Below are 72,089 nucleotides of genomic sequence, written 5' to 3'. Positions count from 1 at the left end.
TGGTATGCGAGAATGATGGTGGCTGCACGGTGGCGACGCTGGTTGATGGAGAAGTCGCGATTGCGTTCTATTTCTGGGTTTTCTTGCAGGTCTGGTTTTGATGCAAGTTGTGATGCGGTGATGGAGGATGGCACGACAGATCTTGCTTTAGAAAGATGGTGGTTGGCCGTGGAGGAAGGTTACTGGCAGAGCGCGATTCTCGCGACGCAGTGGAGGTGAGCACGGTTGCGAAGAAGGGTTCCGATAGAGGCTTTGCTTTGGGAAAACTCGCGAGGAGAGACGCGATGAAGATCGTGATTCTGGGTGGCTGGTTCTCGTGGTTTTGATGAACTTTAAATTTCCAATAGTACAAGGAACAAAAAACATACCTGGATCTTTGCATTCTACATATAAGACATACATTGAGGACAATGCATAGTTTAAGTGTGGGAGTGTGTGGGGGAAACAATTAATTTTGTTTCCTATTTTTTTTGTTTTTTTTAAATAAATAATTTATTAACGATAGAGAAGGATAAAAAAACTATTTTAAACAAATTTTTGTGAGAGATATAGTGTATATTACTTTTGTATATAAAATTATCAAAAATCTTATATCAATTTATAAAATGTAAGTAGAGACAAACTTTATATTATTGAGAACCTTGTAGAATTAAATTAAAAGTCTATTTCTTAAAAAAAAACTATATAGCAATATTGGTTTGTAATCCTTTAATAACAAAATTTCAATGGAAAACAAAAATCAGAATAAAATCCACTCCATCATAGTCAATTTTCATTCTTACTCTTCCTTGTTGATGAGCATAAAATATGATATATGTACAATTCTTGATATCTAAGATAGGCATATATACTAATTCGCAAAAAGTATAACCGCATGTTGGTTTTGGTGATTTCATCCTGAAAGAAAGGTTGGAAAAAGTAAAATTAACCCTAGAATGAGTAAATGAAAAAGAGAGAGTATATATCTTTTAAGCTATGGAAAGTCATGTCCAGAAAAGAGCATAGTGGAGGAAGAAAGAAAGGATAAAAAGGTGGAAAAAGATGAACAGTGCTACATGCATTAGCTATTTTGTCGTGTAGTGCATTGGTTGGAGCACAAATAACAAGTGGGTAAGCTTGTGATTGATGGCCCCTATGGTGTTGTTGGAGCATAAATTGGTGGTAGGGGCTCTCTATTGCTAATGGAACTTCATTTCTAACCACAACCCAATACCGTTCATCCAATTTTTCAAATAATTAACACATTCAAACCATTTTTTATAACAACCGTCCGTTGATTTGTTAGAAATATTACATCGATCAGAAATAAAACCAATTACTTCTAACATGATTTATCATTTTTGTTAAAATCGATTCAACTTAAATTTAGAAAATATTTTATGTTAATGTAAATGATGTTTTTAAGCTCACACGTTTAATGTCAATCAATAATAAAAATTACTAGTCACATTTTAATAAATAAAATCAATTATTTGACATAGACAATAAAAATGGTTGTTTAATGCATAGTTGAATATCTATTAGTGTACGAAGTGTCTATGATGTGAAAGTATGAAGTTTTCAATAGTTCAGCTCTTTATAGTTAAGGAGTTTCGACTTTCTAAAATAGACAGAAAGGAAATCCACGATATGTAGAATTCTTTTTAACGTTTAAATCAGTAAAACTTTAGAAGGTACTTGTACACTTCTTCAGATAATTTTGAAGATAATAAATTATTATATTATATCAATATATCAAAACTATTCACTAGCATAAATATTTTAAAAAAACATTAATAGTTTTTAATATTTTGAAGTGTTTCGGGCCTGCGAGTACAATTAGAATTGATTCTGGTACAATATTAAAATATTTTAAAGAGTAAATATTTGTTGCTTTGACTTTTATGATAAAATAACTATAGCTAAATTTAATTTAATATAATCTGAGCTTTATATTAAGTCTAACCGAAGTTATGGTTGAATGAGGGATTTCGTATTTTAAAACTTATTGTATTAAAATCAATACTGGTGTAATTTTATCAAAATAATGAATGTATAAATGTAATGTGCAACATAAATTGTTTTTCCCGATGTCTATAGTTTAGGAATAGTATCTTAAGGTTTTAGTTATAATTAAAATATAAATATTTATTTACTATTTAAGATTTTATCATTTATTTTCTCAAAAGTATTCAATCTAATTACTGTAATTTTTTAACATTAAATAAAAAATTAAAAATATCTTCATATATTTTAAATTATTCAAATATACTTTGCAGTGTAGTAATTATTATAATGTACAAAAGGTAATTACCGATTTTTGAAGAGATTATCAACATTTTCATGAAATTGGTTAAAACAATAAAATTTGATTTTGATTGTGAAGAAAATAAACTGATTGTATACTTGTAGTATTCTAAAGTCTCAAATTTCTTTTCCTTTTTAGTAGGTGTCTAAATTTAATTTCTAAATTTCAATCTTTTCATAAACCTACACAGTTTATTTTTAAATTAATTATTAAAAAGAGTTATTTTGAAAATCAATCACGTAATTGATTTAAAACATAATATATATATATATATATATATATATATATATATATATATATATATATATAATAAGTGTTAGAAATTTATGATTGACATATTAACAATTAACCTGAGCAGTTACAAATACTCCTTAAAACAGTTTAGCTGAAGGAAACCTGAAAGATTAGACATTAGAAATAATTAATAAACAACTTGAATTGGTATCTGATCTTTTTTCTATTGAGCACCTTTAGTCTCTTCTGATGGGGTTAAAGACAAAAAAAAACAAGAATGATACAATGTGCTAACAGATGGAAGGGTGGTGTTCCCTCCACCACTACACCTTTCTCTCTCCACCTCCCTTTTACTATTTTGTCACTCAGTAAAATTTTATTTTTAAGGTTATTATTTTTTAATTTTATCCATTCACAACCTATTTCATTAATTAATAACCTATTCTAGTTCCGTACATGAGTAAAATACTTTTCTTTCATTTTAACATTATATTTCTTCCTCTCTTTCTTTTGTCGTTGTGAGATACTACAAGTTGCAAAGGTTGGTGGTGGTGGAAAAAATTATCAAACAGTCTCCCACGCAGTGCGTGGAGTGGTGCAGTGCGTGGAGTGCTTCTCGTATTCGAATAAACCTTGAAATAAAACCCTAAAATAAAAAACGTAACCTTTAAACGGCATCCTTCAACGGATGTCAACATCCTTCAACGGATGTCAACATCCGTTTAAGGAAAAACGGATGTCGACATCTATTTTACCTTAAACGGATGTTGACATCCGTTGAAGATGTCACCTCCCGTTTAAAGGTTACGTTTTTTGTTTTATTAGGTTACATCTCCGTTGATGTATACTTCCTCACGCTGGTTGATGCTCTCGACGTTCCTTGATGTTCCTCCACACCACGGCGACGACGCTCCTTCACACCACAGAGGCAATGGAAGCTTTCAAACCAAAAAAAAAACTGGGAAGAAAAAGGAATGGAAGTGCGGGAGGTGGGGAGGTGAAACGAAAATGGGGAAAGGGGAAGAGAGTTCCGTGGGTGGGTGCTGGGAAAGTAAAATTAGGGTTTCAAATTATTTAAAATAAGGTAAAAGTAAAAATCTTTTTAACTTAAGGATATAATTGTATTTAAAATAATGTGGGGAGGTGGAGGAAGTATAGGGTGGTGGTGGAGGGAGCAACACCCCAGATGGAAACCATGACCCTTTAAATAACATGACGGTTTACTTTTCTTTAGTTTCAATAATTATAATTTGACCCCTTCAACAAATTAAAATTATGGTTGGTCTCTATACAATATAATTTTCATGACAAATATACCCTTAGTCATATTTATCTTAATTAGATCACTTTATAAAATTAATTAATAAAATATAATGACCTACCAATTTAATAATTGTTATATATATATATATATATATATATATATATATATATAAGTGACCCAAAATAGAAATTAGAATTGACTAGCAAGAAAATAGAGATATCTAACCATTTTCTTTTCCTTAAACAAAAAGTATGATTTATTTGTTAGCTAATTAAATATCATATTTAATATCAATAAAAATTAATAATCATTCAAAATATTTTAATTAAATTTTATTCTCAAACATAATTTTACAATTAATTTAATAAAAATATATTAATACTAAAAAACATTTGGAGACTTTTTTAGCATAGTTTAAAGTAAGGGTTTTAACGGCTTGATTCTCAAGTCACCCCTGGATTAACTCATTAGGTTGGTGTGTTAGTTGGTTAAATCACTTAGAAGATTTTTATTTTTTCAATTTCTTTTATATAGTTATTACATTATAATCAAACTCGTTGTTGTATAGTTGTACAACCAAAATATTAACGTATTTTATCAATTATTATTATAAACATACTAGTTGAAAATTAAGATGTGAACTTGTATAATTTGACAAAAATTAAACATTCAAATTATTCAAACATTTTTCAACAATATTATATTATTTTAAAAGATCAAATTATCAACTTAAGAAATAATAACTTATAATAAAAAAACTTATAAAGAATAGTAAAACAATTAATAGAATTATTATTAGTAAATTAAGAATCAATCCAATTTCAATTTAGTTCAAACTCATTTAACTTATAGATTCAATACCTATATTTAAAAAGAATTAAAAAAATTTCAATATAACCCGACTCAAATTCATTATGATTTGAATTTACTCGTTGGAATTTATTTTGACAACTCTAATACTCATACACATGTTGACTAATATTTTTTTATAGTTTTGGAACAATGTTTGAAGAGAAGAAATAAATTTTTGTGACGTTAACTTTCACTTAAAAACCAATGGCAATTATAAGATATTACCAAATAAACTACAGACTTTAATATGTTAGTTTTCAAGTTTAAATTAATTTACAATAAATGAAGTTGTTCAATATAACTCTTAAGATTTGAGGTAGACAATGTAGAACTTTGCATCATGTGATTTCTCCTATCTTTCATACTGAAAGGAATGAAATAAATATTATTCAAACCATGTCTGAAGACTTTTTTCTTTTATTTATTTTATTTTTTTGTCGCGGTTTAGAAGAAATGAATAATGGTTCAATACAATATGGTATGTACTTATCAATTCTTTACCACATCTAGTTCATTATAGGTTGAAGGAGATTGAGTTAGCAGCAGTGGATAAACATAAAGTCCAACTATCCAATGGGCTTCAATGGATGTCCAATTATCACTTTTTCTTCCTGCACCCCAATATTTGTAAATACACCTTCATAATTTAAAATTACAACTTTATCTTATGTTAAAATAATTTCCGATTTACTTGTAGTATAGGTCTTTTGGAACAAGCTTTATATATATTCAAGAAAATAATTTCTAGAATATGATTTCTTGAATTGCATTATGGAATAAGGTTTTCGGAAAAAAAGTTTTTTAATAAAAATTTCAGAATATATACAATACCTTCCAAAAAGAATTTTCCAGAATAAGTTTTTTGGAATAAGCTTTCCAAAGCATATATAATGTATTCTTGAACTAATTTTCTGGAATGGGTATTTTTTTCAAAACGAGTTCTCTTTTTTTTTTTAAGTGAATAATTAAGGTGCAATGATAGAACAATAATATGGTGGGAGAATATTTTTAATTTTTCTCAGTAATAATGGGGAGTTTGTGAATACATGAATAAACATTGTGAAACCCAATATAGAAAATGCTTCTATTTATAAATTATTTTGGCATTAGAGTATTACAATATCATATTAATTTGCATTCTAAGAAAAATAAATAATAATGTTCATCATTATATATGATTCCTTTCAAGCCTTTTCCCTACAGATAAAGATAATGAATGTTGTGTTGTAAATCAAGAATTTAAAATAGAGTGAAATATAAAGTTGTGAGCTTTTGCTTTGTTCCTATTCATCATCTTTGTGTGTGTTTGTTCCCAACTTTCTCTTCCCATCTGGTGCTTTTCTCTCTGAATCCTAGAAGGGTTTCTCCCCTTTCTCTCTCTGAACCCTAAGATGGTATCAAGAGCATAGAAGAAACAAGATTCGTGTGGTGTGTGGGTGTGATCAAAGTCTGGAAGGAGTTTGTATATCCAGCAAGAAGTGTTCTTTGGAAGTGAGAAATCCTTAGAGGTGAACAAGGAGAAGCTTAAAAGATTTGATCAAGAAACAATACATTATGGCAGGGTTTAGAGGAATACAGGGACCACTTGCAATTTTTTATGGGAAGATGTTTGATGACTGAAAAATCAAAATGTTGGCTATTTTTGGTTTTCAGGACGTGACAAAGGTGATAGAGTGTGGTTTGGAGGAACCAGGCAGCAAAGCAAAAAATGAGGAGAAAACAAACTACAAGTTGCAGCAGAAATTGGATAGTAAGGCCAGATTTCTGCTCTATCAATGTGTAAGTTCAAAGATTTTCAACAAAATCTCCAAAGCAGCAACTGCCAAGGAAATCTAAGAGATTTTGATGAAAACTTATGGTGATGGTGATAAAAACAAGAAGGTGAGGCTATAGACTTTGAGAAGACAGTTTGAAATTCGGACCATGAATGAGGGTGAAATTATGGCAGAGTATTTTGACAAGGTGTAGGAACTTGTTAATGCTATGAAAGCATGTGAGAATGGTATTACAGACCAATATGTGGTGGACAAAATCCTAAAAACCCTAACTCCAAGATTGGATCATGTGGTTGTTGTTATTAAAGAGACTCGTAATTTGGAGACATTAGAGATTGAGGAATTGCAACATTCATTAGAAGTACATGAGGATCGTATCAATGAACACAAACAGTGCCAAGAACAAGCATTGCAGGCCCGACCTCAGTATAAGGGCAAGAAATGGTTCAAGAAAGGTAATAAAGGCATCACTAAGCATAAAGAATCATTGGAACAACAAGATGAAGATTCCAGTGATTCCTGTTTAGAGTTTAAAATATCATTTTTTATAAATTTTTTTATTATCTTCGATTTATTTTAATCGAAGCCAAAAGGTGCCTATGGCTTCGATTCTTCAGTAAACAGAGACCTACATGTTCGAGAAATTTGCAAAAATTTCATCGCGTCATTTTATGCTTCAATTTCATGAAAATTAAAGCATATTAAACGAGTTAGAAAAGTTAGAAGTCTAATTTTGTACTAGTTAGAAGTCTATTTCTCAAAAATATACCGTGTCACTTAAGTAAAATGATTAATAATTTGTTTATATAAGTGTGGTAACTCAAGCAAGAGAACTTCGCTCAAATGATGATATACTAGATGGTGACAATGTTATGTGTTGTATACTTTTATACATGTTTTTATTGAATGATATGATGTGTATAAGGTGAAATTACTTATATATATATATATATATATATATATATATATATATATATATATATATATATATATATATATATATATATATACACACACACGAATATCCCTTCTTCATGTACTCCCCTAACTCGCAAGTTACTTCTTGCTATCTTTAATCTCAAAGCACCTTTATCATTCTAATATGCTTTACAAGAATGTTAGTGTGAACATCTAATACTTGCATTGACACAACCTCCACGGTTAAATCCTCCCAAACTTAGATATCATCTACTTATAACTCTTAATAAGGACTTAGAACATACTTCCTCAATTGAGATGCATAGAACACTTTATGTAAATTTGACAATTGTGGTGGTAGCACCATTTCTTAAGTTACTCGCCGAATCCTCCTAAGAATCTTATATGGTCCAAGAAACTTTGGTGACAACTTTCTTGATTTGATAGCCCTTCCAACTCCCATTATTAGTGTAACTCGCAGAAACACATGGTCTCTTCCTCTGATATACATAAGACTTTTGTTTACTCTAAGTTACTCGCATACGTTTTTGAATCAACTTTATCTTCTTTGTAGTTTGCTATAAGAATTCAAGGTGTTTAGCACAAAGGTTTTCAGCATTGCTTCCAACGGTAAAATCTCACTCTAACCTCTGAGATGATCAAACATGCACATCCTCAACAAATCCTCTAACAACTAAATAGTCATTTCGAATTGTCCCTCTGTTTAAGGATGATATGCACAACTTATCCTTAATTGCATACCCAAAGCTTCTTGTAATGTCTGCCAAAACCTCGATGTGGGTCTCGGTCTGATACAATACTTGCAGACACTCCATACAATCTTACAATCTCCTGGATATACAACTTAGTCATCTTATGCAAGGACATCCTCTGATTGATTGTTAGAAAATGAGCATTCTTTGTTAGGTCACTAGTAAAAAATAGGGTTTTTAAATCGCCTATTATGTCTCGGTTCTCGAAAACCCGAGACGTATAAAAATGCGGTGGCAGAAATGTAATTATAAAAACACTATACGCCTCGGTTCTTCTAAACCCGGTGTCTAAAAGGGTATACTGTCTCGGTTAATTAAAAGACCGAGGCAGAAAATTGTGTTGACCAGTTATAAAAATAATATTTGCTTTTTCGAGGAGAGTTACTGCACCGGTTGCAGATTAATAGAAATCGTATAACATTCCTCAGTTTTATTGTAACCGATGCCTATACAACTTTCACTACTCAGACGTTTCCTTTCACAACGTTCCAAAACTTTTTGTCTTTCTCTCTCAAAACTTTTCGCCTTTCTCTCTCTCAAAGTTGGTCCAATATTTCACCTTTTTCTGCTTCTCCCTGGTGTAGTACTCACCCTTCACCGGCGACATCTTTGAGGTCAATGACGGGGATCTCGAACTGGGTATGGCTCCGATCGCCAGAGACGGCGATGTCTTCTGGCGGCATGACAAAAATAAGAGGGATTTTGGTGATGCCGGCGTCGACGAGACCCTTAACACCGCCTTTGGTTTCTTCGAAGGCTTTCAGCTCCAGTGGCGGAGGTGGGTGCGGATGCCTGAACTGCTACTGTGGGTGCATCTTCAACCGCATCATCAACCTCATCTGCAAATCGCCGCCGTGCTCGCGTTCCTCTTTTGGCTCATGCCTCTCTCACGCGCTTCACGTTCGCCATGCCACTGGTCCTTGCCTCCCCGCCGTCGCCACTACCAAGTACACCACTGCCGCCGTCGTCTTCGTTGCTGGTGTTGCTGATGTTCATCCACCATTGGTGTTGTTGTTCTTGTTGTTCTGGTATGTTCTTCTCATCAACCACCGCCAACCCCTCCTCCCTCCTCCACTCCTCCTCCATCGTCCCCCTCTTTTGTTTTCTGATTGATGCATGTGGTGGGGTTTGGCTGGACTTGATCTGAATCGATAAAAGTTTGAAGCTTTGGAGAGTGGCAAGTATTTTTGGTGTTAGCTTTCGGTCTTTTTGTTTGATCTTGAAGTTTTGTTTTTTGCTGCAGAATTGAAGTGGGGATTCACCTCTGTAAGGTACGGAGTGGGGTTCTACTGAAAAATTGAAGTGGTTTGAAGCTGGATTGTGAAAAGAAGGTTCTTTTTTTTTTCTTGGGGCTATTTGTCAGTAATGAAGGGATTGAAGGGGGATTTTGTCCTTTGGAAGAGTTGAACCTGGAAGAGCTGATGTATTGAACTGGAAGAGATGAACCTGTTTGATGGAAGGCTCGTGAAGGGAAGGTTCGTGGTGGTGGAGGCGACTAGGGTAGGTGGAAGAATTGATACTGCCTCAGTTGTAAGAGAACCGAGTCGAATCGTACATACTGCTTCGGTTAAAGAGAACCGAGCTAAATCCTGCTGACGTTCTACATCGCCTGTATATGCATCAGTTTCCAAACCGGTGTCTATGACCGAAATTAACCGGTGTTTATGACTTTTACTGTACTAGTGGGTTGTCCATTATCACCCAGATGGAATTGTGATCTCTCAGTGATCTTGGTAGATGAGTTACAATATCCATCGAGATATTGTCCCACATCCACTAAGGAATATCCAACTGTTGTAACATCCCTCTTAGCCTATAATGCTCTACCTTGGCTTTCTGACACACCAAACAAGAGGACACAAACTTTGCCACATCTTTTTTAGAATCATTTTTCTCAACTCTAATTTTGCTAGAATGCATACCCTGCTTCTGAAACAAAGAATACCATCTGGCTCTAAGACAAAGTCTTTGGCCTTTTTAGTACCCAACAACTTCACCACATGTTGTAAATACACATCCTCTAACTATTTTCCCTTTACTTGCTCCAAAATGTCACTCATGATCACCAAATTCATATCATGCAGCTTCTCAATCAGCTGCCACTCCTTTACCATCAAGGCAAACATTTGAATCTATTTCCTACTCAAAGCATCTATGACAACATTCGCCTTCCCAGATGATACTACAATTCAAAATCATAATTCTTTAGATACTCCATCCATCTTTTCTCTCGTATTTAACTCCTTCTGGTCAAACAAATACTTTAGACTTTTATAATCACTGAAGACTTGAAACAACGCTCCATATAAATAATGTCTCCACGTCTTTAATGCAAACACCATCATATATAGCCAACTCGATATCATGCAAAAAGTAGTTATTTTCATTCACCTTCAACTAATGAGATGAATGTGCCACGAGCCTTTTTCCTTGCATAAACACACATCTCAATCATTGGTATGACGCATCACAATACAACTCAAAAGCTTTATTAGTGTTTGGAATAGTCAATATTGGAATTGTTGTCAACCTTCTCTTTATCTCTTCAGAACTAGTCTCACACTTGTTTGTCGAAACAAAAGGTTGATCCTTACAAGTCAACTAAGTCAAAGGACCCACAATCGTGGAGAACCCATCTACACACCTTCTATAGTAACTTGCCCAACCCACAAGGCTTCCCACTTTTGTCACTGACGTCGACCATTCTCACTTTAACACTGCCTCCACTTTCGTTAGGTCTATCAAGATTCCTTGAACAGAAATCACATGCCCTTGAAATTGGACCTCCTCCAACCAAAACTCGCTCTTGGACAACATACTCATAAATCCCATAACGTGATTGAAACGTAGTCTTATGAATATCTTCTATCTTGACTAAAATATGATCATAACCACACTTTAAGTCAATCTTCGAAAACACACTAACTCCTTGTAACTAATCCAACAGATCTTCAATCCTCAACAATGGATACTTATACTTTATTGTCACCTTATTTAATTATCGATAATCAACACACAATCTTGAACTTCTATCCTTCTTCTTTACCAACAACATTGGAGCTTCCTCAGATCCACGATTTTGCTTTGTCCAAAGTAACCTTTCCATTAAACTTTGATGAGTCATGTCTTAAGAAATCATTTAAACTAAAATGATTTCTCGGTGCCTGAACGATATGCCGCTTCTCCATGGCGTTGACCATCTGTTTAGCAATTGGAGAGAAAACATTAGCCAAATGTGTTTGGTTTTGATTGTTAGGTCCACATGCCAACTTCATTAAATAACCGAAACTTAGTATTATTTATGTTATTATCAATCATGAATTGTCTATTACAAGACTCTTAATATTATATAGTCAACGTGATATCTCATTTATACCTTAATACATTTTCTAAGGATCTTGTCTTGGCAATGATTCTTTACCTTTTGGCCTATACAAGCATAGAAATATGACCGTGTATAGTATTCAAAGTGGTGAAATGATAATCAACGTACAGACAACTTTATATTAAAAAAAAAAGCTTGTATAGTCATAGATAAGGTGCAGATGACATCAATTGTTCAAAGACAGTGGTTAGCAAGATCAAGTCACAATTGAATTGTGATGCTTGGACAAACACTTTAAAATAAAAAGAGTTTTGCCTTGATCATTAGTTATTTTTTTGACGTAATAATTAGCATTCCATTCAACAAATGATATGAGAGTCAATATTATGAGTTCAATATCTCACTAGACCATTATTGAAAGAGAAATGATTGCATGTGGTATTATGACGTATCATATTATTTATATACACTTATTCTAATCTATTATAACTAGTAGATCCCTTAAATTTCACGTTACTTCGAAGTCGATATAGAAAATAACTTATATAAGTCCAAGCTTCAAATTAAATTAAATACAAAACTCCTATCAATATATAGTATACTTATATTAGTCGAAATATTCTAATATATATAAAAGATTGTTTTTTTACATCGATGTAGGATAATGTCAAAATATTCTAACAATTTTCATGATTTAATGCTATAACATGAACTTTAAACACATTGACATATTTTAAATAGACAGGTACAGCTTTGAAAGTTAATTTTATCGATTAATAAAAACAAAACCACTTTTACTAAAACCATTTGATTGAAACACCTTTAATAAAGATCGAAAAATCCCTTGACAGCAGATAATGCACGTTTAGACAGAAGATGCAGTAACATGATTTGATGAGGCGTAGGTAGCCCTTAGTTTGGGGCATGTGTTTGTGGATGAGTGTCGTTGTCTCATTGACCCTTTCTTCAACAGATGATTTGTGGTTAATGACAGTAAGAGACAAGGTTGGGGAGTGTAAGCGAATTAACTTTTGTGACAGAGGGAGAGAAGAGTAAACGGAGAAGGTGTGTTGTCCGAATTTCCCGATATGGATAAGAAGTTTGGGTAACAATAGATCAAATGATTGTGTCCAAATAAGTTAATGAACAGAACTAAACGTAGGAAGATGATGTGATGTATGGTATAGGGTTATGAGAAAGAGATATGAGAAGGGTATGAGTTTGTTGAAAAGGAGGTTTTGAGATGAATAGTTGAAAATGAATTTATGTGGCAGCAAGAGGAAGAGGAAGAGAGAGATGAATGAGTGGGCATTCATCGGACTAGAGAAAAGAGAGAGGGGCTAGGTGGGTGAATGAGAAAAGGTATGAGACCTAGGTAGGGAAAGTGGTGTGCATTTATTTATACAAGCATAGAAAGGTAGGGGCCTGAAGTGAGAAGATAGATTTGTTTCCTAGTTTGGGAATTGTGGAATCGTCCCATCACAAAAGGACATCACAAAACCCATCCCATCTTCTGCCATCACCAATTCACATGTCACTCTCCCACACGTCACTCTCACATTTCCTCTTCAAGCGCTGCACCCACAAAAAGAGGTCTTCCATTACAGGGCCCCTTCTCTTCACTATCTTTTCTCCCTTCCCTTTTCCTCTCTATCTTCACCCTCTTCTCTTCTTTCCCACCTTTTCCATCTATCCAATCCATTCTTCCTCTTAATTGCTTCTACCCAACCAATGCCCTCAAACATACGATAACACTTATCTCTATCTACCAATGACACACAGGAATAATATGTATAATCTAAGATAAATTTCTACTGTTAATTAATCAAGATGGGTAAAAAAAGTTAGAGAAATTCATTGGTTTTGTAATCAAATTCTGTCTACACTGAATACTGGCTCTGATTCCCAGTGTTTATTTTGTTATGGTTGAAGTTGACTTCTTGGCGCATTGGTATCTTGTTGTGGTGTTAATTTGGAAGTTGTCTGAAACACTTTTCATCTTCTGTTAGCAAGTGTGCATGGATTTAATTGAGGTTACCATATTTACAGGGTGGGCTTCTAATTCCAATGAGGTTCGTTACCATTCACTTCCATCGCTGAGCTGGTGCAATCACTGCATCTGAATTGCAATGCATTTATAATAATGGGACAGTTCCTATGCTTTATTTTCCTTATTTGAGATGTGGGAGCATTATGGGGTGCAATTTGAGGGAAAAATAGTGAATAACTTTGAGAGAAAGTTATTTTGGAACGGTTGAATGCTAGGGTTACTTAAGAAGTGTGTGTGTGTGTAGTGGTGAAAAAGAGGGGCCAGCATGTTTATTTATGCAATGAAAGTTTAGGGGAGGGAAGGTTAGCTTCTAAAGTCATGAAATCTTCAACTACACTTTATGTGGTTAGAAGATTTAGGGCTAACCAAACAAGAAACTCTCTTACTATATGCTCACTGTGTACTGCTATTCAGTTGTAGTTGTGTGAGTTATTTCCCTCCTTTTAATTACACTTTTTGTGCTATATGAAATCTAATACACTCTATGAATAGTATTAATCACACCTACACATCATTACTTTTATTAGGTTTAGGTTTAGGTTTAGGAAAAAAGGATGATTTCCTATAATGTGATAAACTCATATTATATTTTTTGTTGAAAGAACTTCTCACATTTAATACCACTGTGAAAGAGGATCATCAATATATATGTGTCAGATAGAACAGTGCCTAAAAAAATCTCAGTAGAATCATTTGTTCTAGGGTTTGGGCTGATATTTAGATTATCAATAGAATGAGGACCCTTCGTAATAATGAGTTAAACTATCATTTTTCATTTTTATATATTTTAAAATGGTCCATTGTAAATATTAGTTGCACAATTATTTTTGATGAAATTTTTAATTCTCATTTTTATTCATTCATGTAAATATATAAAATAATTATACATATAAAATATTATTATAGAAGGTAGTATATGGTGAAGAGGTAACATTACTTATAAAAAAAAAAGACTATAATTTAGTTGAAATTGTTGTTTATTATTATTTATAAACTTCGGTTCTTCAAAAACTATAATTTATAAGTGATACTAGACCACAATTATAGAAAGAACCGTAGAGTAGATTATATATAAGTGATTTTTAAACAACAGTTCCAATCATAATTTTAAAGACTTATCTTATACTACAGTATGATATATTACAGTTTCGTTGAATAAATAAAAAAATAAGTGATTTTAGATAAATTAAACAGGTAGTTAACACAAATGTTGACCATGTAACATTAAGTGACATCTCATAACGTCCTAATTAATGAGGAAACACAAGTGAGCGTCAGGTCGATATTAATATTCACATTGTATGTAAAGAAAACAGACTGTTCAAAAAAAATTATACAGTTATAAAATAGTTAAATAGAAACTCACGAAAAAGAAAATAAAAGTCCAAAAGATTTTAGCAGCAATGAAGAAAAAAAAACTAAAGTATAAAAAGTTTGTACAGTATTTTTTAGAAGTCATCTCTCTCTCTATATTTGCAATACATACATGGATTAGAATTGTACAAAAATACGTAAGAATGAAAATATTCAAAATAAAATTCTATAACGGAGACATCTCAAAATATTTCTCATAGGAAGAATTTATCTCCCTGTATCAATTAAATAGCACCAAAGTTCAAACTTTAAGTCCAGAGCTGTCAAAACAGGTAATCTGGTTCGACCTGGCCGAACTCATCACGGGTTGGTCACTTAGTGAGCCAATCCAACCTGACTCACTTATTAGCGAGTTGAAAAAATTCGAACTCGGTTCGACCCACCACAGGTTGATGGGTTAAATGGGTTGGGTCATTCACTCATTTAATTATAAGTTTTTTTTTAAATAAAAAAATTATATATTTTTTTAATTCAAATCTAAATAAACGTCACACTAAAATAATGTTAAACTCCAAAGACAATTCAAAATTTTATAATTTAGAGTCTTTGAATAGATAAATTTATAATATTTTTCTATTTTGAAACATCTTCTTTATTACCATTTACAATATAATAAAAAAAATGCTAACTAATAATATTGAAACACAAAATAATAAATAATTAAATTAAATTAGGTGGATTGATGAGCCAATCCGACTCCCCACGGGTTCAACCCGGTGAGCCAACCCGGCTCACCACGGGTTCAACCCGGTGAGCCAACCCAGCTCACCACGGGTTCAACCCGGTGAACCGGATTTTAAATGAGCCGAATTGAAAACTAGTCAACATAAAAAAATTACATTTTTCAAACTCAATCCGGCTCAAACCCGTGGTGAGCCGGATTGGCTCGCGGGTTATAATCCATCTTCAGTACTACTTAAGTCTTTGAAGGGTTTAAAAGTTAACTATCAACATTAGCTTAACATGTTCGTATGTATAGTTTTCGTAGAAAGAGTGGGATGCAATTTTTTGTGATGATATTTTAAGCATAAACACTTGACTTCTGAATCAACTTCAATTTAATATTTAATATTACGAAACCAAATAATCTTTCAATTGTTTTTATTTTTTTGTTTTCATATTTGTTTAAGATTATAAATTCGATTATTTAGAGGATAATCATGTTTAACAACTCCAACTTTAAAGATTCAATCAAAATTTAAATTTCTAAGCCTGTATTTCAAACCACAACAAAGAAGGAAAATATGTTTGAGTGTTACATATACACTTAACCATCAATCTATTATTCACTAAACTAACGATATCTTACATGACAAAAATGGCCAATGTGTATAATGAATATAACTTTTACACTAAAATATATAGTTTGTGGATCTTTTTGGAGTGGCACAATTGATCCAAATCTTAAAGAACCAGAAACATGCATTTTTTTCTTTTTGTGTTAAGATGAAACAATATTAAATACTCAAGTTTGTTCTTTAAATACATTTAACTCAAGGTAAAAAGAAATATTTTTCCATTAATAAAAAATATTATTATTCATTCATATCCATAATAGTCGGTTTTACAAAACAATTAAACGAATTATTAATTTTTTAATCTGTAGTGTAATTTTAAAGGAGTTATTCCTTTTATATACTTCTTTTAGTTTTTTATATTTCAGCATCGCAATTAAAATTTTCTTCCTTCCTATTAATTACATGAAGGATAAAATTATAAAGATCATATTATTTTGAAACTAAAAGAAATGACAGATATATAAAAAGTAGCACTTTTACCAAAAAAAAAGGAGAATTAAAAAGAAATGTTACGTGCCTAGTGTCAAAATTAGAGCAGGTTAAGTAATGAAAAATATAATTTTCCTTTGTTTATTGGTTTCTTTTTCTTTATTTATTTCTTATCTAATGTCTTAATGATTAACGTAATCTTAGATTTTATCACTGATTCTAAAAAGTTTAATTATGTTTTTAGTTTCTAAAATTAGGGTAAAATAATATTTTAGTGTCTCAGATTTAAAAATATAACTTTATTTCATAAAACTTATCAAAAAGTACTAAAATTTATTCTTACGAATTTTATAATATCAAAATAAAATCCTTCTCAATTTTCTGTAACAAATATAATTAAAAAGTTTGAGCATAAATAATTTCATTTATAAATAAAGTAAACCTTGATTTAATTTATGAAACCAAATCAATTGAAAATGACATTTGCAAAAAAAATCACTTAAATGCACATACAGTTTATCAATATTTTATTGAAAAATTGGGATAAAAATTTACTTCTTTTTTTTCTTCAAAAGATCTCAAATTCAATTTTAATTCCTACAAAATTTTAATTACATTTTTCATTGATAATAAACTTAAGACATGCATAATGCGCAATAGTGAACTTAAGCCATGTATACAGAATGAATCACGCCAATGAAATAGTGAACTTCTTAAATTTCTGCAGATTCTTTTATTAATTCAACCTTGTAAACCTTAATGACTGAGTGAACCTATAAACCTTAAATTAAAAATAAAGTCATTGATGATTATAACAGAACGAGTAAACTTGTTAACATTTGGCTAAAAGTTAAATTTGTTTTTTCATTAATGGAAAAGTTACATTTTTAACGTTGACTGAATGTATTTAAAGAAGAAAACTTGATTATCCAAATGAAGCTAAATTGATGATTAACAGAATAAAATAAAGTTGTATTTGAAATAGGATGAGTATAGATAAATATATACATGTATATATGTGCGATAAAGTAACCATATATTGGCCATTGTAGATGGTTAATTAGTGTCAGTGATTGGTGCAGGTCATGTCTGCAAACAAAGCGTGCAATATAATGCTGCAGCAAATTGTACTACTAGAAGACCAAGGTAAAACTACTCTTCTTTTTGACGCTACCCCACAACACAATACAACAACAACACATCACAACACAACACAACACAATTCCTATTCCTATATATCACCCACTGACCCTTTCAAATTGCTATCTTAAACCCTACAACTGCAACATTTTCCTCCCTCTGCTAAACCTACTCACTCCTCTTTCACTCTTCTCCTCCTAACCCTTGTTCCTTCGAAATATGAACCACGACGACAAACTCACCATGGACCTGGTTCCACCATCTGAACACCTCTGCTACGTTCGTTGCAACTTCTGCAACACTGTCCTCGCGGTAACCTCATCTTTAAACACACCAACCATCACTCATGCTGTTATTTATTTATCTTACTGTCTATCATAACGTTACGTTTATACTCAACTTCTATGTATGATACAACAATAAATATCCAAGCTTTCAAAAAGGGTCTGCAGATATGATTTCAGTTGCAGCATCAAGTCTGTGAGCACATTTCTGTTCACAAATTTTTGCAATATCACCATACATCAGAACATGACTACGAAACCTTGTATATAGCTATTTGTAAATGATTGTCAAACATTTCATTAGAAAAACTAATTTCTTAAGATAACTAGTACAGGTAGTAGTACTCAGAAGTACATTAACAAAAATAATGTTTCCTAAAATTGAAAGAGGGAACTAGAAATATTTACATGTAGGGTCATGTTGATGTTTGTGCAGGTTGGTATCCCATGCAAGAGGCTGTTAGACACTGTGACAGTGAAGTGTGGCCACTGCAGCAACCTCTCCTTTCTGAGCACCAGACCCCCAAATTCTCAAAACCAAAGCATTGATCACACCCTCAGTCTCCAGGTTGTGTACCTTCATAATTAAATATTAATATCAATTCATGAACAACCATATATGCCATCTATATTCTGCACTATGCAATACTTGTGTTTCAGTTTTCTTCTTCTTGTTATGCTATATTTGTGCGTATATAGGTTTTACTTTGAGATCAATAGTATAGTGATGGTTGGTTAGAGAAAAAGTGAGAGTATGTAAGCACCATCTGTTTTGTTTCCAGCAGGGGTTTTACAGTAATGCCAAAAAGGGACAAGCATCGTCTTCATCTTCCTCACCAACCACATCCAACGAGTCAGTGTCCCCCAAAGCAGCATCATTCGTTGTGAAACGTACGTAGTTACCACAGATCGAACAACCCTTTTCAGAACCCTCTCCAAACAAATATAACATGACACTTACATAATCATATGATGTGTTTTTCTCAACTCCAACCATGTAAACTTATATGTGTTCTTGTTTCTTTTCTTCTCTTTTTCATTTGGCAGCACCTGAGAAAAAGCACCGTCTCCCATCTGCATACAATCGTTTCATGAAGTAAGTGCAAATGAAATTGTACTTTTTTTGTCTTTTGCTATCACAAACACAGCCCACCCACACCATCACCACACTATCTCATTCTCTCTTATTCCCTAAACAGTTCAACTGAGTTTCTTTTCCTTCAATTGGTTATCGTGAAATGTAACTTTTTTCATCAGTTTCATTGTTTATGAAGCAGACTGATCCTTTCTGAAAAGGCTTATTAGAAAGATCTATATTTATTTATATATATATGTATATATATATATATATAAAGGTCATCATAAGTCACTTTCATATCATCTTAAACTAGTTTCCAAATGAAATATTCATACTCATTGTATAACATTCACAAGTTGGTTGATTTTGCTGTGCATGTCAGAGAGGAGATACAGCGCATCAAAGCAGCTAACCCTGAGATCCCACATCGAGAAGCTTTCAGCGCTGCTGCGAAAAATGTAATTATTTTTTTATTCTAACCCTCAGTTTAGGCTTTAGGGTTAGTACTGCGCATGCTTATAACTACCTTAAGGTTTCTTGAAACTCACAAGATATATTCTCATTTATATATATAATATTCCTAATTTCTTGTGCTGCACAACTAATTAACAGTGGGCAAGGTTCATTCCAAATTCACCAACCAGTTCAGTTTCTGCAAGTAAAGTTAATGTAAGAATTTCTTATCCTTATATATTATATATTAAAGTTTAATTTATTATAATTGTATTAATTTTATCTTTTGATTCTTATATTTTGGTCCTTACACGTATCATTTCAATTGCTTTTAGTCTCTATAAATACCACTTTTAATTTTGTTTTTAGTCTCTGTTCTTTAAATTCATGTGAATATTAAAAATAGCATAAAAACTAACGAGAATGATATTTAAGTATAAATTTTAAAACATAACATTTGTTTAACTAAATGAATAATTTAACCCATTATTACTTTCTTGCTTCACCAAGATTATTAATTATGTGTTAATTTTCATTAACTTTGTGCAGGCAGATTGATGGAGCTGTGGCATTATGGTTAAGAGAGAATTGAAGCAAGTTAACTTAATTAGGTGTCACTAAGTTATATTTAATTAGGTGTTGTTCATTTTCTACATCTATATCTTTTAATTTCCTTCAGTGTCGAGATGAACTTCGTGTCTTCATGTTGATCTGAAATGTCTTTAATTAAAGAAGGCAGGACTTGTGTGCCTATATGTACTTAGTACTAATTAAATATTTGTTAATCTAAAATGGTATGCTTAAGTACGTGTTCTGATCCCATTTTCTGATAATATATTGGAAAATGTTTATAGGATAAATTGAAAGAGTTTGAAATTAATGATGCATTTTCATTCATTAGCAATTCTCACATGAATAAAGTGCTTTATGTTCCAATCAGTGTTTTGAAAACATATACTATGACCTAGTTGGGGTTTATAATTTATATATACAATTTGCATGAGAAACTGTACTTTTTTTATGTTGAAGTTGGATCGTCTCATTTTATTATATTAAATAATATTCTTAAAATATAACCACCTTTAAATTAATTTTTTTTAAATTATGGGTAATATTTTCTTGGGGCCTTGCACTGAATTTTAAAAACAATAAATAAAAAATAGCTCTCGTCATATTGCTTTTTAAATAAATTAATATCTATATGTTTACTTAATATAGTCCTAAACCCCAATAATGTATAACATGATCTTTTTAATCAACAAAAGAAAAAAAAAACTCATAGTAATAAATAAAACACTTTTATACATAATATTACAGTACAATTGCTTGTTAATTTGTCCCTTCCAAAAAAAACGATACATTCCTAATATTCTGGTTACAAAATAAAAAACAGGACAACCTTTTTGAAATTATGCAATATTTGCCCATACTAAAACTGCATCTACAAATATGGCATTTTTTTTATATTGCAGACATTTCCAGTCCTTCAATCTGCAGCCTTCCGATAAGTTCTCTGTTTTACTTGCTGGTACAACTCTAAAAACTTTTTTAGTTGCTACTTCTTCCTTTACTGTTCAACCTTCATTTGTAACAATTTGTGGTTGTCTCTAAGTTTTGAAAGCTTTCGATGTTACAACGGCTTTATGATCACTCATTTGCCTCTGCACTCAAATTGCTCACCTGCATCACAAAACTACATACATTTCCTTTGGTTTCCAACATTAGCGAGGTCTTCTACGTTGTTGTGTGTTACCTTCACACGCTAATTTGGATTTTTATACTATATTTATTAACCTAAAACCTCACAGTTCCTGAGATCTTCATAACCTAGGTGATCAACACTACACCTATATGTGATGACTTCTATAGATCTTTCAATCTTAGAATCTTCTGACTGTCATATTCTCTACTTGTTCCTACTTTAAATACTTCTCTCCATTATGATTGCTGTAGTGTGTACATGTAATCCTTTCATCCCTTTAATACTGTCACATATATGCTTTTATACTCTTTATTGGGCATCTCCATTCTTAGTATGACAATATTACTTTTGGATTTGTGCACTTCAATCAAACCAAAACTGTCAATTACTAAACATTTTTTGGGCATCGCACTTTTCATTCTTGAATATCATTCCTTTATTTTTTTTTTTTTTATTATTATTATTATTATTATAATAGGAAAAACAAAAATTATAGATGACTTTTTACCGATAGAATAGGATCCATCGTAAATGCTAATTACCGAAGATTGTACTGATAAATATTTTTTATTGACTTATTAACAAATATATTTACCGATAAATTTTAGTTACTGATAGATGTAGCTGTTTAATTTACCGACAAAAACATCTATCAATAAGGTTATGAATTTGTTGACTTACTCAATAAATACAAACTACATTTCAGATTTCCTCCCCCAATTCATTTCCTTCCTCCACAATTTCATATGCACAGCTCCATCTCTAGTGAAAATTTGTGACACTACCCTAGTCGTGGCCATAGTGAAGCTATCGTCACACTGTTGTGACATGGTTGTTGCCTATTATGACCTTAGGTGACAACTTCTTGTTGTGGGTTGAGGGAGCTTGCCATCTTCTTTGCATTTTTTGTCCTCTGATCTTCAAGACACCTTGTCGTGGTTGTTGTTGCACCGGCCATGGAGAGGCATTGTTGTGAATGTTTTGATGACGTGTTTTATAGGATAAAGCTTTCACTATGTGTGGATCACCATAGCTTTAATAACTTAATGATCGATCACCATAGCTTTCACTGGTAGTCATTTTGTATTTTGGGAACAATTTGTTGTGTATTGGTGTGTTACATAAGGGTAGCGATGTATTGGTGTGTTACATTAAGGTAGTAGTGTATTGGTGGTTATTAGTTAATGGATGTCCAATTTTGGGTTGTTGATTGAAGGAGAGGAAAAGTTTCCCTTATTAGTTAACTAACTATGATTATTTAGGTTGTTTAGTGAAAAATAAGGTCGAAGTGGGAAAGTTAGGTTTAGAACTGTATAGGCTTAAATTCTGCATAACAACCTAACAAGCCGAGCTTGGCAGGATAATAGATAGAGCTTGAAAGTATAATAGGTCATGCTCGACAACTCGAGAGGATGAGCTTGGTAGCTTTAGAGGATGAGCTCAGCAGCTTGAAAGGATGAGCTTGACGACATTACAGATGATCTTAGCAACATTATAGGATGATCTCGATAGCATTAAAGGATGAACTCGACAACTCCAAGGCCTGGTTGTTAATCCTAAAACTTCAGAACAAATAAACTAATTAACCTAGTCTAGTATTTATACTGCTCTAAAACTAATTCTAGAACTAAAAACCAAAACCTACACTAAACAAACTAACTAATATGGTCCAACATGGTCAAACATCTACAGGAAGAGTTGAAGTCATGCATGAAGATGGTCTAAACTCTACCTTTTGAATCACTTTTGGAGCCATCATGGAGCATAGCTTGTAGTAGTGTAGGTGGTTTAAGGCTTGTATTAAGGCCTCGTTAATGTAGGATTTTTCCTTAAGTTAGACATTCAAACCATGTGAAAAGTATGTGTTATGTGTCATGCTTCCATTGGAGAGGATTTAACTTTAGTAATGGTCACATGACACTCTAGAAATGAAGAGGATGGTCCTTATGAGTCGCTACATGTCCTTCCCTCATTGTAGAGGATTCGTGGACACTTGTCCACTCCTTAGAAGGCCTCATTTTCGGTTAATGAATACAAAGGTGAGAGATCATGCTTTTAGGGTTTTTAGGAGACACCATTGCCTATATATAGATGTGTCTCTTCTCTTATAATCATCTTTGATGTTGAGTAAAGTTATGCTGCCCATTTTTTGTCATACTACTCATCTTAGATCAAGACTAGAATAAGTCATGAGACCGCTCTAGTCACTTTCCTCTTAGAGTTGACCTAACCTCTCTTAGAGCCTTCAAACACCACATCACCATTGTTTAACCACCATATGGTTGTGAGCTTCAAACCCCTATCCTTGATGATCCACCACATTTTCGCACCATATATCTTCAAGGGACCATCTTTATTGCATCCTTTTAGCTTTGGCCCAACCTAGCCAGGAAGGTTGTTATGATTTGGTATCATAGCTTTGGTTCTTCAAGAACTAAATCTTTTGGTCCTTATCTATCCTGTTCTGTGTTGCTGATGTTATTTTCTTACATGTCTTGTTGTGTTTTTCCATCTATCATTTGTTATGGTAGTAAACTGTGACGATTTTAAAAGTTAAACTACATTTTGCTTAGTTTTCCAAAAAATATGTATTTATAGTTAAATTAAAGCCATTTGAGTCTAATTTCTAACAAAAAAATCATTTCATTTGGAGTTCTATGAATAAAGTCATGAGTAAAACACTCAACAAAGGTCAGAGTTGCTAGAATGTTATCATTATTGTTTTTCTGATTTTGTTTTGGATGTTTTGACTATAGTTTTGTGCCTTATAAATGCTTCTAAATGTGTTGGATATCATGTTCTTAGTTTTTATTAATTCTTTATTTATCTTTTGGTTTGGTCATTTTAATTTTTAATCCTTCTATGTTGTCTAGAGTCATGTCGTTTACATTTCTTTATTTCCAAGTTTAACCTTTTAAAAATCACCAAAAATATGTTTAAGCAATTTTTGAAATTGTTTCATTTAAGTACCTTTAAGTATTTTTTGTTTACATATTTGAGTTCATACTTGTGGTTAGTTCATCAACAAGTTCATAAAGTTAGGTTTCATATATGTCATTTTTGAGTTTCTTACCATCCTAGTAGAATTTTTCTACCATTTTGTGTATGACCTTATAGACTTTTAAAAGCATATTTGAAATCAGATTTGTGGTGTGTAGAATTGTCTTTAATGTTTTGGAAAATTACAAGAAAGTTAAAAGACAAAAGGGCAAAAAGAAAAAGTAACAAAAAAAAGTACAAAAGCAAAAACAGCAAGCAAAAAATAAGGTATATTTCACAGTACTTTTTGGTATTCATCCTTATTTGTCAAAATACTCCTTTCATATATTTCAAACGGTCAAAATATTTTCACTTTTACCCTTTTACTTTCCTCTCTTCATTTATTTCTACAACACCAAACATATTAGGACATAAATGACTTTCAAAATCGGAACAACAAATTCCTCTTAACTTTACATACTCTATTTTTTATTAGAAATACTTGTCACTTCATATATATGTTTGGTATTGTTTGCTTCTATATTTTTCCTACCAAACAACAGTTAGGTGGGCCTTTACCATTGTCAAACAATGGACAGTAACCAACACCAAACTATCTTGGACTACATTTGAGTGATGAGAAAAGATATAGAGAGAAACAAACAGGGAGAAAATGGTAGATGTAACAATTGAGGAGATGGAAAAAAACTTATAAAATAAAAGGAGTAAAAATGTGATAAAATAGAAATCGAATAAATGTCTATAATAACTAAAATACTTTAATCCTTTCAATATGTACATTGCATGCCTTATGAAATGGTTACCATAATGAGAAAAACAGATTCCACTCTAACAAAATATACCAATATCAGTGGCCATGTATGCTCCAATCAGTACATTGGAGACCCCATTGTAGAATCTATATACAAGACTTTGTTGTTCTTTCGTATATCATTCTATATATAGATTGGTTACCTTCTAACCTCACTGTTAACTCTTCTCTACAAGAACGGCCTTCAACTTATCTACTACAGTCAAAAGAGAGGAATTTCCCTCACAAGCCTCAACCAATATTTTTAATCTGGACTCTAACAAACTCTTCTCAGAAAGCACAGCATTCAGCTGCTCCTCCGTGACAGATGTTGATGGCTTGTTATGGTGAATGAGGTTCAATAACATTCCCTGAAAAAGAAGTTCCATTAGTTAATGTTTTGGCTACACCACCATAATGTATGTGAAATTGTAAATACGGATGCAACAAAGTAAAGCATATAAGGAAGGATAGTGATAGGATCATAGGACAATATCTTAACTCATACTTCATCCATGACACAAATACTGCAACTAGGATCTATCTAAACAGTGATGTCTCACTGCACAATCTTAAAATTTTATTTTTTAGGCCAAATGCTAGTTGATACATCCAAACAATATGATGACAGGACAAGCACACACATATTCTCAAATAGACTCATGTTAAGGATCACTATGAACTACACATATTCACACACCAGTTGATTTCCTTAATCAGATTCAGATTGGCTAAAACTAATTGAATAATTAATGGAAGCACAAGTTCTGAATGGAGATTAGCCTCAAGTACAATTTCTCCATCAGGGTTAAAAGTTTTGTTACCTCATGTTGCGATTTCCCTGCATAATCTCGCAAGAGAGATCTAGCAAGTCTGTTTCGCAGCAATAACTTATCCGTGGGACAGGCATGAAATATAAAAGAGGAAAGATGATGAACAACAAGAGTATATGCAACTGATCCTCGAATTGCAGCTCTGTCAAGGGCGTCTGAACACCACGACTTTGCATAAGCTTCCAAAATTGCTTCATTATCCTGCAGAGATAAGGTACACGATTGATGTTAATTTAAATACATTGCATTCTGAATCAATGACTAGTATGCATTGCAGGTGCAACCACTAGTGTAGTACTTCCTGAGCTCACAAAAGCTTCCTCGAAGTTCATAAAGCTACAGTACAACCAACGCAGTAAATTATTTAACACAAATTCTGCAGCATGGTCAATTACAGCAATAGATTAACATGACCAAACACTATCCACAAAGTTAGTGTTTGATAAGATCAATAAGAGTTTGTCTGTAATCACCATCTTTATTTTTCTCCTCTTCAAAGTCTTCTTTATGTTCAATGAAAGTAAATGTTCTCTAGGAAAAAACTACACCTCTTCTTTCACAGAACCTTCGCAAGAAGCAATATTATTATCTATATCCTCTTTGCCTTCTGTTACATTTTTATTTTTACCTATATTGGTTAGTCCACTGCAAATACTAATACTAGGGCTAGGCAAATATCTAGAGAAAAAACAAAAACTCAGATAACACTGCTATGTGACATCTTGGATTGTATTTATCATATCGTTTTTGGGATTAGAAGTCTTAATAGGTAAATCCCCGTCTCTTAACCAATAATACACAAAGTAAAGGTCATAGATGAATAAAGCATTCATTTTAACATTTTAAAAAAATTAAACAATTTTATTTGATGCAAAAGAAGCTTTCCTTGTACTTTGTGGCATATGCTTTTATGATTTAAAGCAAACTTTTAAGCAACTACCTTTTGAAAATTTACAAAAGTATACATACAATAAAATATAAATACCAGTTATATATTCAACCATATATCTTCAACACAGAAAGAGTCTTAACAAATAAACTTAAAATCTAATTAACTTTATAAAATTGTCTTGTAAGACGAGATTTATACTTGGTTCTATACTATAATTTCTAATGGTTACTAGATATCCAACTGAACATATCAAAATAACAAATACTCAAACCGAATCAGAACATGGTAATGATCCATGGTAAAATAGTTTGATATTTATTGAATATATTTTCTTACCTCCGAAGGTTCAAGGTATCCTTCAGCACTCGACAAACATTTTTCTAAAGGTGGCAAAAGCTCAAGAACACGTGCATTGGACAGTGTATTCCAGGCAGCAAGGCGAATGGAAGTTTCAACACAACGATGTAGATAGACTGAAACTTGCCGGCCAAAAATCACATCACCATAAGACACAGCAGAAAACTGCTCTATAAGCTCTTCTATAAAAGTTGAGTAACTTTCATGAATCTCAGATTGGAACTGTAGAAACTCAAGATTCTCTTTATCTTCTGAAATAACGTCTTTACTTTGGTTAAGCCTTTCCTCGTCAACAAGCTCACCATATAGATCCTGCAAAGCTTCAAAATTATCCCTGCTCCGAACATGTTCAAGTATTTCCATTCCAACAACAAAATTGACAGACAAGGAATGTAACTTCCATGTTAATGATACATGATGAACAGGAGAAGGAATGTGGCCTTGAAAAGTGGACATTGCTTCAACACCTAAAACAAAGAAAAGTCCACATCTGGCAACTTCAAGCAAATTAGAGGAATCTTGTAGTACATCATCAATTTTTTGAGTACCAGCTCGCTTGCTATGGAAAATTGTTGAGATTGGACTGAGGTAAAAGTGAGCTGGAAGTGGTAGCTTCTGGTGAGCCCATTCTAACGTTAAAGAATTACAGCTTGGACTTACCATGGAAGACATGTCTGAATCCTCATAAATGGTTTCCAAACAAGTACCGACCTTTGGAGAGGTCTTAATGCCAGAAGAACTACTGCCATCAACAGCTTTCGACTTCACCTTTTCAGACAGCCATCTGCTCCTAAAATGAGATGATAACATATTGCTTAAGTGTATGTAATCCTCTTCTTCATGTTGCCAGCTAAAGGTTTTACCCCTCCTATTAGAGAGATAATTCTGTATACAGAGATCAAGGTGCTTCAGTAAAGAAACATGCAGTAGGAGATCCAATGTCTTCTCTACAACAACCTTATCTCTAGGCCCTGCAGTTAAGCACAATCCCAAGCTAGCATTAACCCTTTGCACAGTAAAGGCTGTTTCTTCAGTCACGACATCTTTAGATGCGTTTTCAAAAATTTCCAGCAAACAGACAAGAAATCTTGCATCTGTTTGTGCCAATAAAACTGTCACTGACCAAAACCCTCCACCTGGGGCACCCCATCCAATTCCTGCTCCTGGAACAGGTCCACCTCTGCCAAATGACTCAATGGATTGTACACGGTGCCACCCTGAAGAAACAGAAGACATGAAAACATCAAGCATATACCTCAAGTCAACCATAAACCCATTAACGATGCCACCCTTGAGTACTTTTCCTTCTTTCGAGAAACTTTGTTCTTCTTGGCTTGGGATGCCAATCTTGGCAGACTGTATAAGATTATCAATAGTAGTAATAATCTTCACAATTCCATTCAGACAACAGGTGGAAGCTAAAGACATTTCAAGATCATTCTTCTGCCTCAAATAAATTAGTTCCTTCATAAAAGATTCACCTTTAGAATCTCTACATTTTGTCCCAACAGATGCAGAAAATCCCAAAAGCCAATGTTTGATCAACTCAAGTCCAATCTTAGGTACAAATTCTGGAAGCCATGGCACATGCCCTTCAGTTTCATGAAAGCTGGTAGTACTCCCCCATGTCATCCTTTCAAGCACTCTGAAAAGCATGTTAGTCACTGCAGTATACGCCCACAACAAAGGAGTTGAAGAAAAACCTCGGAAACTATAGTCACATCTCCTGTCTTTCTGTCCCTCAAAGAATTTAGATACTTCCGGATCACTTATAGTCGCCATCCACCTTATGGCTAAGTCAACCATTGGACCAACATAACTCCAAGACCATACCTCTGAGTCACCAGTGAATTCTGGATGTTTATTGTTTAAACACTGCTTTGAATATAAATTTGGAAGTCTTCCAGACAAAGACTCCAGAACAAGGTATGCTTCCCTGGAGATGGAAGTATATTCATCCAAAACATTGTTTTCAACAAGTTTTTCAAATGAAAGCGGTTTCAACCAAAAAGAGAAGGCAGGGAACATTTCTGAGAAGTACGACACACAATATCCATATTGAATGCAAACCCTCCAGAATTGCAGTTGTTCAACAATCAGAGCAGACATGAGTTTACATTTTTCCTTCCCTAACCTTAGCCAGTGGTCAACAGAGGAAGGACTTTGATACAAATTCCAAATCATAGCCTGAAAATGCCCTTTCTTTATAAACTCAAGACAAATTGTCTGGTTTAACCGAGCTAACACCTTGTCCAAAATAAAATAAAACATTAGGAATGATTATCTAGCTGCTGATGCAGAAATAACTTTACATAAGTTACAAGGGAAAATGTATCAACCTAGAAAATAAAACGGAAAATTACCACTCACCTTCAACAGTCTTACAGATCTTATCATAGAAGATCGAATTTCAAAATTGTCATAAGTAAATCTATTCACAATTGTCTGAACAAGTCTTTCGCATTTCAGCACAGCATTAGCACATGTAGGTGAATGCCTCGCTAATGCAATAAGTATAGAAATAATACATTCTTCTAAAGCTGTCGTAGGATCCGTCTGCAACCATTAAAGACTAATGAATTTGACTTGGAAGTTCAAAAATTGTAATTTGTAAAACTGAAATATTCTTAACCTTTGTACACAAAATCTCATGACTTCAAATGTTTCAACATGGTTAATTATTAAGTTTTACCTCCAAAAGATAACGAAGTCTAGGAAGGATTCCCATGCGAACTAGACCTACAGTAAAATCTTGCCCAGCAACAACTATATCATCTTGAATAGTATGTTTTCCTTCGGTCTCATTGTCCATTGAATCATCGCTGAAAGTAAGAATATTGGAAGGTTTAGCGCTGTACTTCCAGAAACCCCCTTGAAGGAATCCAACGTTAATATCTGGTCTGCTCCTAAAAACTGGAGCTGTGAAAATATCCATGTCACAAGTTGCTACCTTCTGGAATTAAAGAAATAAATTAATCAGATGAATATAATTTTAAACACAATAATATTATCAAATTAAAGATAATAACTCTAAGATGAGAAATTCAATTACCTCTGAGATATCCCAGTAGTTCTCATTTGCATCACAACTCAATACACATTGAACAACTTTTGCACAGGCCAGAACTACAGAATTGTGATTATCATCAAGACATATCCTTCAAAAAATCAGAGCGCAACTGCCATCATATTAGGCTCGTATAATGAGGACAAAATAATTATATGACAACACAATTTAAAAGAATTGAAGTATTAATCAGAATATTTTTCATAAGCTACTCATAAGAGTGCATCAAACACATCATAAAGCTACCCTCTAGCCTCACCAACACTCCATGTTATTAACTACATGGGGACAAAAGGATGATGAGTCAAGTACATCTCACTCTTCCACTAGAAATCTAGAAACAGCTATGCAGGTAATAAAATTACCCAAAGGGGGGCTGTTGTTCCAAGTATGCAAGCTAGGAAGAAGACCACAATAAAAAAATAGGAAGATCCAGAGTACACAATAGCTAACCGCAAATCATAATAATTAACAAAGCTTATATAAGCACAGAATTTATTAATATATAAGAAAAATAGAAAAATATAAGAGGTTAAGAAGCCTCAACAACTAAAGACTCGACAACCAAAAATTAAGGTAAAAAACAAAGATCAATAAACATGCAAAACATGCCAATGTCTCCATTGATCTAACAAAAACAAAAACTAAAAAAGACTATAACCAGAACACCACAAAGAAGCTAGGAAAACTACTTGATCCCTAGTGAACCCAATAGAAGACTCATGAAGAGATGAAGCAAGCATTTCTATCCAAAAAAGTATACCCAAAGAAAAAGCAAGAACAACCAAATCCTCCAAAATTAACATACAGGAACTGCTGAAGATTCTCCAACAAAAGCCAATATTCACTGAAAACACCAAACAAATTATTCCAGAGAAAGGGAACTGCTGAGTAACATTAGAACAAATAAGAACCAATGTAACAGCTAAATCTACGCATCATGCAGTAATAAGGGCTCAAGAGAAGGCAGATATACATTTTCAAATTTGACCAATAAAAACTTCAAAAAGAGGGAACAGAAGGAAAGACAGCTAGCTGGAATGAAGAAAAACAACCACAAAGAAGACATAGCCGAAAACTAAGCAGTAGAATAGTGATGGAGTGGTTGGATCACAGGATATAATCAGTTCGACAGTTTGATTTCATGTTAATATTATACGGATTTAAATAAAAAAGGAGAGCTGGAGACAAAGGTATCTTCATTGGTGAGTAATGACATGTTACAAAAAGACAGCACTAATTGTCATCCCCAAGAAAGGGTGCCAATCCTAAATAAAAAGAAATTATGAAAAAAATAATTAAATATGGAAATCACTCCCAAGATATTAACTAATATAGTCTAAAATATTCCAAGTCATCATAATCATGTTATCAAATATTTTAACACAAATAAGGCTGGCTTCTAGAGTAGCAAGACAGTAAATACTCAATAATGTCAACAGATATTTGCTCTCTAGCTTCTTCGAGTCTATGTCACGTGCCAGATGGGCATGATATTACTAATTATATACATAACCAAGACTGAGATTTACTTAGATACAAACTAATCAACTCGTGCGCTAAATTATTAATTGCAATAAAAGCAGCAATATTAATTTTCTTAAAAGAGGAAAAAGATAACCATGCAACTTCACTCAGTCATACAAGGTAGTTGACAATATCAACAGCTTGGACCAAAAAGTAAAATTTACCTAAGTGACAACACAAGCTCAGGTTCTGGACCCAGTGCAAAAGCCCAAACAGCCTCCCAGTCAACTGATTTGTCAACTTTGCTCTCATGTTTTGTCATATGGCCTGTTCTGTCTTTACAAATATAGTTCAATGCCTTATCAAGCAAAGATGACAGGAGATGCAATGCAAGGGCCCTTTGTCCAGGAATCTAAACAAAAATATTGGCAAATGCTAAATTACTAAACGGGAAATATTATAATTTTCTTTATCTAATATCCATAATTGTGAAGCCATCTAAACTGTTCCAAATTCAGACATCCAATATACTGCATACAACTGAAATATACACCAATTACGACAAATAACATACCACACTTCTAGTGAGTGCCACTGCTTCTTTAATTGTATAACCAGCAGCACCAGGGTCTCCCTCGGTCCGCAGATAGTCGCGTTCAGTGACATTATCTGTATAATGACAGAGAATTGTCACGTAGAAAATTCAAAATTTATATGTTAAACCCCAACCTATTTCCAAAGTAAACATGATATCCATGAATATTCAAATCTATATTCACACCTCCACTCTGTTTTATGCAAATGTTAACAACTAGTATACTTAATATAGAACAGGAAGCAACTAATAGAATCTATGAACTTGGAAACATTTGGAAGCAAAGGAAGCTTCAATCAGAACAGCTCTGTTAATTTCTAGTACAATTCCGAGGGGTTTGGATAGGGGGCATTAATATACACAGCTCAATGCTCTTAGACAGACCATAATTTAGCAACACTATTGATCTTATGTTTCCTGTATTTTGCATTTACTGGGAATATATTGCCTAGATGATACACATGGAAATGCTAACATGTAGATAGAGATTAATGAAAGCAAATATTTGTTTGATGAAAATTCAAATGTTTTCCAAGTCCAACGTAATTTTCTTCCTAAAAGGTGTTAGAGATCTCACATCGATAAAACAAATTTACAATATATAAGTAAAGGCAACCTTCACCTTACAGGTTTATTTTGTGAGGTTAAGTTAGACATATGTTCACTTACTAAGACAATATTAAAGCCTAACCTAGCAAGGCTTGTTGAGCCTATTGTGTCACCCACTATTACACCGTTGTCGAACTACTTACAAATATCTTGTCCCACAAGTGAGATGTCCATGCCTTGATGGAGAAGGTGTGTTGGAAATTCTACATTGACTAGAGATAAGTTCAATTTACAATATATAAATAAGAGCAATCTTTACCTTAAAAATCAATTTTGTAAGGTTAAGGCATGCATATATCCATTTACTAAGAGGCCAAATCATGTAATTGTATTAAAATCAGAGTCCCAAATTCCAAATATTAGGACAAATAAGTATCCCCCACTGTCAAAAAAAGACAGACTGAAAAATTGGGGACCGAGAAGTTAAGTGTAGGCGTCATTCACCCAAGTGTATGTCCTGAAGAAAGATGGGGGATGGTGATTTTGTGTTGATTGGATTCAAAATCAGGTTACCATCAAACAAACAAGGATGAGGAGGATGATATTAAGGAAACGTCCTTTTAAACTCATGATAGACATTATGAATTGGTATCTAGTTTGGTTTGACTAATGTTCTTCAACTTTCCAAACCTTAATGAATGAGATGCTAAAAACCATTTTGAGGAAGTTTGCGTTAGTGTTTTTTTTTTCATGACATTCTAACTTTTAGCACCAATCAATAGGAACATGTGCAACAATTGGAAGTAATTTTGGAGGTATTGTTACAACACGATATGAGAGTAAATAAAAAGAAGTAGCTTATCGGCTGGGTCTTCTGCCCCATTCCACCCCATTCCAAAGAGCACCTGATATTCCATGTGGCACTTTTTAAGAATGTTATACACCCCACACAAAAGACCTCAGCCCCTTCCTAAAGTACTACCACTAGCTCACAAGTTGAAATTGTTTCAAGAAGCTTTTGCAGGATTGAAAAATAAATGATGTTCGCCACAGGAGATTCTCATTAAATGGCAGCAGTTACCAGAATTAGAAAGCAGTTGGGAGAGACTTTTAGTTGTGGCATAAAATTTTCCACAGTTCCACCATGAGGACAATGTGCATCTTCATGGGGTGGGTATAGATAGGGTATGGGCCCCTATTGCAAAGGTTTATGAAAGAATAAATAAGGAAAATGGGAAAAAAGTTATATGATGCTAGGAGTTAGTTACGGTGTCAGCAGAGTTAGTTAAGAGTAAGAGAGGTCAGTATAAAAAATGAGGAGAGAGAAGCTGAGGGCACGGGATATATTGTTGGGAGGATTCTCGTTCCTCAATGAACCATTGCTATTCTTTTCTGTAATATCTTACATTTTGGAAATAAACACTGTTACTTTCTTGTTCTGGAAATTCATTTGGTTTCTGATCCAGTTTCTATATAATCTATCAGAAATAACTGACCAATAAAAAAATTCTTAGCCAATATATATCAGTTTACAGAATCCATAACAGTATAAAAAGATACTATAACATGAAAGGATATACAAAGCATCATATTGACATTAGAACTCAAGATAGTTAAGAAAACATAAGAATAGAAAGGTGTACCGTAGACTGATGACTGTTCAGAATCAACAACATCCCCATCCAAAGAAAATCGTAGCTCTCTAACAGCCTCAACTCTATTGCTCCAAGCATTCCATGTGCTACTACTAGCGGTGGTTGAAGTCTGTGCGCTAATTTTGTTATCATCTAGCTTTTTTTCGGATGGTGATGTCATCACTGTATGAGAAACACCATTCTCTGTGTGCAGATGCTTGGCATCCTGAAGACTCTGATTATGTCCCTTCAAAGATTCTGAGCCAGTGCCCACTTCTGATTTTAAACCATCTCGTTTCTTCAATTTCTCGTGCCCCCTCTTCTGTAGTACTTTTAGTAATGAAGGGTTCATCTTCGCCATTATCTCAGCCTGGGCTTCTGCAATCTCCTCAGCTGACATTTGCTGAATCCGAACTTGATTCTCATAATCAATTTCACTTTCCAGTGACACAGACTTTTGGTCACTAATGATACTATTGGAACTAGAAAAAGACGGCATGTTTGAATTTAAGTGAGTTTGCTTTGGTCTTTGCACATCTAGAGATCCAAAATTGTAATCAGACATCCTATCAGAGCAAATTTGGTCTAAACCAGAATCAAATTCACTTTGGTCCCGATGATCTGCCTTATTTGATGTATCTATATCCATAATCTTGGTTGAACTGATAAACCCACCATCTGAGTCATCTAACAATGGTTTCATATCCACTTTCATCTGAGAAATAATATTACTATCAGAAGATGAAGTTTTCTTGTTTAGACTCTTATTGCCGTTTTCATACTTCTTTTTCCCTGTACTTTGGCTAAATCTTGACACACCCTCCTCTGATTCCTTCACCAAAGAAGAACCATCATCCGAACTGATCTCTTTCCATTTTCTAAAATCCAAACCCTTTTTCCTCCTCCTTTCTACCGGCTTAGCAAAGGCCGAAACTCTTTCAAACTCCTGGAAATTTTTATCTTCTTCATCCTCAACGTTATTGTCACCATCATCATCCTTTCCATTAGTCAGTGGACGCCAATGCTGTAAAACCACCAGAACATAACTATCAGTCCAAAAAGCTTACTACACTTTACACAAGTTACATTCATAGTAAACCAAAACGAATCAACGTAACAGTCACATTTTCATTTTTCATAGCCTTCTTAGACCTTTGAGGCTCAACAGACATGATGAACAGTTCATTGGTTACTCCTACATAGATTTTTTTTCACACAAAACCAAGTAATACTAACTAATTTATTCTCATATCTAACGGGAGACAAAGAAATAGAAAATCCCTCTATTTCATTTGCTGTGTTCACTAAAAAACACGCAGAGGACAACTTAAATAAGAAGAATGCAGTGAACCCCACCACATGCCAAAACAAAGTAGAACTTCGTATATATCTCCCATTAACACTCACGAAATCTAAATTCAAGCATACCCTCCTCGGTTAAACTCAATATAAACATAGAAAACATGAAAAGACTATTTGTTTTTTCTTTTCATACTTTACTCATCACAACACATCTTCGTTTCAATTAAATTCAAGCATGATACAATACAATATAAGAACAAAAAAGCTTTACAGTGAAAAGGGTAGCCGAAAGGGGAGTTCAAGGAGAACGAAAGGGCACTTACAGGGCCATGTGAACGGTGGCGCGCAACGGGGAAAGGTAGAACAGTGGATTTGGGAAAAGAGATGAAGGGTGTTGTGGGGTTGTTGTGTGAATCAGAGATACCCTTTTCCACGATGGAACCAACCAATTGAGAGGCATCTTTTTCGTTTATTTGCAGTGAACTCGTGCTCAAAATCTTCACTTTCTTAGGTTGTTCTCTTCCCTTTGGATGATTCTCCATAGCAGTTGGCACACACTTCACCAACACCAAAACAGAACAAAGAGTGAGAGGGAAGAAAAAAGAACGAAACTATGAAGGGTTGGACTCCGGAATTAGGCTTTCTTGGGCAGCTTCTGCACCTCCATGTATTTGTTGCTGCACCCCTATAAATAAAATTTCCGTTTTACTCTTTGCATTGTATAATTGGAAGTCAACATGGAATTTTGGATTATATAAAGTTAAAAATAATGTAATTTATAAGTCGTTTTTTTTCTTATAAATTTTTTTTAATTGTATAATCTAAAACACTGATTTTTGAATTATACAATTAAAAGGTAAAAAATAAGTTTTAAATTGTATTATTTAGAGGCAAATTTCGGAGTATAATTAGAAAGCTAAGTAATTTTTTTTTTTAATTTTAGATATCTTTTTTAACTTTTAAATTAGGTTAGATATATTAAATTATTAGATATTTTATCTTTATTTTTTATCTGTAGTTTGCTTGTTATTATTTATTTTTATTTTTGTATTTTGGACTTAGTTTGTATTTCTTTTATTATAAATATAGTATCTTATGTGTATATTCCACACAAGAGAGGTTAATATCATACATATTTTTTACTATATTGAACATGGTGTAAGAGCTTAGGGTTCTTTTAGGGAAAAAATTTGTTGCATCTGGCATTACACCCATCATTTTCTAAGAGACATTGTGTGTGTGTGCATGTGTGCTTATGCGTGTGTGGGCATGTGTGCGTGTATGTGTGTGTGTGTATGGGTGTGTGTGTGTGTGTGGATATGTGTGTGTGTGTGTGAGTGTGGATATGTGTGGGTGTGTGTATGTCTATGTGTGTGTGTATCGGTGTGTGCCTGTGTGTATCAATGTGTGTGTGTGCGTGTATACCAGTGTGCGTGTATGCATGTGTGCGTGTGTGCATGTGTGTTTGTGTGCGTATGTGTGTGCGTGTGTTTATGCACGTGTGTGTGTGTGTGTGCTCTATGCGTATGTGCTTGTGTGTGTGTGCGTGTGTTCAAGTGTACGTGTGTGCATGTCTGCGTGTGTGTGTCTATGTGTGTGCCTGTGTGCATGTGTGTTTGTGTGCGTGTGTGTGGGTGTAGGTGTAGGTGGGTATATATGTCTATGAGAGAGTGTTTAACTACTTATGTACTTGTGGGCGTGTGAGGGTGTAGGTGTGGGTTTTTGTGAGTGTGTGTATATGTGTGTGTGTATGTATGTATGTGTGTGTACGTGTGTGTGTCTGTGCATGTGTGCGAGTGTTTGAGTGTTTTTATGGTCGTGTGTGCATGTGTGCGTATAGGTGTGTGTGTGTGTAGCTGTGTGTGTGTGCGTGTGACTGTTTGTGCGTGTGTGTTTGTGTGTGCATGCATGTGTGAGTGTGTACGTGTGTGCGTGTGTGCTTGTGTGTTTGCGTTTGTGTGTCTGTATGCATATGTGTGTGTGTTAATGCACGTATGTTCGTGTGTGCTCTATGCGTTTGTGCTTGTGTGCGTTTGTGCTTGTGTGCGTGTAGGCGAGTGTACGTGTGTGCGTGTTTGCGTATGTATGCATGTGCGCGCGTGTGTGTCTGTGTGTGCGTGTGCGCGTGTGAGCGTATGTGTTTGTGTGCGTGTGTGCATGTGTGCTTGTGTGTGGTTGTGTGTGTGCGTGTGTGGGTGTACATGTGTGGGGGTTTGTGTGTGGGTGTGTTTTTGTGCGTGTGTGCTTTTGTGCATGTGTGTGGGTGTGATTATGTGTGTGTTTGTTTGTGTGTGTGCATTTGTGGGTGTGTTTGTGTGTTGAGCTGTGGGTGTGTGTGTGTGTGTGGGTGGGTGGGTGTGGGTGTAGGTTTTTGTGAGTGTGTGTGTGTGTGTGTCTGTATGTTTTTGCGTGTTATTGTAGGTGTGTATGAATATGTGCGTGTGTTAATGCGCGTGTGTCCGTGTGTGTTCTGTACGTGTGTGCTTGTGTGCCTGTGTGCGAGTGTTGATAACGATTGAATTTACCGTTATTTGTGATGCTATTTTGATACTAAAATAACCCCTTTTAACTTTGAAGCTTGCTTAAATTCTTGTTTTAGTTGAATTTGGTGAGTAAGTGAAGAGAGGTTATACTTTATGAATTTGATCACTAATTCCCTCAATTTTGTAGGTTATTGGTATGATTGGAAGAGGAGCAAAAGTGTCAAAGAGTTGGAACCCAGGAGGGATAGCATAAGCATTGGGAAAGAAGACTGAAAGAAGGCTGAAGAAGGACCGTAGGGCGCTTGGTTGCCCTTTTAAGGGGCCCTCAGCGTCAGAAGTCTCGCAAGGGCGCCTGGTTGCCCCAATTTGGGGCGCTGAGCGCCACTCTCCTTGTAAGCAGGCTTGGGCGCCCCCTCTAGGACAACTACACCACAGGACGCCTGGTTGCCCTCAATCAGGACGTTGAGGACCAATATCTTCGAAGTCACGCATGGGCGCCCTTAGTTGGGGCGCTGAGCGTTAGCGACGTTGCCCCATGATCCAATGTTGATCTATTTAAAGACTTTTGCACTCTAGGGTTCACATCTTTGGACGGCTGAAGCACATAAAAGCTGATTTCGACCCTTTGGAGGGAGATTGGGCATGCAAGAGCTTTCCTTTTCACTTTCTAGGGTTTTCATTCATTCATTCTTCCATTGTAAGCCAAGTTTCTGTATGCGTATGTGCGGGTGTGGGTGTGGGTGTGTGTGTGTGGGTGTGGGTGGGTGTGGGTGGGTGGGTGTGTGTGGGTAGGTGGGTGGGAATTTGTCTGTATGTGTGTGGTTATGTGTGTGTGTATGTGTGTATGTGGGTGTGGGTGTGTGTCTGTGCGCATGTGTGTGTGTGTTATATGTGTGTGTGTGTGGTGTGTGTGTGTCCTGTGTGTGTGTGTGTGCGTGTGTGTGTGTGTATAGGTGTGTGTGTGTGTGTGTGTGTGTGTTTGGGTCTGTTTGTGTGTGTGTATAGTTGCGTGCGTGTGTGTTTGTATGCTTGTGTGCATGTGGGCGTGTGTGGGTGTGGGTATGTGTGTGTGGCTTGGTATGGGTTTGGGTTTGGGTGTGCATGTGTATTTGTGTGTGTGTTTGCGTATGTGCGTGTGTGCATGTGTACGTGTGTGTGTGCGTGTGTGTGGGTGTCGGAGTGTGTGTGTGTTTGCATGTGTGTCTGTATGTGTGGGTTGGGGTGTGTGTGTGTGTGTTTGTGTGTGTGTGTGTGTGTGTGTGCGTATGTGCGTGTGTGCATGTGTACCTGTGTGCGTGCGGGTGTGTGGATGTGTGGGTGTGGGAGTGTGTGTGAGTGTTTTGGGGTGTGTGTGGCTATGTGTTTGTGTGTGTATTTATTTGTGTGTTTGTTAGTATGTATTCGTGTCTGCGTTTTTTGTGTGTGTCTGGGTATGAGTGTGTGTGCTTGTGTTTTTGTGCGTGTGCGCGCGCGTGTGTGTGTGGGTGTGGGGGTGTGTTTGTGTGTGTGTTTGTTTGTGTGTGTGTTTGTTTGTGTGTATGCATATGTACATGTAGGGGTGTGTGTGTGTTAGTGTGTGGGTGTGTGTGTTTGTGTGTGCGTGTGTGTATATGTGTGCCTATGCGTGTGAGTGTGTGAGTGTGTGTGTGTGGGGGTGTGGGTGTGGGTTTCTTTGAGTCTGTGTATGTGTGTGTGTGTGTGAGTTTGTGTGTGTGACTCTGTGTGTTTTTGGGTGTGCATCTGTGTGCGTTTGTATGAGTGTTTTTGTGTGCGTGTTTGTAGGTTTGCATATGTGCGTGTGTGTTTGTGTGTGCGAGTATGTAGGTGTGTGGGTGTGTGATTGGGTGTGTGTGTTTGTGTTTATGTGTGTTTTTGTGTGTGTGTGCGCATGTGTGCTTGTGTGCTTGTGTGATGTATGTGTGTGCTGTTTGCAAGTGAGTTGTGTGCATGTGTGCTGTATGCGTATGTATGTGTCTAATTATGTGCGTGTATAGGTGTGTGCGTATGTGTTTCTGCGCGTGTGTGCATGTGGGCTTGTCTGGGTGTGTGTGTGTGTGTGGGTGTGTTTGTGTGCAAGTGGGTTTGCTTTTGCGTGTGTGCGAGTGTGCATGTGTGTGTCTTTGCGTGCGTGTGTGTGGGTATGTGGGTGTGGGTGTCTGTGTGGATGGGTGTGTGTGTTCGTTTGTGTGTGTGCGGGTGGGTGTAAGTGTGTGTGTGTGTGTGTGTGTGCATGTGTGTATTTGTTCGTGTTTGTGCATATGTGCGTGTGTGGGTGTGTGTGTGTATTTTTGTGTGGGTGTGAGAGTTTGTGTGTAAGTGTGTGCCTGTGTGTGTGTGTGTGTGGGTGTGGGTGTGGGTTTCTGTGAGTGTGTGGATGTGTGTGTCTGTCTGTGTGTGTCTCTATGTGTGTTTGCGTCTGTTTGTGAATGCGGGTTTGTGGGCGTGTTTACGAGTGTTTTTGTGTGAGTGTTTGTAGGTTTGCATATGTGTGGTTTCGTGTGTTAGTGTGTGTGTGTGTGTTTGTGTGTGTGTACGTGTGTGCTCGTGTGTTTGTGTGAATGTGTGCCTGCGTGCATATATGTGGGTGTGTTAGTGTGTGTGTGTGTGTATGTCTGCGTATGTGTTGGGGAGGTGTGGGTGTGTGTGTCTTTGGGGGTGTGTGCGTGTGCGTATGCGTGTGTTTGCGTGTGTGCGTGTGTTTATGCGGGTGTACTATGTGCAGGTGTTCATGTGTTTAGGCGGGTGTGTTTGTGTGTGTGTGTGTCTGTGTCTGTGTACGTGTATGTTTGTGTACATGTTTGTTTGTGTACGTTTGTATTTGTGTACGTGTGTGTTTGTGTGCGTGTGTGTGTCTGTGTGTTTGTGTATGCATGTGTGCGTTTGTGCGTGTACGTGTTTTTGTGTCTGTGTGTGTGTGTGTTTATGTGTGCCTATTGATGTATGTATATGTGCATTTGTGTGTGTGTGTGTAAGTGTGTGTGGGTGTGAGTGTGGGTGTGGGTTTCTTTAAGTGTATGTATGTGTGGGTGTTGTTCTCTGTGTGTGTGTGTGTGTGCATGTGTGCTTGTGTTTGTGTGTGTATGTGTGTGTGTGCGTGTGTGTGTGTTTGTGCGTGTGTTCCTTTGTGCATGTGCGCGAGTGTTTCTGTGTGCGTGTGTGCATGTGTGCGTCTATATGTGTATGTCGGTGTGTTGGTGTGTGTGTGTGTGCATGTGTGTGTGCGCATGTGTAACTGTGTTCGAGTGTTTTCGTTTGTGTTTGTGCATGTGTGTGGGTATGTGTGAGTGTGCATGTAGGGTGTGTTTTTGTGTGCATGTGTTCGTGTGTGCGTGCGTGTCTGTGGGTGTTTCGTTGTGTGTTTGTGTCTAGGTATGTGTGTTTGGGTGGTGTTTGTGGGGGAGAGGGGGATTTGGGGGTGTATGTGGGGGTTTTTGTGTGTGTGTGTGTATGTGGGTGTGTGCGTGTGTGTTGGTGCGCGTGTGTGTGATGTGGTGTGTCTGTGTATGTTTATGCGTTTATGTTTGTGTCTGTTTATTTGTGTCTTCCTATGTGTTTGTGTCTGTGTGTGTCTTTTTGTTTGTGTGTGTCTGTATGTATGTTCGTGTGTGGGAGTGTGTTTGTGTGTGTATGTGTTTGTGTAAGTGTGTGTGTGTGTGCGCATGTGTGCGTGTGTGCCTGTATGTGTATGTGTGTGTGTAAGTGTTTGAGTGTGGGTGTGTGTGGGTGTGCGTGTGCGTGTGTGCGTATGTGTTTGTGTGCGAGGATGCATGTGTGTTTGTTTGTGTGTGTGTGTGTGGCTAGGTGTGTATGTCTATGTTAGTGTGTTTGTGTGTGCCTGTGTGTGTGTGTATTTGTGTGTGTGTATGTGTGTGTGTGTGTGCATGTGTGTGTGTGTGTTTTGTGCTTGTGTTTGCATTTGTGAGCGTGTGTACGTGTGCATTTGAGCGAATGGGTACATGTGTCCGTGTGTGTGGGTGTGTTTGGGTTTGTGCGTGGGTGTGTGTGCGTCTATGTGTGTGTTTGGGTGTGTGTGCGCGTGTGTTTCTTTGTCAATGTGATTGTGTGTGTGTTTGTGTGTGTGTGTGCGCGTGTGTTTGTGTTTGTGTGCATGTGCGTTTGGGCAAATGTGTGCTTGTGTGCGAGTGTGGTTATGTGGTTGTGTTTGGGTGTGTGTGCGTTTGGGGGGGGTGAGTGTGGGTGTGTGTTCGTCTATGTTTTTTTTGCGTGTGTGCGCGCGCGTATGTGCGCGTGTGTGTGTGGGTGTGTGTTTGTGTGCATGCATGTGTGCGTGCGTGTGTGAGAGTGTGTGTGTGTGTGTGTGTGTGACTGTGTGCAAGTGTTTTTGGTTGCATGTGTGCATGTGTGCGTGTGTGTGTGCTTCTGTGTGTGTGTGTGTGTTTGTGTGTGTGTGCATGTGTGCGAGTCTGCGTGCGTGTCTGTGGATGTGTGGTTGTGTTCGTGTGTCTGGGTGTGTTTGTGTGGCTGTGTTTGTGGGGTGGGAGGGGTGTTGGTGGTGTGTGTGGGTGTTTTTGTGTGTGTGTGTGTGTGTATGTGTGTGTGTATGTGGGTGTGTGCGTGTGTGCGTGTGTGTTTGTGTACGTGTTTGCGTGTGTGTGTGTGTGTTTGGGCGTGTGTGTGTTGGTGTGTGTTTGTGTATATTTGTGTGTTTATGTATGTGTCTGTTTGTCTTTGTCTTCAAGTGTGTTTGTGTGTCTGTGTGTGTCTGTGTGTTTGTGTGTGTTTGTGTGTGTTTGTGTGGGTGTGCGTGTGTGGGAGTGTGTTTGTTTGTGTGTGTTTGTGTAAGTGTGTGTGTGTGCGCATGTGTCTTTGTGTGCGTCTCTGTTTGAGTGTGTGAGTGTGGGTGTGTGTACGTGTGCGTGTGCGTGTGCATGTGTGTATGTATTTGTGTGTGAGGGTGCGTGTGTGCGTTTGTTTGTAAGTGTGTGTGTGGGGGTAGGTGTGTGTTTGTGTGTGCCTATGCGTGTGTGTGTGTTTGTTTGTGTGTGTGTTTGTGTGTGTGTATACGTGTGTGGGTGTGTGCGTATCTATTATGTGTGAGTCTATGTGTGTTTGTGTGCGTGTGTGCGTGTGCATTTTCGCGAATGTGTGCCTGTGTGCGTGTGGGTGGGTGTGTTTGGGTGTGTGTGTGGGTGTGGGTGTGAGTGTGGGTGTGTGTGCCTGTGTGCGTGTTTGTTTGTGTGCATGTGTGCATGTGCGTGTGTGTGTGGGTCTCTGTGTGTGTATATGTGCGCCCGTGTGCGTTTGTGCGTCTGTTTGTGTGTGTGTGTGTGTGTGTCTATTTGTGGGAGTGTTTGTAGGGGGGTGTATGTGCGCGTGTGTGCGTCTATTTCTTTGTGTATGTGTTTGTGTGTGTTTGTGTTTTTGTATGTGTGTGCATGTTTTTGTGTTTGTGTGCATGTGTGTGTATGCGTTTGGGCAAATTTGTGCCTGTGTGCGTATGTGTGGGTGTGTTTGGGTGTGTGTGTGTGTGTTGGTATGTGGGTGTCTTTGTATGTGGGTGTATGTGTGAGTGTGGGTGTGTGTGCGTCTATGTGTGTGTGTTTGGTTGTGTGCGCGGGTGTATGTGTGTGTGTGCGTGATTGGGTGTGTGGGTGTGTGTGTGTGCATGTGTGTGTGGGTATGTACGTGTGTGTGCGTGTGTGTCTATGTGTGTGTGTGTGTGTGTGCGTGTGCGCGTACGTGTGTGTGTGTGTGTGTGTTTGTGTCTGGGTTCGTGTGTGTGTTTGTGTGTGTGTGTGTGTTTGTGTGCGTGTGCATGTGTGTGTGTGTGCATGTCTGCATCTATGCGTGTGTTCGTGTGTGTTAGTGAGCATGTGTGTATGTGTGGTGTGTTTGTGTGTGTGTCTGTGTGTCTTTGTCTATGTGTTTGTGTATGTGTCTTTGTGTGTTTTTTTGTGTGTATGTGTGTGTGTGTGTTTTTGTATGTGTGTGTGTGTGTGTGTGTGTGCGTGTGTTTCTGTTTGTGTGCGTGTGTTTGGGTGTGTGTGTGCGCGTATGTGCGTGTGTGGATGTGTGTTTGTGTGTGTTTGTGTGTGGTAGTTTATGTGTATGTGTGTGCGTGTGCGTGTGTGATTGTGTGTGAGTGTTTTTGTTTGCGTGTGTGTGTGTGTGTTTATGTGTGTGGGTGCATGTGTGCATGTTGGGTGTGTTTTTGTGTGCGTGTGTGCGTGAGTGTCTGTGGGTGTGTGGTTGTGTTTGTGTGTTTGGGTGTGTGTGTGTGTGGCTGTGTTTGTAGGGGGGGTTGGTGGTGTGTGTGGGTAAGGGTCTTTCTGTGTGTGTGTGTGTGTATGTGGGTGTGTGCGTGTATGATTGTGTACGTGTTTGTGTGTGTTTGGGCGTGTGTGTGTGGTGGTATGTGTTTGTGTATATTTGTGTGTTTATGTATGTGTATGTTTGTCTTTGTCTTCAAGTGTGTCTGTTTGTCTGTGTGTGCGTGTGTGTATGTATTTGTGTTTGACGGTGCGTGTGTGCGTTTGTTTGTGTGTGTGGGTGGGTGGGTTTGTGTTTGTGTCAGTGTTTTTGTGTGTGCCTGTGTGTGTGTGTGCATGTGTGTGTGTGTACATGTGTGGGTGTCTGCGTATCTGTTATGTACGAGTGTGCGTGTGTTTGTGTGCGTGTGCGTTTTGGCGAATGTGTGCCTATGTGCGAGTGTGTGGGTGTGGATGTGGGTGTGTGTGCGTCTATGTGTGTGTGTTTGGGTATGTGTGTACGTGTGTGTGTTTGTGTGTGCGTGTGTGTTTGTGTGCATGTGTGCATGTGTGTGTGTGTGTGTGGGTTTGTGTGTGTGCGTGTGTTTGTGTGTGTGTGTGTCTATTTGTGGGAGTGTTTGTGGGGGGGGGGGGGGGGGGGGGGGGGGTGTATGTGCCCGTGTGTGCGTCATTTTCTTTGTGTATGTGTTTGTGTGCATGTGTGCGTGTGTGGGTGTGTTTGGGTGTGTGTGTTCGTATGTGGGTGTGTTTGTATGTGCGTGTGTGTGCGTGTGTGGGTGTGTGTGCGTGTCTGCATGTGTGTGTGGGTGTGTGTGTGTGTGTGTGTGTGTGTGTGTATGTGTGTGTGCGTGCGTGCGCGTGTCTACATGTGTGTGTGTGTATGTCTAGGTTCTTGTGTGTGTGTTTGTCTGCCTGTGCGTGTGTGCGTGTCTGCATGTATGCGTGTATGTGTGTGTGTTTGTGTGCGTGTGTGTGTGCGTGGTGTGTTTGTGTGTCTTTGTCTATGTGTTTGTGTGTGTGTGTGTGTTTGTGTGTGTGTGTTTTTGTGTATGTGTGTGTGTGTGTGTGCGTGTGTTTGTGTTTGTGTGCTTGTGTGCGTGTGTGTTTGGGCAAATGTGTGCGTGTGTGGGTGTGTTTAGGTGTGTGTGTGTTTGGGAGGGGGTGATTGTGGGTGTGTGTCCGTCTATATGTGTCTGTGTATGTGTATGTATGTTCAATGAAATGCGTTAATTAACTAGGCCAAATTGCAGATTTTCGATGTCAAATTAAAGGCTCCTATATTTAACTGCACAAGTCTTACATGCTTTTTACTTGATTACAACTTCATGAACAACTTAATTTAAGCAAATATATTGACTTTAGCTTTTGCTACAGTTCAAAATGGAGTGACTCTTAATTTGAACATTCAAAGCACCTTAAATTGCCATAAGCACCCGAGCTTTGCTAGGCAATTAACTGATCTTGTTGTGTGCTTAGACTTTGTACAAGCATGGATCATGAAAATAGCAATTTAAATTGACTTGACAGATCCAAAAACTCAGCAGAAACTTAAAACAAAATCAGAAATGAGTTCAAACAATTACTGAAGATTTGTGGTAGTCTATCACCAAAGCTCTTTCACATTTCATAGCTTCTCTTTTATTAGACAAAACTTACACCACATTATTCTTCAACATTAAACCATGAATTAACAATTAAAGCAGATTTAAATCCAGAATTTAACATAATTAAGCAATGCATCAGATTAACATATGCACATTACCATGACATGATCGAATTTGGATTCAACATGAAAATGACTCAATTAAAAGGAAATTACCAAATAAAATGAAAAAATACACTTGCACAAACACCATAGACCTTCAAATAATAACCAGAAATCCTAATTGACCGAACAAACTCAAAGACTTAATGAATGACACTTTAATATAGTAAGACCAGACAGAACATGAAATAAACAACTCGGATTATGAAGAAAACACTTAGCTCACGTGTGTGCTCAATCGGAGCTCTAAATACCACTTGATGGCTCCTCTCCAAGGTGGCTTGAAGCTTTGGATCACTCGAGAAAATAGAAGGATGGAAGGATGTAGCAAAAGTCACATGAGAGTGAAGAATTAAGGCTCGAGTTTGGTGTTTATGGATGTGGTGAGGTGTTTTGGTGCAAGCTTGAGTTCCTAACTAAGAAAGGGTCACTAAGGGAGGTTGAGTTCTCTCTCTTGCTGATGACTAAGAGCAAAATGAGGGCTGGAGTGATTTCAACAGCATGTCATTACATATATCTCAAAGTGATTACAAAAGGGGGAGATGGTGAATTTATAGGAGGATTTAACCCTCTCTACGGTGCCTCATACAAGTATAATCATCAGGTGCAATTTGTGGATCAATTGCCACGTATTTGCACACGTTTCTCGTGCTTTAAACATGTGGAAAATGAGCTACACTTGAGGATGCTAAAGAACCCACTAGCATTATACTTGATAGGGTTTACATATGCTGAGCGAGCCTCTGCGTGCGCTAAGCGAGTCCTACTTGGTCCAAGTGAATAACATCTTCATTTCTCCTTCCTTTGATGCATCTTCACTTCCTTCTTGGATCTTTCTCATCATGCTACGAGTGATGGGTCCTTGAACGAGGTCTTGGCTTAAGCCTAAGTCACCAGGCTATCATTCTTGTTAGTGTGGTGCTCTCAGAAGTTTCTCTCAATTTTGCTCTAATCAACCTTAAACCTTAATTTGTTATTGTGTTTATTGCATTTGTTATTAGTGTTTATTGGTACAATATCACCAAGTGTTTATTGTGTTTGCTATGCGATAAAGAAGTGCACAACGAGAGTGATATTTAAGCAAAGAAAAGGACAATAAAAACATAGACCTTGCGAATGTGAACGAAGAAACAAAGTAAATAAAATAGAAAATGAATGATAATAGTAGAGAGCATAAGGTTGAGATAAAATATGCTACTTGTGGTATTAGGTTTCATAAAAAAAATTGAAAATAAAATAAGAATAAGATTTTTTATGTCATTTATAACACAACAAACATAAAAAAAATGAAAACTTTCTATATCAATGATACTTTTGTCAACTCCAAAATCAACATAAAAAATCTTTTTTAATTGATATAAAAAGTCTTGTTCTAACGTATATGAAAGTACCAAAACAAATATATAGAAATAAGCAAACATAAACTTTCTTTTGGGCTTATATTTCATTGACCAATCGATATTATGGACTTTTGTTAGGCAATCATTCCTGCACCCCCATCAAATTTATTTTTGCACCCATGATTTATGCAAATTTTCAAAATTGATCTTATGAGTTATTTAATTTAATCCTAATTTTTTTCAAACTCTTTCTTTTTCACTCACTGCGTTCGGTTTCTGTCTTGAACCCACCTGCTCTCAGTTCTGCTCCTCCTTCATCTTCACTTGGCCACGCATTTGAAGCATTGCAGAGGAAGTTTGGCACTGCATTGTAGATTTCGAAAGATCAAACCAATATAAAATTTCTTATGTGATCTTGAGTTTCTTACATCAATCAACATAATTAAAAATAATAAATAATTATAATGAAAAAAATTATAAGAAATTACTTTTGGTTTGTTACGTAAACTTACCTGAAACTCCATTCAAACTCATTAACTTACGCAACCAAGTTAATTTAACTCACATTTAAAAAACTATATTTTCAAATATACTCAACCTGAACCAATGATTAGCTAGATTAATTCATCATGTTGAACCCATTTTGATATTCATTTATAAAAACTAGGTTATTAACTATTGTTCTTATAATTTAAATGTTCCGTTATTAATAATTGTTACTAAAAAGGCTACATTTCTTTCATATTTGCTTATAAAGATTGTCTAAAGTCAATAATAGTGTTCAATAATATTTTCCAACAGAATGAATGATGTGATATTATTAAGAAAAAGTATATTTTGAAGGAGAAATTAATAGAGAAAATATGGAATTCATATTAAGACTTACAAAATCAAGCAAAGTACTCACTTTATTAACATTGTAATGAATTTTCGTATATAATATATTTCATTGTAAGATTCTTAAAATTAAGATAAGCAAAATAATTGCAATAAATGAAAATCTTTGATTCTTAAAAAAAAAAAAGAAACACTCTGTAAATAGCTTAAGATGTTTATAATTATCAAACCACATTTTTGAACTATCATTGGAAATCAGAGTACACGCAATACTATTGACGATTCTGAGAGTCCAAGATTCTCAAATATAATAACAAAAATCCTGCAAATGCTTCTTAGAAGACAAATAACAGGAAAGAAAAGAGTTTGTTCTATAAAGAAAGAGAAAGAGAATAAAAAAATGAACACATTGATGATTGTATATATGTTGTTTTGTTTTGTTTGAACTTGAAGGTTTTGTATAATGCGTGTGGAGTTTGAAACCCTACTAGAGAATATGAATTTTATATAAGAAGAAGAAGAAGAGCATGTATAATATTATATTATTGAAAGTCTCTGATAGGTATATGTGAAGAAGAGTCTTCACACGTGAACATGGTGCTTAGAATATTTTACGAAGATGATTCTATATATCTTGCAACTAATATGTGCTTTGTAATGATGGAATCCATTACATGAAGTGCAAGTTGCATTATTCCATGCAAATTTAAAATGGGTGTTGCTTCTGGGAATTTGCTTCATTACTTTATTATTTGGTAGTTTGATCTAAGCTAATTTCTTATGGGAAGTGATGAGGCTGTAAAGGGGATTCCCTAGGGCACCTAGAACTATACCTAATATGGAACAATCATTCTAATTATAGCCATTCCTTTTGTAAAAATAAAGTTTGGCCTGGTCAAGAATCCCCCAAACTTTTTGAGACCATATAGCCAAAAATTAAGGTAAAAGTTGCAAAAGATGACACTCTCTTCAAAGGATATATAATAACACTATTTCATGGATGTATATTCTTCATAAACTAATCAAACATTATTATCTTTGTTCTTTGGACCACCCAAGAGCCAACTACCTGAACCTTAAATTAATAAATTCTAAAGTAGATACTTCAATTATATCTACTTTTAATGTCCTGATTCCATTTTGCATCTTCTCTTTGAATGTACCCCATCACTCACAACCGTAACCAAAATCAACACCTTTATTTTGTATTAATAACTATTTGGAACTATCTAACTTTAGTGGCATATGTCTTTAAATGAAAAACTTGGAAATTTTTATATAATCACCATGCATATACAATTTTATACAATTTGTACAATCACTCATATATTATCCACTAAAATTTATTTAACTAAACTCTATCTTTAAGTAGAAATATATACTTTAAATAACGTTACCCACCTAAAATAAAACAGAACTCTGAACTGTCAATTTATTTTTTTTATTCATGTTATGATCATAATCTACAGATTGTCATGTCAATTCAACTATTAGTTTTATGTACATGTGTGTGTAAACATATATTTCGGTGTTGTCATACTTTGTGTAGATAAATCTTGAGAAAATAGTTATCATTAAACAAATAATATTAACCATAACATCCATGAATGAATAATTAAGATTAACTTTAATAAAATCAATATGAACAATTTATATATTTATATAATCAAGATTTATTCTGCTTGTGAGAAGAATTCACATGTGCCAGGTCTCATGTACATGCACATGCACTTGGTTGACATAGGTTCCAATAACAATAAAAAACAGTTTATATGACAAAATGAAGCGGGTGCATAAGACTACTATTGTTGTCCATAGACAAAGTTGAATGTCTCATAAACAACACAAAAGACATGTTCAAAGATATGAACATGAGTGTCACTGTCAATAACAACAGTTCAAGGCCAATAAATTACGACTGTTAATACAGCTAAACCCAAATAGCTTGGTTCTTTTTTTCTCTTTTTGAAATGCTCAAGGGGTATCTGTGCTATACAGTTGTTGGATTTTCTTGTCTCTCCTTTTTCTCCTCATTACAAACACTCTCCACTACCATTGTTAGTTAAGATATTCCTCACTCCGCTACCCATCAATGATCTCATACTACACAAATGAATCAATTCAGCAAGAACAGTCTCACTACTAAGGCCACTGTTATAGCATCACAACATAGGTATCAATAAAAAGGACATGTCAATGACAGTTCCGGCTTAAACAATAAGCAGCCTTTCATACAGTTGGGAAACAGTAGTCCTCATTTTCCCACTTCACCAAAACAGAATTTCTTTGCTGCTCCACCCTCTGAAGATGTGAGGACAACTGGAACAGATCAACCGTAGCTCCATGTTCCGAGGAAAGACGGTGTTTGATGTCGAACAGGTCTGATGGTTGGCAAATATCATCTCCATGATGGTCTTGAAGAGCATGAACTGCATTAGAGAATGGTGCGGTTTGATTCTTGATAACATCCTTAGAGGCGGTGTTGCATGGAAAGGACTCGTTTGCTGCATATTTATCTGCAGAACTTGTTATCCTCAAAGATGTCTGGGAAACTAGGTCATCTCTATCTTGAATGTGAATGCCGTGAAGGATTCGGGAACCGGCTAATGGATTTCCTGCTGCATGGCGTGATGGATACTGTGACTGATCTGACAGAAGAGAGAGAGCACAGCTTGATAATTCCTGACCAAGTGTGACGGGTGCAGCAAGTTGGGAACTGTACAAGGAATCTTCTTCCAGTTTGATGCGTCCACTCTGAGAGTTCTGAGCATGTTTTCCATGGAAAAGGATGCCACTTTGAAATATGTTTTGAAAGGGAAACTGGGGTTTGTTCTGTAATGAGGACCCAAGATACTTGGTACCTGATAACACAATCAGTGTAAGAGAAGTTCTTGGCTCTTGGTGCATGTAGTGTAAGTGCATATACCCTTCCCATTGAAAAGGTTTGTTGGAACAAGTAAGATTATGACAGGAATAATAAACATCCAACAGGGAAAAAAACAAGGAAACTTTTCTTGAACACTTGTGGAGATCAGATGAAATTAGGAAAGGATCTTGTTCAACTTCATTACAACAGTAACAATTATTTTTGTCTTGTTTACAATGCATCTTATATTTCTCAGTGACTATAGAATACACTTTGTAAGAACATTCCACCATGATTTTCTGTTTTTAATTATGAATCAAATAAAATTTTATAGGTATCTGAGGAATAGCAATGTAAAAGTCCTACAATGATAAAGAAAAGATACTTCAATACTGGTATGCTTTGCTTGAACTTCGTGCATAAAAAATTCTAACAAATACATACCAACATTAGTTAAATGGTCCACATCTCTCCCCGGGACCATGATATAAGGAGATAACATAATTTAAAGAACCTGTAAGTGCTTCCTTTGTCTAAAATGTTTAAAAAATTCAGGCTTGTCTTTTCAGGATTTAATGGTTTTAATTTTAGTTCATGGAAGGAGTTGTATCATCATCTTTTGAAAGCTCCTCTGATGTTGGCAAAAAGTCATTGGACAGGGAGCATAAAAGAAGCTTTCAGTGCAGCTAATATAGCCAACTTAGCTTGAGTTGACCCAAATATCCTATTGTATTGGCATCTTACTGTTAAAAGAAGAAACATTTGGCTTTCTTCTTTAAATGACTTCATTACCATAATTGATTGATATTTGATCGAACAGAACAATTGATGAATAAATTATAAAGAATCAAACAAACATTATTTAGTTATACACTATCAGACAAAGTTCGTGACATATCTGCACTAATAGTGACCAAAAAAGCGTGAAATATATAGTTTATGTCTAGAGGCAACAAACAAAAAATTCCAAAACTTATTTATATGAGGTCCCTTGACAATTGAATAAGAGATTTCTACTATACAACTTGTGCATCATAAACTCAGGTCATATATTGCTGCCTCAGCTTATCAAAGTAAAATATTTACACCAATCTTCAAAATTACACCAATCAGATTACAATTTTATTCTAAGCCCTCCAATACATGGTTATATATGCAGAGGGACCTTCACCCAAAACCCCAAGTAAAATGAATGTGAAAGTCTCCTGACATAGAAATGCTACAAAATGCAGCCACTCAACAACATTTGCTCTCAATTTCGGCATTTATTGATTTGTTAAAAACTCAACTTTTTGTACTACTGCATAGATCCTATCAGATTTAATTTGAAGTATGCTACCCAAATTTAAGAAATGGGTATGAATTTAATTTCTTTTTTTATTTTTCTCATCATGGCTATGGCATGTTTGCTTAGTAGGTATTTTAGTACGGAGAAGATGATATCATACAGAAATCATCATAAACATCATGATGTTAATTTTCAAATATGATTCTAGTTTTCAGGTTACTGTATTGAGTGCTTCCTATCAATATAATTTCTGTATAGTTAAGTTACATTGAGCTACGCATGAGCAGTTATCAGCTACATAAATCCTAATAAGAAACGATAAACAAGGATTTTCAATATGAATTGTTCTTCCTAATCTTTATTACAGAGTGCTATAAGTTTTCTTGATTCCTTTAATAACAAGCCTCTTTGAAACCTCTAGTTTTTCCTACTAGAGCATCAGTGTTTGTCTGAACATTATGATTCTACAATGTCTAAACTTTATTGAATGATTTCTCTTTATCTTTAATCAAACAAAACTATCACTACCTTGTTTCCGAAATCTGTTATCCCTTCGTCATCAATCTATTGCATACCTGCTAGTTCGTTTAAATTGTATTTCTGCTAAAGAAGTTAAAACCACAGAAGTTTTCTAAAACAGAATGCGCTTTAACAAACTGGACACGAAAAGCATCCACTAAAGCTGCTAAATAATACAACACGTCATTAAATTACCAATATAAAAAATTTCACTTGGACAATAAAGTAGAAGATTTAAAAGTTGAAAATTTAAATGATAATTCTGTCTTATCTAATGCCAATGAAGGTACTTACTAACAGATAAATTTTCATACCTTGATATGAGTGAAGAATCTTGTGCTGTTTACCAGTCATGTAATCAAATTGAGGTTTCCTCCGGCGTTCATTGTGTCCAGCTAGGCGCCTGCGGCAACTGCGCTTGCCATCGTCGAACTCGGCCAGCAAATGGAACCTAATTTTAAAACAAAACAAATGGTGTAATTTAATCCATAGGTAACCATCAGGTTAAATTTACCACCACAAATTAAAGACAGTCAATCTGTGGTTATACAAAATGATTGATTGGAGTTTAATAATAATGCATTCTCATTTGTCAAACCAATTTGAACTACATTTGTTGAATGAAAAGAAAACTTTTAAATAATTGCATTAATAGAACCCACTTGGACACAAATGAAAGTAAAAATAAGGGAAGCACTAAGATTATTAGATTTGAGAAAAAGATTTCAGTTTTTATGTCCCTTTTACTAGTAAGTACAAAATGTTAACTTGTTTGACCTTGTTTTATGTTTTCACTGAGAAGATTGTGTGAAATTTTTTTAAAATAAGAAACAATATAATACTTGTAATTATGAGCAAAACAAAAGATTGTTCTCTTTAAACCAAACAAATCCTGATACCTTTTGTTGAGTTTTTTCTAGCAAATAATTTGCTCAAATTTTATGTGTTTCTAATCAACAGGATTGAGGTACCTCACCAGCTAAACAAATATAAGGAGCTTACAAATGGCAATAGTTTGACCATCATAATGTAAGAGAAGTATTAAAACTTCAAATAACTAACTATCCATCAAAGGAACCCAAAAATACCTGCTGCACTGCTGACAAAACCTTTGTTCAAGGCCATTTACAATAACTTTGGCCGTTTTGGAGTGAGCATCACAAACTTTATGCCTTTTGTGGTAATCTTTTGAGGAACTAAGATCCATGTTACAACCATAAACTTGACATACAGGAGCCTGTGCAGATAAGCTGGAAGTGCGAGCTCTCTTTGAAAGCGTAGTTGGATTTATGGATGTCAAAGTAAACCCTTCTTTTGCAACTTTATCACTGCTTGCACCTTTACAATCTGCTAATCTCCCAAGCTTCAGATCAATCAGGGAAGAATCATGGGTCTTCGCTTCAACTAGAGAACTTAAATGCTTTGAATCAGATTCTTCTTCCCCCATAGTAGAATCCAAAGCAATGACTTGTGTAGAGGAATTCCCTCTTCTACTAGAATTACTATTTAGTTCATAGCTTGATGTCTCTAGAGGTTGGCTACCATGAAAAGACTTCTGCAACAAGTCAGGGAAACCCAAGTCCACAAATTCCATGCTTTTAACTGCCTCTCTGTCTGAATTAAATCCATCTCTCTCAAAGTTGGATTTGTTGTCCCATTCAACCAATGTTCTTCGACTTCTCATAAACGCATCAAGTGAAAAATCCATTTCATCAGAAAACAAATAGCCTTTCTCTTCAGGGACATAACTCCAAGATTCCATTAGTACAATCAAATCGAAGTCACAGATGCTGTGAAATAATGGAGAATCCTACCACAATCAAAAGAAATACATTACTCCCATGCCAAATCAAAAGTTTTACCAAATTCAGGCATATCTATATACATATATGAATACACACTGCTCAAGACATAACTAATAGCTGTAGACAAATAAAGTACATGTACTAATGAACACTAGGGAAACAAAATAAAACAAACAGGTATGACAACCGTGTCAAAATATAACAAATTCCCACAGACATGTGAAAGCAAATTTTTCACCAAAAGAAGAAAAGGCTAAAGAAAAAGAAAATCAGATCCCACTTTGTTTTATAGACAGGAAACTCTTAATCCTTGACCTGCTACCAGCCAAAAATAGCATCCAAAAATCTCAACTTTTTATGACAGGGACATTGACGCTGAGGTAAACCCAGCACCCAGAAACAAAAATTGAAAAGGGTAAATCAAATCAAACCAAACCCAGATTGCATGATTAGATATCTCCCAAGTTCCAACTCCTTTTAAGCTCAAATCCCCAATGGACAAAGTAAAAATGTTGGTAGTTCAAACAGTGTTGGAGCAGAATAAAGGTGAAAAAGAATATGCCCATGAAAGAAGAAGCTGAAAGGACTCTTTTCTTGAGAGGAAAAGGGAAACAAACCGCTGGAAGAAAAAAATGCAAAACAAGCTTGGTGCTGACACAGGTTGAAGAAAATGAATTGGCCTTCTCACTGTTCCGTGGTTCTATTCTAAACAGTTTCTTGGGAACCAAACACCAGAAAAATGGTATCTTGAAATAACCTGACAGATTAGTGGCACCTTGTGAGTGGTTTTAGTTTTGGCACACAGCAGAGTGAACAGTGAGAGAGAGAAAGAGAGAAAGAAAAAGAACTTTTTTTTAGAGATTTTTTCTTTTTTCAGAGCAGTGGCATCGTTGAAGCAGATAGAGCATGAGTCAACATGATTTCTTCCTCTACTACCAAACCAAAAGCATGTTGAGGTCTTTTGTAGCTTTTGAGACAGCATGGGAATTCCATTCTAGTACATTTGATTTGGTTCTATTTACATAAACATACCAAAGAAGTTGAACATTATAATAATGAAGAAAATGTGTGTTTTTGAATTTGGTTGTTGTTTTGTATCTATGATGACTAAAACTTTGAGTAAAAGTTAAATTAGTAGTTAGAAGTAAAACTCTAAACAACATGGTTGATCATGATTATGATTTTTTTTCACCCTAGAGGGAACAATTTCGTTTCTCAAGGCACTCTTATGCCAAAGTAGAAAATTTCCCATTTAACAGATTTAGTTTGGTGGGTCTCTTACCTCAGAAGCTACTAAGTTTATTGAAAGTCACTTGTGTTAGTTTTTGGGTGATGAAAATTATGTGTATGGTTTTTTATTGGGTATTTTTCTGTCAAATTAATTCTTAGGTTATAAATATTAAAAACTGAGTTTAATCATTCTTTTCATTTCCTTAATACAAATTATATGTAATTTTGTTCTCTTTAAGGCCTTGTTCACTTGAGTGGATTTGAGGGAGAGTAATTGAGGGGATTTGAAGGAGAGTAATTGAGGGAATTTGATAGGATTTGAAAATAAATTTTTTTATTGATTATTTGAGTGAATTTGGAGGTAAATGAGATTGGATTTGGAAGTAAATTTTTTTAATATGTCACGTCAATCAAGTCTTACACTAATTCTCATAAACTTTACTTCCAAATTCATTCTCACTTACCTCCAAATTGACTCAAATAAACAACAACAAAAATTATTTTCAAATCCTCTCAAATTCCCTCAATTACTCTCCCTCAAATCCACTCAAGTGAATAATTTTTACAAATAAACAAATTTAATACTCTAACAAATTTTTCATTCATGAAATTTTAATATTGTTATGTTTTTTATCTAGTTTTTAGGGTTTTATAATGGATTTGGGATGCAAATCAATTGTAAATAATCCAAAGTTAGAAATGTGTTTGAAATTTACAGGAAGAATTGAATGGAAGAATATTTAAAATGATTTAATTCTTTTTAACAAGAAAAAACCAATAAAAGATTAATTCAAAACACATAATAGGGATAAAAATTACAAAAAGTTAAACAAAAGAACAAAACATATAATGAAATGAAACTTTAGGATTTCTTTGATTGATATAATACACATTTAGAAACTAATACGTCCGACATAATACTGTTTATGGAATAATTTTATAATTTATCCTCAACAATAAGCAAAAGTTTATATATATATATATATATATATATATATATATATATATATATAATAAAAATGGAACGACAATAAAGTATAAAGTTTAAGTTACTCTACATGATAATGACAAAAATGAAGTATAATTATTTTAGTTTAATCCCTAATGATGAATTTAAATCTTAATTACTTTCCAGTAAATGAATTAAATATTTAAAGGAAAAGTTAGTAAATCATAGGAAGTTTATATAATTGGATCAAATATGTAACTATTTGTCCTATGTAGTTATTCACCCAATTTAGATAAATATATCCTTCAAAAGGTGATTTTACAAGAAGAAGAAAAAGTTGATAATACATACTATGTTCTTTTTGGAGATGAAAAAAGTGTTAGAAATGTACTTTCTAGCACACTATTGGACACACTTCTTTTATGGGTTAAAGTTTATTAAAAGTTACAAAATCAAAAAATAAAATCATCAAATAAGATGTGAGATCTAGTATAATTGACTGTGATTTAAAAAAATAAATAAGTCAATATAAAGCTTATTCATAACATTTTCATCTTGATGTATATTAATTATTTCTCAATTAAATTTTGACATTTATAACAAACTATTTCTTATTTTATCCAATGAGAATTGTTGATTTATAACATTATAACATTAAACATGAGTTAAAAGGGAACAATTTGTGACTTATTTGAATAACATTATTTTAGACATCACCCAAAATAGGAATTTTTCTTTTCTTTGAAAAATGAATTAAAAAAAATAGGCATTTAGTTTTACAAAGTAAAATTTGGTTAAAAAAATGGTAGATGGTCCAACATAGCTAGTTAAAATGGACACCACAAAACATCTTTGTGGTTTAAGCCTAGACATGATCCACCTTGCAACTTTCACACCACACATGAGGCCAAAATATTAATGTCATTTTATGAGCAATGCTTCACCAACTTATAATATATCTGGAGCCTTTTAATTTATGGAGTCATTTAATGATACATGTGTTTTTTTTTTCATATACACGTGCCACTTTTAAGTTTAAACTTTTTAAGTATATAAGTTATTTTATCAATACAATGTGATATATTACTTTTTATTGAAAACATTGACTAACTAACCAAGTTATCATTTCAAACAAATCATAAAATTAACGTGAGTTGCTAAGGAAGTTTGATCCTTTTTTAAAATGAAAAAGAAGAGTTAAATTATTTCTTTAATTGTTCCAATTTATATTTTTGTTAGTAAAACTATAACTTGATTTCTTAATTATAATCATAGTGATATTTTTATTTATTATTTTCATGTAATTAATTTAAGTATTTATAAGAAAATAGAAAATAGTTAAGAAAATGACTACTTTCTTAAGTAAAATTTAAATATTTTATTATTAAAATGTCAAATTTATAAATATAAAAATTAAATATTTGAGTTTATCTCTTAAAGATCATAATCTCTCTAGAAATATTTCATTTTTTTTCTAACTTCTCTATAAAATTTCATGAATATTTTTTTTAAGGTTAAATCCATCTCAAATATCTAAGTTATGTAATAATCTTATCCTATTAAAATTTTTATTTGAGTAAGTTTATATTTATCTCTTTTCTTGAGTAAGTTTTGAAAGTTGTACTTGCATGTGGAAAAGGTTGTCTATAGTACTTCAATATAATGGGAAATCTTCATAAAAATATACTAAAGTTAGAAAAAACTTTTATTTATATATTCATTTACATATATAAAATAAAAATTAGAGGAGTCATGACCCCTATAGGCCTTATAGGGTCCACCCCTAACTCAATAGGACTCAAGATGAATCTTTGTTAGATAAGCCAATATCTCATTGGATGAAATCGATTCTATGAAAAACTTTAGAGATCAAAGATTCGTAAGTTGACAAGTCAAGTTTCATTGGGCTAGTCTCTATTAATGGTTGGATCTTTAAGCGAACCAAATTCCTCACTAGACAAGCTATTTTGATAAGAATTTCTAAAGATTGCTCGTTGGACGATTGGGTGATCTCATTAGTTGAGCTTGCGATCTTTTTGGACGAGCAAGACCTCTAGTCGAGTTAGACAATATTTTAAATTTTTTGGAGAAATGTGCTTTAAATTATTCTAAAATGTAAAAAATTGTTGGTTTTTCATGACATTGTTTTTTATATAAAAAATCGGGGTTCATGATCTCGTTTGATATATGATGAGTTACATTAATATTTTGAGATTAAAACATATACTTTGATATATGAGGTTAGGTAAAGTCAAAGATATACAATCTACTACTTATGTGTGTGGCTCAATAGACTTAGAGGTGTAGTTATAATCTATTGCTTGTGTGAGAGGGACCAAATAGAGTCAAATAGTCAATCTATTGTGAATTGGTAATATAATGTTTGTGTGATGTGAATGTAATTATTAAAAAATATCATGTTAAAAGGTTGTAATTTTTGCATTTAAAAGATTTAGTATATTGAGTTTACTAATATTAAAAGGTAATAAAAATTTATGAAAATTCCTATAACTTAGATTGTGATGTAAAAGAAAACATATTTAATGAGTTGTAAGAAATTTACCCTTTATATAATAACTTAATTTTTTACATGTGACTTTATGTGAAAAAAAAGAAAAACAGAGATAATTTAATTATCAACATGATAAAAACTAAAGAAGAATTGAAACTTAAAGTTTATAATGAAAGTAAGTAAATTTAACAATCTTACTAGTATTGAATTTTATTAGACAATGTCTGTGACATTACATTATAATTACCTACAAAATTAAAACATTTGAATGAAACGATGGATTTTGAATACTCTAATAATGTTAATTAACATAAATAAGAAGGCAATAGATTTGGTTTTGACATGTTTTTTTAAAATTTATTATTGAGTCATAACAAACATCAAACATAAATTCTTTCGTTTACATTTATGGGAGAATACGACTTTAAGTTGTCCAACCACTATATTACTTCATTGAATTAATCCATTAGATTTAATGAGTAGTTAGAATCAATTAGATGGAACTAATTAATAGTGAATAATTATATTATAAGAGTGATTAAGAATAAATGAAATGAATAGTTAGAGGAAGGTGGCATAAGGGAGTGGGTGTGGCCCCAGTTCCTGGTATTTTGGTGGCTGAGTTCATTCCTTTTACTGTTGGAAAGCATGCTTTCCTATTTTCAATTTCATGTCCATCACCACTACTACCTTTTCTTTTTCAAAAAGCTACACTCCCTGTCAAAACTGTCTTATAATATAAAATTCTTAAACATATATCCTTTCCATGTATAATATTTAACTTGCTAAATTAGAAGAAACCCCTCAAAAAAAAACCAAAAAATCAAATGCATAACATTTAGCTTATTTTGAAAATAAAAAATAGAGGAGATTATTTTTGTGTGAAAGAAAGAAAACAATTTAGTAAATCAAGATAAAAAATGTACATATAAAATCATTTTTGAAGAGATATAAGAGTTCTTGACATACCTTTCAGTTGAGGATATAAGGGTGGGAGTCTTTATTTTCAATTTTTTTTATTCCCACATGTTAATGTTCTAATATATGCTAAAATTATATTATTAAGGTCAATTTCTAAATCAATTAATTACTACAAGTTAACAAGTTCTCATATATATATATATATATATATATATATATATATATATATATAACAACTACCTTTCTCTTTCTTCTCTTTATAAAATAGAATTAATTATGTACATGAGTTGGTTTAGCTTTTGTTTTTTCCTCTTCTATTATTAGGTATGAAAGGAAAAAAAAGATAAAGAGTTTACTTGTTTTTGTCTCACCTTAATCATTCCTTCCCTTTCTTCTGATAAAAATAGAGATTACATTATATATATATATATATATATATATATATATATATATATATATATATATATATATATAAGTTAGAGAAACGCTTGTCAGTTAATTTAGCTTAACATGTATGAGTTAAATTGGATTATAAAAAATAAGTTTTTTTAAACGTAGTTAAATAACTTTCTTTTATTATTTTTTATCATTTTTTCATAAATTTATGCTATTAAATAATATTTGAATAATTTAAATATTTAATTTATTAATTTGTCAAATTATATAAACCGTTAATTTTGAACTAATATATTTATACTGTAACACAATAGAAAATTAGTCGAATCAATTTACTATTATTATTCTTATAACATTCTTAAGTAACATTCTTAAGCGAATTAACTTACCTAAAATCTTTATATTGTAGTACTATAAACAAAATTAGTCGAATCAGTTCATTATTATTGTAACATTAATAAATGACTCGATTTATCTAACTTTTTAACCTAACTAAATTGCAGAAGTTTTAAAAACTTTTGTAGTTAGATTCGTCCCATGCAATTAGTGAAGGTTTTTAAAAACCTCTAGTATCTATAATATAATATAATGTGACAGTTATATTTAAGAAGGTTTTAAACCTCTGTTACGTGTTCAGGTTATAAAAAAAAGTTTTGATTAAATTTTTAAATCTACAAGAAATGGAGACATTTTTGTAGACTATAAATCTATGTGATCATTATTATAAATATATGTTTTTAGTGGAGAATTTTATTATAAAGTAATTATATTTTATTTGTTTAAAAAGTCTTTTGAAAGATTAGTAATACTAAAATCATAACACATGAAAATAATATTTCTTCAATAATAAAAACTTACTGTTATAGTTTGAGTTGCATCATTTACAAATAATTAATATTTCCTTTTATGTGTTTCAATATATAATTTTCCATGACTTGACAACTTTCTAGTTTTGAGTAACTAAAATAAAAAAAGGCTAATTAGTATAATATTGGGCTTTTATAAACAACATATGCATGTAGTGACATTATCATCTCATTCCTTCTAGTAAAATTAGCTTTAAAGCCACCAATGTGTTAAATTACTTGCTTTTTTTTTTTAATTTCTTTATTTCTCCCACAAAGCGCCTATTCAGAACACAATACAAATGTAATAATAATAAAATAACTAGTTAGAAAAATAATACAAATAATCAAAGTTTTTAAGTTTTACCAATGTCAATGAATAAAATGAACCCACTAATCTTTATCTATGTCTATTAACACATTATTTATGATTTCATCTCTAGTTTTAGTTGAATAATTGAGTTCATTCCATAAGTTGTGATTCAACCAAAATGAGCCCACTAATCTTTATCTATGGTTATTATCATTACTTATGATTTTATCTCTAGTTTTGGTTAACTTTTAAGCTTATTTCTCTTTAGACTCATTTTGCAATATCGTTAGCCTCACAAATCTTAAAATAAAATCAAAGTTTCACAAATAAAAACAAATAGATTAATGTTAAATTTAGCTCTAATTTATGAAAAGTATTAGAAATAATTTTTAAATACTTGCATAATTATTATACCTTTAAAATCCTTTCATGGAAATAATTAAAATAAATTGTAAGGAAACCTAAAATCCAACTAGCAAGGATTTCCATTCACCAATGGTAGAGTCTTGCTCATCAAAATTCACAGTGACTCATAACTTCCATCACAAGTTATTCACACCTTTAACTTTCACCTTAGTCTTTTGAATAACTCCTTCCAAGTATTTGACAATAACATAACCAAACAAAGTTATAAGATATATCATATGATAATTATAATAAAATAAAATATGTATATACATATTACTTCTTCAACCTAATAATGTGCATAATCACATCCAACATAAAGTGTAAATGTTTCATTTTCTTCTAATACATTACGAGTTGACACGTCTGGAATAATATTACCAATTGTTTCGAGATATATGGATCAGGCTTGTGGTCGATCTCCAACGTCGAGAGTACTGTTGATTCTTGGATTGATTGTTTGTGTCACTCGGGTGTTCATTTTGTGTTTTTTGTGGTCGAACATGTGCTTGGTCGAGTCTTCTAGTTCAGTCGAATGTACTTATAAAATGTACTCTAATGCTAGTAGATGATAGAACGATATGGTATTAATGTAATTATGCATGTGTTGCATGTCTAACGATTGTGTCTAAAAGTTATACCTTAGAGCTTTATAGTGGGTTGATATGAGCTTTTACCTTTTTGTTGGCCTAATCACAGTCCAATCATACTTTAATCAACACTAACAAGTTTATTCTTGATTACAATTATGTTAATCTGGTCATTTTGTAATCGATTGATCATGTCATTTAGTCAGGGTGGTCGTCAATGAGGTGATATGTCCAAGAGGTTGGTTAAATGATGGACAGTCAAAGATGGTCGACCAAAAGGAGGTCAGTCCATAAACACCAGCTTAAAATATTCAATCAAAGGATGAATAACCAAATAATTTTGCATATATTCTAAAGATTTTGCATTTTATACAAATAATTTTTACTTGTTTTTATGCATGTTTTTATCCGAAAAAGCAATAAAAAAGTAAGAAAAACATGATTTTTACCCCTTAAAGTGAAGATGTGTAATTGGCATCATAATCTTAACTAAGGAAATCGATAAACTATAGTAATTAGAGAAAAGAGACACACTCTAAGAGATTAAATAAAACATGAAAGCAAGTGAGTAATTATGTTATTACTGAATTAAAATTTAAAAAAGTTGTATACTGAAATAAATATTAATTTTTCTATTAAGCATTTACTGAATGTTAAATTTACTACATAAAAGTTCAGCATGCGTTTAGATTAGTTGATTTCAAAGAAACATTTTTTATCTAATTATATAAAGAATTAAAGAAAATAATGATTTCATATTTAAAAATCCCAATTAGCAACGTGTAAATGATTAAATAAAGTATCTATTTGCACATTTTTAATGTCTTATTGGGAAATAATTTATTTAATTTCTTTTGGATTTTCGCACCCTCACGTGTCTGATACTATGGAGTAGATTTTAAATGGCTGGGATAATAAAAGTTAGAATTATTTATGGGTTCTATGTAGTGAATTAGGTTGCTGTACACAAAGCGCGTGGCGGCAGTTATTCCCTTTTTTTCTCTGTCGGAAACTTATTTTTCTAATGCACAAAACAAATAAAAAATAGATTTATTGTATTAGTTTAAATATATGTTAAACTAAACTAAATTAATAAAAATTAGACTTACAACTGATTAAAAATTTATTATCAAAATGTTGATTTAAATAAATATAGACTTGAGATGCCTGTTATAGGTTGTTTTATAGTAGGTTTAACTCTATCAATATATAGAGTGTTTTCATGTATATTAATATAACGTTTTTATAATAAATTAACTTTAAATTTAATTTAATCTTATAAAAATAGATTGTTAGGTGAATTTTTATTTACTTATATATTTACTTTATCTTTAGTCAATGTGAAATTTTTAACATATTTATTTTACAGTGAGATATATGTTAGAATTTTAAGTATAAGTCTAAGTCTCACATTGAATAGAAATGAAAAACTAAAACACTATATAACAGAAATGAAAAACTAAAACACTATATAACGTTGAAGATCCATTAACTCATTGTCTTAAGATTTTGGATATAAAGTGATGTCATTCATTTATATGGTTGGACTTAGATCTTATTGATGTTGTATCTTATTAGTGAATCTCCTTCTCGATACACTCAACAAGTGATTTCAGAGCCAAATTAGACTTAGACGAGATATCAAAAGTCTCCCTAATAAAGTGAGATTTATATTTATTTATATATTAACCTTATTTTTAGTCGACTTAAAACTTCTAATAATTTTTAAAATAAATTATCAATGTGTGAAAACGTGAATTTGATATTTTATTTTGGTATATTAAATAAATTTATTTAAATATTATGTATTATTATTATTATTATTTAATATGTGTAATTTATAATTTGAGTGAAAACTTTGTTAATATAGATTATAAATTCACTTAAAAGAGGAAGAGAATGAAAAAGGCATGTAGTTATGTTTGGTTGGTTGATGTATTCTTTTTTTTTTAGTTTTGGTGTATATAAAAATCCATTCGAAATATCATAATTTTAAAGTATAATTAAGAATAAAATAGAAACTAAGATGTGTACAAAAAACTGGAATCCAGGCATGCATTTTTAGAGATATTTGGTGTAACTCGTAATTTGAATGAAAATAGTTTGAAAGAAAAATGCAAATTTCAATTTTGTATAAAATTAGAAAAAATAAAAGATGACTTTTAGAGAGTAATTAAAAGGTGTATAGCTATTTTTAGTGGATAAACATGTCAAAAATATCAAATCAACGAAATAATGACTATTTAAAATCGATTTAGTAATAAATAATAAATTTATTTGAAATTTACTTTTTATTAGAATAGTGTAGTATCTACTATTTTCATTTGAAAATATAATTAAAAGTAAAAATGTAAAATAAGAAAAGGAAATCTTTATTATATATTATTGTAGAAATGTTGTGATTTTATATGTAGATAAAATAAGCTGGAAATGTGTTCCTTCTTCTCTAAGAAAAGAAACAACATCCTTTTTTAAAGTAAAAAGTATTAGTTAAAAAAAATGTATCACTAAAAATTTAAATTATTTATCAAACGTAATACGATATAATAAGAAAGTAAAATATGATAGTTAATAATACAATAAGACAAAAACATTGATAGTTTATAATCTTTTGTAATATTTTTTAAACTATGAAAATCATAAAAAGTATAATTTTAACTAAATCATAAAGGACTATATCCTACATTAATAGATTTTAGAAAGTCTTAATAGATTACAAACTGAGTAAAAAATTTAGAATTTTCCAATTATAAAAAATAGAAAAAGTAAACATTGTGGAGGTAGGTTGCTATCTTCAAATCAGCCAATATCCTACACGTGGAGATCTATTGTGGAGGCCACTTCCTTCATGTATGCCTAATCATGTTTTGCTTTAGGTTATGCTTAGTCACACGTTTTCCTTTTTCGTGATAATTAGGTAGGAATATCTCTTCTTCTTTTTTTCATATCACAATTTATTTTTAGAAATATAAATACAAGTTTAAGTTTCCATCGAATAAAAATGAGAAATTTTATCAACATGTAAAAAAAAAAAAATTCATAAACTCATTATTTTGAGATTTTATATTAAGAGTGATATAAATCTTTATGTAAATTCCTCGTATCTTATTGTTGTATTGCTTGAGTGAATCTCTTGTAAAAAGATTCTTCAATAAAATGAAAAAACTTATGTCTCATTGTTAATTTATTTTCTTTGTAATTTTCTTATAAAAATTCCATTCATTTTCCATTCTTTATTTTCTTTTCACTCATTAAACAAAAAAAAAATATCTCTTCAAATACAAACACAAATTTGTTGACAAACAATTAACTAAGTGTTTCATATTTCTCAACCACAATTGATGTTAGTCCAAGCCATCACTTATAACTCACAATGTTATTATTATAATATAAAGTTAACAAACAAAATTAACAACTTTCGTTGCACCAAATTAACTAAATCATGACACTTGCTAGGAAGTTTGTAAAAATGTTGCTCCCTTGAACTGAAAATTTTATGATAATCATGTATGACTTGTGTCACACTTTCTTGTGACATGGTTAATGTGTTTCATATTTTCGGGTTTTGGAAACTACGACATGATTCTGTCGTATATTGTCTGAAATTAGATGACAAACAATACTCACATAATTTTAGATAAGATTCTGATATTCTTTAACCTAACAATATAATTACAAGAAGAAAACATCATAGAAAAAGATAAAACAAAGATTAGAAGAGAGCCTCAACATTGAGTGTTATTATATTTGTATTCTATACGGTTATATATATATATATATATATATATATATATATATATATATATATATAAAACTAAACTCACATTATATATTATTTTTTATGAGTGGAGTGTGACACACAACACCCTTTAAAATATCATCTCAAAGGGTTTAATTGATGACCCTACTATTTGTCAAATCAAAGTATGAAAGGGTGAAGAAGGAGAAGGAGTTGAGTGGGAAATGTGAAATTCCAACATTGTGGTATGTTGAGATGACACTATGCTTAGCTTGATTTTGCTTTTCAATTTTCAATTTTCAAAGCAGCAACCCAAATGACAGCAAAGCCATTTATGTCAATGGAGAATTTCGCCCACTAGAGAACAATAATCCACAAGGGAGTCTTTCATAGCATGATGGGATATTTTCATCACAAACCCCAAAAATTATTCATCAATTTGTTTATTTATTATATTTATTTTTATTATTATTATTTTTCATGTCATGAATATCCTTCATCCTACTTAAGTGCGTAATCACTGCATGAACTTATTAGATTAATTTATGATTTATTATAAATAAATTTACAAATTTAATAATGTTTAGATGTGTCAAATTCATAATGTTTTTTTAAATTTTGAAATTCCTTTAATAATTATTATACGGTAGTTTGGATATCATTATAATTGTATGATATTTAGTTTGTTTATAGCTCATAAATATGTGGTGTTTTTCAGATAGTTACTTTTTATTATATGTATTATGGAAATACATACGGTCTCATATACATATGTATTTGTTACTGTGGGTGGAGGTGGGTTGAGTAGGATTTGGATAAATTGATCATATAATTAGCTTAAAAAAATGAGTTGAGCTTTTTGTATTTTTTTTATTAGATGGTTCTTATTGCACTTTCATATTTTAAAATTCAAAATTTACATATTTTAAAATTCAATTTTTTTTTATTTTTTCAGTTGGACTACCATAGGATGACAGAGAAAATGTTGGAGTGAGAGAGATGAAAGAGAAAGAACTGAGAGGAACGAGGGAAGTGAGTAAGGCTTTGAGGGTTTCTTTTTTAGTTTTAAGAATGAAAATTATTAAAATACCATTAACCTTAAAACTTAGAATCCATGATGAATCCATCATACATAAGTGTATTTTTGTCTACTAAAATCCAATACACATTGCTAAAATATACTAACTGAAAAACAGATGTACACGCGTTAGCAAACCCATATATATATATATATATATATATATATATATATATATATATATATATATATATATATATATATATATATATATATTCTTTTGAATAACTTTTAAATCGGTAATTTTATAAATACAAACATATAAAATTGAAGTGTAATAAATGAATATTTATAATAAATAAAAGAACATCGTAAATTTCCTAAAATATCCTATACTAAAAATGCAAATGCTTAGAAAAGAAAGAATATAGATAATTAAAACTAGATAGATTTTTATCCTCAATGCAAATCAGATTACAATAAATAAAAAAAATAAAGGCAACAAATAAAACTAAATACCCTTAATAAATTAAGACTACATAAAAGTTCATTGAACATATTTTACATGAGGGTGCATCTCCATGCACCTCCAACCTTTCTCCCTGTACCTTCACTACAAGAAATGCAGTAATTACCGAAGGATAAATACCGAAGGCTTTTTGGACCGTCGGTAATATCGATTTATCGAAGGCTTTACCGAAGGGCATGTGAGGTGGTAATTACCGAAGGATTGTGACCGTCGATAATGGCTTACGACCGTCGGTATAAGCATCGACTTAATGAAATGCGAATTTGGGATTTCCCTCTCCCATTGTCCCAAATTGTTTTCGCGCAAGTCTTCCTTTCTCCCTTTACCCGAAATTTCTTTCTCCGAACACTACTCCCTTTCTTGATTCCCCAATCCATTTGAGTCCAAGAAAATTGTTGTCCTTTGCTCCCAATCAACATTGGCTTCCTTCTTCGGTTGGTGGTGGTGAGGGGAGGCTTGGAGCTGGTTTGGTGCTGTCGCTACGAGAGGTTGGGTGGTGCGTTTCTGTCATCTTGGTTAGGGGTTTTCTTTGACGACTATTCTACGGTAGAGGCTGAGTTGCTGCCTTTTGTGCTGTGGAGGAGGCTATGTTAGAGGGAGGGTGTGGACAATCTCTGCGGTGGAGGTTTTGTGTTGCCTTACTTCCCCTGCCGTCAAGGTAAGTAGGTTTCTTATTGAACCTGCATGTGTTGAGCCCTTATTCTTCGTAAGAGGGTGTTTGATAATTACTATTTGTTGGTGTTACGTTTTGGTAATGTAACTTGTCCATTATTGTACAAGGTCTGAGTGACAGAAGGTGTGGAAGGTTCCAACACAGTAGGTTAAAGCTGGTTGCAAAAGGGCTGCACTCAAGTGTCCAACAGTTATCATTTACAGGTAGGTAAAGTTCATTCTGTTGTGTTTGTCATGCTCATTGTGTTCTGATAATTGCCTTATGAACTGAGAGCCAATCATAATTGAATTTGGATTGTAAAGTTTGCAATTTGAGCATGTATGAGTTGTCTATTTTGATGATAGCCTTGATGGGAAATAAATTGTGCACTTTGAGCATAGAAACTGTAGTTGATACTGTTTTAGTTTGCTGTTGATTGATCTATCTAAAATACTATAGCCTTGATGGGAATGAGCCTTTTTCCCTACACCTAAACTTCAAATAACTCACAAAATTGAATAACACTACACAATGAGCATATAGTAGGAGAGGTTACTTGTTAAGTAACCCTACCATTCAACCTTTCCAAAATAACTTTCTGCCAAAGTTATTCACTGTTTCCCCCTGAAATTGGCTTCCATAATAGTCCCACATATGAAATAAGGAAAGAGTGAGTAGAGGAACTGCCCATTATTGCAATATAGATGTCGTGATTGCACCAGCTCAATGATAGAAGTGAATGTTAATGAGCCTATTTGGAAGTAGAAGCCCACCCTATAAATATGGTAACCTCAATTAAATTCATACACACAGATCTTGCACTTTTTTCAACCACCAGTTGCCAAGGAATCAAATTAAGTCTCAACTGGATCTGTGTTCAACCTTTTCCATAATATACATAATTCTTTCCTTACTTTCTATCTTCTGCTATAATTGTCATTCTCATTCTTCTTTGTTTGTGTCATTTGTAGCTTTATTTTTTCAGTTTCAGTTTTGTCTTAGTCATGTGCATTTGTTGATTATTACCATTTGTATCTTTTAGTGTTGTTGAAGGTTGCTTAAGGTGTAGCCAACCATAATAAGCAATGGAATGCAATATGCATAGCTTGGTTCCTAAAATCCTTACCATTTCACTGTTTCAGAATTTAATTGTAGTTTTTCACCTTGGTCAACTTCTTTGAATTTTTCATTGAGTTTGGTCATGCTAAGCCTTTTAATTGTAGCTTAGTTTAGTACAGTTACACATTCTTGAGTCAATTAAATTGTTGTCCAACCTTTGCTTGTTTTGAAATCTGATTTTGGTGTTATAATGGTGTAATTTGCTGCATAAATTGGCTATGGCAGGGTTGATTTTCGAATTTTGCTGTTTTTATGGTATTGGAAAGCTTGAACAAGCTTAAATTGGTGTTCTAAAGTTGATAGTACTATTGAATTGGTCATATGTTAGCTTATATGCAGATTTGGTCTTTACACCATCACTTTTTTGTTTCTTAAGCAATGTGCAAGTTTGTTTAATGATATGAAACATGTTCCAAGTAATAGCAACCTGTATTAATCACTAAAGTGCAAAAAGCATAGTTGAGTTGCTAATAAATCCTGAATCAAGGTGCTGTTATTGCTTTTTTGATCAATCTTTTCACCGTGATTGATATCTTTGCTTGTGTCTTAGGTGTTTAAATTCTTCTAGCTGATTCTCTGCAGTTATATCAAGTGTTTTAGGATGTCTTAGAGTCATTGTAACTGTTGTCTTCATTTCATTTCACTGAATTCTAAATTGTGGTGTAGTTTTGGTAACATTTTCATGCATATTTGGCTATAGCAAGTATGATTTGTTGAATGTTGTTGTGTTTATGCATATACAAAGTTTGAGCAAGTTTATTTTTCCATTTTAAAGTTGTGTGCACTGTTCAAATGGTCATTTTTATGCCTATATGCATAATCATCTCTTAAACCATCAAAATTGGCTTTAAAATGGAAGTGAACCAGTGAATTCACATTGCAAGATGTTTTCAAACTGTTTGTGTTTAAACATCTTTAAAATGATGATACAAAGTTGTTTGATGCAACAATTGAGCTGCTGAATGACTTCCAATCAATATTGGGTTTAAAACCACCAAATTATAAGCATTTTCCTAGTGCAGTGTTCAAATCAAGTAGTGTTTGAAAATTTGTTTGCTCCAATTTTTGATTCTGGGTTGGCATGTGCAGGTTTATGTTTCCAAATGTAAGGATATGACTAAAACATTGTAAAAAATCCATAAAAAGCAAAACAATAACCTAAAACTCAAAGTTTGAGTATTTAGTACCTAAAAAGTGTACTTATAAGGTGACAAATTGTCATTTCACCTAATGTAGACTCATTCTAAGGTATGTGAACATCCTAACATGTCTAAACTAGTGGAATGAAGCTAGGAAACTTGTCAAAAGCAAAGAATTACCTAGCCAGCAAAGGTCAAAGTTGACAACATGTTATCTCACCCAAGTTGCTCATCTCATAAACATTGTATCTTTCCTCCATCATGGGGTGCCAAAACATCACTTTCCTCCACTAAAACACCAGGACCAGCCTAAGACAAGATCAAAAGTGCTTAAAACTCACTTCTTTTAACAATGGTGACCCCTGTTCACCTGACTGAGTACCTGTGTTGGACTTTCTGTACAAAATCCAATTTTCTCTCGGGTAATCGTTTACAGTGTCCTTGTAATCGATTACAGTGTCAAAGAAGGTGTAAATTTGATTTCTAAGGCATAATTTGAAAGGTCTTTGAGTATAGATTCCAACAAAACAAGAATCAACTCATTTGGAGTTCGGTGGAGAAAGTTATGAGCAAAAGAATAAGCAAAGGTCAGAGTTGGCAAAAATATATGAAACGCTAACTTGAAACAATAAACTGTACCAACTCAGATGTCCAAAAATTACAAATTAGTAGTCATTGGAAAGATTTTTGAGTCTAGTTTCTAATAAAAAAAGAATCACATCATTTAGAGGTCGGTGGGAAAAGTTATCAGTAAAATAGCCAACAAAGGTCAAAGTTGACAGCATGTTATCTCACTCAAGTTGCTCATCTCATAAACATTGTTTCTTTCCTCCATCATGGGGTGCCAAAACATCACTTTCCTCCATCATTGGGACAT

General features: G+C 33.8%; 3 protein-coding genes across 8 annotated transcripts; 1 reads left to right on the top strand and 2 right to left on the bottom strand.

Moving 5' to 3' along the window:
- Nucleotides 1-17,788: 17,788 nt before the first annotated feature.
- On the top strand, nucleotides 17,789-20,315 carry LOC108334927 (protein CRABS CLAW). 2 transcript variants are annotated; one of them, XM_052869861.1, is made up of 7 exons: nucleotides 17,789-18,031; nucleotides 18,440-18,571; nucleotides 18,786-18,894; nucleotides 19,051-19,099; nucleotides 19,464-19,539; nucleotides 19,694-19,750; nucleotides 20,084-20,315. In XM_052869861.1, the coding sequence occupies exons 1-7, from the start codon at nucleotides 17,939-17,941 to the stop codon at nucleotides 20,090-20,092; spliced, it is 525 nt and encodes a 174-aa protein (XP_052725821.1). In that variant the 5' UTR covers nucleotides 17,789-17,938; the 3' UTR covers nucleotides 20,093-20,315. The 2 variants fall into 2 exon arrangements, with proteins under 2 accessions (XP_052725821.1, XP_017426337.1); XM_017570848.2 differs by having other exon boundaries at nucleotides 17,793-18,031; nucleotides 18,789-18,894; nucleotides 20,084-20,313.
- A 4,637-nt stretch (nucleotides 20,316-24,952) lies between these two features.
- On the bottom strand, nucleotides 24,953-36,402 carry LOC108335722 (transcriptional elongation regulator MINIYO). Of its 2 annotated transcripts, none has more exons than XM_017571839.2 (10): nucleotides 36,046-36,402; nucleotides 34,430-35,444; nucleotides 32,217-32,311; nucleotides 31,867-32,054; nucleotides 30,161-30,266; nucleotides 29,801-30,058; nucleotides 29,479-29,664; nucleotides 27,088-29,355; nucleotides 25,851-26,060; nucleotides 24,953-25,397 (listed from the first exon to the last, which is right to left on the bottom strand). In XM_017571839.2, exons 1-10 carry the CDS (start codon nucleotides 36,262-36,264, stop codon nucleotides 25,206-25,208), a joined length of 4,737 nt encoding a protein of 1,578 aa, XP_017427328.1. In that variant the 5' UTR covers nucleotides 36,265-36,402; the 3' UTR covers nucleotides 24,953-25,205. The 2 variants fall into 2 exon arrangements, with proteins under 2 accessions (XP_017427328.1, XP_017427327.1); XM_017571838.2 differs by having other exon boundaries at nucleotides 29,801-30,061; nucleotides 36,046-36,401.
- Nucleotides 36,403-50,122: 13,720 nt separating this feature from the next.
- On the bottom strand, nucleotides 50,123-55,775 carry LOC108336092 (squamosa promoter-binding-like protein 6). Of its 4 annotated transcripts, none has more exons than XM_017572417.2 (4): nucleotides 55,473-55,775; nucleotides 54,139-54,860; nucleotides 53,365-53,501; nucleotides 50,123-51,238 (listed from the first exon to the last, which is right to left on the bottom strand). In XM_017572417.2, exons 2-4 carry the CDS (start codon nucleotides 54,810-54,812, stop codon nucleotides 50,607-50,609), a joined length of 1,443 nt encoding a protein of 480 aa, XP_017427906.1. In that variant the 5' UTR covers nucleotides 54,813-54,860; nucleotides 55,473-55,775; the 3' UTR covers nucleotides 50,123-50,606. The 4 variants fall into 4 exon arrangements, with proteins under 4 accessions (XP_017427906.1, XP_017427907.1, XP_017427908.1 ...); XM_017572418.2 differs by having other exon boundaries at nucleotides 55,613-55,775; XM_017572419.2 differs by having other exon boundaries at nucleotides 55,631-55,775.
- Nucleotides 55,776-72,089: the final 16,314 nt, after the last annotated feature.

Source organism: Vigna angularis, chromosome 10, assembly GCF_016808095.1.
Source record: "Vigna angularis cultivar LongXiaoDou No.4 chromosome 10, ASM1680809v1, whole genome shotgun sequence".
Taxonomy (NCBI): domain Eukaryota; kingdom Viridiplantae; phylum Streptophyta; class Magnoliopsida; order Fabales; family Fabaceae; genus Vigna; species Vigna angularis.
The sequence above is the reverse complement of the archived record's forward strand: the minus strand, read 5'-3'. Positions and strand labels throughout refer to the sequence as shown.

Bases quoted from the DNA above. Each gene is read 5' to 3' on its own strand.
- LOC108334927 (XM_052869861.1), top strand. From the start codon at position 17,939: ATGAACCACGACGACAAACTCACCATGGACCTGGTTCCACCATCTGAA. The intron at 18,572-18,785 runs GTTGTGTACCTT...TTTTGTTTCCAG, and splicing joins ATCACACCCTCAGTCTCCAG to CAGGGGTTTTACAGTAATGC. The intron at 19,540-19,693 runs GTAATTATTTTT...ACTAATTAACAG, and splicing joins TCAGCGCTGCTGCGAAAAAT to TGGGCAAGGTTCATTCCAAA.
- LOC108335722 (XM_017571838.2), bottom strand. From the start codon at position 36,264: ATGGAGAATCATCCAAAGGGAAGAGAACAACCTAAGAAAGTGAAGATT. The intron at 30,062-30,160 runs GTAATTGAATTT...CTTTAATTCCAG, and splicing joins ACTACTGGGATATCTCAGAG to AAGGTAGCAACTTGTGACAT. The intron at 26,061-27,087 runs GTAAGAAAATAT...TTATCTCTGCAG, and splicing joins GATACCTTGAACCTTCGGAG to GATAATGAAGCAATTTTGGA.
- LOC108336092 (XM_017572417.2), bottom strand. From the start codon at position 54,812: ATGGAATCTTGGAGTTATGTCCCTGAAGAGAAAGGCTATTTGTTTTCT. The intron at 53,502-54,138 runs GTATTTTTGGGT...TTTTAAAATTAG, and splicing joins TTTTGTCAGCAGTGCAGCAG to GTTCCATTTGCTGGCCGAGT. The intron at 51,239-53,364 runs GTATGAAAATTT...TTGTGTTATCAG, and splicing joins GATTCTTCACTCATATCAAG to GTACCAAGTATCTTGGGTCC.